General features: G+C 40.7%; 1 long non-coding RNA gene and 3 other non-coding genes across 4 annotated transcripts; all 4 read right to left on the bottom strand.

Annotated features, from left to right (window-relative positions):
- Positions 1 to 6907: 6907 nt before the first annotated feature.
- LOC135152490 (small nucleolar RNA R71) lies at positions 6908 to 7015 on the bottom strand. Its single transcript, XR_010291666.1, has one exon. It is a non-coding gene; the product is annotated as a small nucleolar RNA R71 (small nucleolar RNA).
- Positions 7016 to 24394: 17379 nt separating this feature from the next.
- LOC135151966 (uncharacterized) lies at positions 24395 to 25404 on the bottom strand. Its single transcript, XR_010290972.1, has 3 exons — positions 24933 to 25404; positions 24740 to 24801; positions 24395 to 24468 (listed from the first exon to the last, which is right to left on the bottom strand). It is a non-coding gene; the product is annotated as an uncharacterized LOC135151966 (long non-coding RNA).
- A 32776-nt stretch (positions 25405 to 58180) lies between these two features.
- On the bottom strand, positions 58181 to 58287 carry LOC135152455 (small nucleolar RNA R71). The gene has a single exon (XR_010291633.1). It is a non-coding gene; the product is annotated as a small nucleolar RNA R71 (small nucleolar RNA).
- A 9874-nt stretch (positions 58288 to 68161) lies between these two features.
- LOC135152481 (small nucleolar RNA R71) lies at positions 68162 to 68268 on the bottom strand. Its single transcript, XR_010291658.1, has one exon. It is a non-coding gene; the product is annotated as a small nucleolar RNA R71 (small nucleolar RNA).
- Positions 68269 to 71553: the final 3285 nt, after the last annotated feature.

The raw sequence follows: 71553 nt of genomic DNA, 5'->3' as shown, positions 1-71553 counted from the left end.
CTATCTCAAATCTTAATCCCTCTACCCAACCCGATAATCTAGGCTTGTTTCATTGACTCATAACCTGTAGCTCTGATACCAACCTGTGACGCCCTCCAAATCCAGGTCATAGACTTGGGGTCACACCACAATATAAACCTGTAAACAATAATAATATATGCATTGACCCTAAACATCCACGGATCGCTCCAGGTTATAGTATGAAACAAGCCACAACATAACTTATATTACAATACGTCGAATCCCAGTCAATATCTTACAATTTACAAACATAAAACGCAGTGCTTACACACCAAAGACACTCAAAAGTTCATAATATCAGCAACTCCTAGCAAGGCTTCCCAACACTCATCCTGATACCTTAGCTTGATGACTAGCCTGTGGGTCCTCGCTAACAGTAGTCTTTTTCTTCACTGGAAAAGAACATAAGGAATCGCAAGAGTGAGCTTACAGCTCAGCAAGTAATATAAACAAGAAACTGAAGTTTAACATTTATCCACAAAAACGAATCAAGATATCAAATTCCCTTTATAAAGCAGTGATTAGAATTGGATATTCATATATTTTATTAAAAACCAAGGTTAGGCTGCTGATCAGTCACGCACTAACCCCGAGCCAGGTACATACCAAGCTCTATCACTGGATCCAAGGTACACATTGGCCTAATGAGCACGAATCTGGTCTGACCACGAATCTGGTCCACATTTATAAAACAATCCAATTCTTTAACAATATAATGAAATCAACAATATCTCAGTAATTCAGAATCAATATCATTCGAATAGAAGCAATATTACCAAGACAGAATCAGAATTGTCCAATCAGAATTATTATCACCAAGGGTGCAATACTTATCAAGATTAAAAGACAATTCAGAAATAGGTTTAAGTATCATCACAATGTCTGAAGAATGGCTTGAAGTTGAAAGAAAGATCAAGTATATGGTGAAAACAATCTGGTGTTTGTAGAAGAAGCAATGTAAGTGAGAATGGCTTGAGGTTTCAACTATGTTACGAAGTACGAAAATATACTGCTTGAGTCAAAATAATCTAGGGTGTTAAAATTATCCGGTGTACACAATTATTGATACGATAATTAATAATAAAATATTCATAAAATCGTTTCGAAATTCTGTCACGTAAATCCGTACACCAGATGGGAAAAGTTAAAACACGAAAGTTGTTCAGAATGTCTCAAATAACAAACCGGCGATATTTTCCCGGAAGCCCCCCGGGGTTTATTTATCGAGTAAACGGGTTTAAAATCAATTAATAATAATATTTTATAATATACTTAATTAAATCCTTAAATCAAATATCAAATCATATAATAATCCATAATTTACCAGGTAAATGCCTAAATTCTCCATATTTTGATCTGATCAGATAAAAATTATAATCTTACAAGTCATAACACACATAGGCAATCATTCAACAAGTCACTTAACATCTAATTCACAATTAATTCACATAATATTCACAAAATATTCACATACTGATATAAATAAATACACGTCGAAATCCCGGATATTACTTCTGCTGTGGCAGATTAGGAACCACATCCAAATCCAGCAGGAAGTTTCGGAACCATATAGCCTCTTTGGCTGCCTCAGAGGCTTCCACATATTCGGCTTCCATGGTTGAGTCTGCGATGCATTTCTGCTTCACACTCCTCCATATTACGGCTCCACCTCCCAAAGTAAAAACACATCCCGAGGTGGACTTTCTCTTATCCTTATCTGCCTGGAAATCCGAATCGGTATATCCCAGAGGCAATAAATCAGAGGACTTGTAAACCAACATATACTCCTTAGTCCTTCGCAGGTACTTGAGTATTGCTTTCACAGCACTCCAATGTTCCTGTCCTGGGTTTGACTGGTATCTGCTAACCATGCCCACGGCAAAGCAGATATCAGGCCTCGTACATAACATTGCATACATTAGGCTCCCACATGCCGAAGCATACGGAACTGCCTTCATGTTCTCTATCTCCTTAGGTGTCGAAGGACACTGCCTCTTTGATAGAGTAACTCCATGTCTGAAGGTAAATTACCCTTCTTGGAGTCCTGCATGTTAAAACGAGCTAATAGGTCATCTATGGAGGGCTCCTGAGATAAAGCCAACATCCTTTTCTTGCGATCCCTTATAAGTTTGATCCCAAGGATGTATGTTGCTTCACCTAAGTCCTTCATTTCGAATTGTTTGAACAGCCATGCCTTTATTGAAGACAACATCTTAACATTGTTTCCAATGAGTAAAATGTCATCAACATAAAGCACTAGAAAAACCACTGCATTTCCCTCACATCTCTTATACACGCATGCTTCGCTTGGACATTGATCAAATCCATACACTGGACTGACTGATCAAAGCGAATGTTCCAATACCTAGAAGCTTGTTTAAGTCCATAAATAAACTCTTCAGCTTACACACAAGATGCTCTCGCCTCTTTCTTTAATGAATCCCTCTGGTTGCTGCATATAGATGGTTTCCTCAAGATTTCCATTAAGGAAAGCTGTCTTGACATCCATTTGCCAAATCTCATAATCGAGATGAGCTGCTATAGATAAAAGAATACGGATTGACTTAAGCATGACTACTGGCGAAAAGGTTTCCTCATAATCGATCCTTCTTTCTGAGTATACCCTTTCGCAACAAGTCTTGCTTTCCAGGCTTTCACCTTTTTGTCTGATCCCCTCTTTTTCTTGTAGACCACTTACATCCAATAGGTTTTACACCTTTGGGTGGTTCCACGAGCTCCCAGACTTGATCAGAATACATTGATTCCATCTCCGAATCCATTGCCTTTTGCCAAAGACTTGCATCTTTGTCTTGTATTGCCTCTTCGTATGTCTGGGAATCATCACCATGTTCACCAGAGACCAAGTCCGAAGACTCTCCCAAAAACTTGAATCTGTCGGCTTGTCGAACAACCCTCCCACTACGACGAGGAATTGGTGCGGTATTAGTCACCGTTTGCACAGTCTGCTGTGGTTGTTTAACTTGTACTACAGGTTCATTATTCGCCCCTCCCACAAGTTCCTCTAAAATGATACTACTCATGGTTTGTGATTCATTATATAGTCTTCCTCTAAGAATCTTGCATTGGTGCTAACAGTGACATCCCGATCCTTAGGACTATAAAATAAATAACCTTTTGTTCCCATGGGGTAGCCTACAAACAGCTTACTTCTGTACGAGATTCTAGCTTAGTCGCGTTCTTGTTCAGCACATGTGCTGGACCACCCCATATCCGAATGTGTCTCAGACTCGGTTTGTCCCCGGTCCAAAGGGGTTTAGGAACCGACTTAGAAGGTACTAAGTTTAGAAAGATAAGCTGCTGTCTCTAAGGCATGTCCCCAAATGACTTGGGTAAATCCGAATAACTCATCATCGATCTAACACTCTCTAAAAGAGTCCGGTTTCCTTCTCTCTGCTACACCGTTCTGCTGGGGTGTGCCTGGTGCAGTCAACTGGGATTCTATCTGAAAGGCATATGTTAAGCCTATTTGTATTTAAGAGGAATCAACTCAACTCTGATAAGAAAGCAAGTAAATAGCAAGTACTGTTATCCGGAATCCGTACGAAGAACGTCAAATGATTTATTGAAGATTTTATGTCAGAAGAATTTCAGGATGCTGCTGCAAACCACTGGAAGAAGTTCATTAATATGATCAAGCCTCAGTGTACAAATAATCTTTTGTAGCACGTCCAGAAGATCAGAAGGTATAAAGTTTCAATACTTTATTATTCAGAAGATTCCATCATTGTGTCTACAAATGAAGAAGAACTAAGAAGACGAAGAATCGACGAACAAGTCACAGCTTAATTGTTTAAATGACAAGGAATATTTAATTGAGCTAGTTACAGATGAACCAGACAGTACATTTGTGTATCAGCTCATCTGATTAAATATTCTACGTCAAAAGAAAGTGGCTGTTCACTCAAGTCGAAGATCTTAATTGTCTACAGAAGACTGAAGACTCTAAAGAAGAAGAAAATGGATAATTGATTATCTAATTATTTAATCCACTTCTCAAAATAATTATATATGATGTGTAATTTATTTATTAAATTAATTCTATCTCGAATTAATTTAATTTATGAATTTATGCATTTAATATAATTAAGTGGATGTTAATTGGTTAATTAATTAAAGGAATATAAGCAATTGTCTTGTTGGTTCAAAAGGAAAGACAATTACTATGATTGTCTTAAGAAATAACAAGGTAAGACAATCAAACAGATTGTCTTACCGTGCCATTTCCTTCCTCCAACACACGGTAAGACAATCCCACAGATTGTCTTACCGTCCCTTGCAATTGTCTTACCGTGCAGATGGCAAGACAATCATTCTGATTGTCTTACCGTGTGACTTCCAAGACAAGCAGGATGATTGTCTTACCGTTTGGAGTGTAAGACAATCCTACAGATTGTCTTACCGTTTGGAGTGTAAGACAATCCTACAGATTGTCTTACCGTGCCCTGATTGTCTTACCGTGCCCCTGGGATTGTCTTACCACTTCAGATTGTCTTTCTAAGCTATAGACAATGCTTATGATTGTCTTACCTTATGTTTTTCAGCAAGACAAAGTGCCAAATTGTCATAGCAACCACTAGATTGTCTTTGCCACCATTGTCTTGCTAGTTCTTGAGATTTGCCTATAAATATGGCTCATTCTCATTCATTTCAAAGTGTTCAAAGTGCTTGTAAGCTTTCAAGTTGTGCTAAACTTGCTATTCGTTAAATCCACAGTTTACTGTTGATAAGTGGTATTTATACACACTTATAGGCCTTCATTCCACTAAATTGGTTGGTTGTACTTAGTGTTTAGTGTCTTTTGATGTGTTTTTAGTGTTTTTCTGTGCAGGTCACGAGTTGAGGTGATGAAGTGATTTCTATCATTTTAGGTTGTTTTTGGTGCATTATTTGCAAGAATAGAGAATGTGGATTCATCACGACTTGGATTTTGTGGTACATCTTCTACAAAACCCTCACGAGAACACACTCGTCCACTAGAGCTATCTAGGGGTTTAAAGGGCTTGTTGCTATGTGCTAAATGCAACCGTGATCACCTACGGAAGTGGTAATAGAGCGAGGAAGGGCATGCACGCGAGAACGAGATAAAAAACGAAGAAACGGGCTGCCAGTGGCAGACAGTAGCGCGCCCGCGCTAGATTTTAGCGCGCCCGCGCTAGCTACTGTCCCACTAGCGCGCCTGCGCTAGTTTAGCGCGGCCGCGCCCAGCAGAGCTGTTCCGGGCCGATTTTTGGAGCTTTTCTGACGGATTTTAGAAGCGGTCAAGGCCCGGTTGACTTGGTCAATGTATCTAATTTCTCATGTGTAAAAACCCTAGCCTCACTTGTATCGTAGAATATCGTAATATAGTTTTATCAGTTTTTCTCTTGTAATCAAGCACATTATCAGTATTGTATTGGATCGTTCTTCGCGAGGAAGTGACAGTTTCGAGCGAAATCGTGAACATCAATTCTGTAACGTTGTGTCTTTATTATTAATTCAAGCACTTTTATTCCGCTTAATTCTCATCTTTTATTTATCATGTTTTCACTAGAACCCATGATGTCGATTAGTTCGATTATGAACTAACCGCCTTCATGGGATTCTAATGGATTTATCGATGTAGTCTAGTAATGAATATTAATTGCTTGATTGTGTGACGTACGTTGATTTCTTTGCATGAGCCGTGCTTATTCTTCTTAGGAGCGTAGCTAACTTCTAAGTTGTTTGTTAATTCTTCTGAAGCGAGAGTGGATGATTGAATTTAGAACTATGCCATGTAACATAGGATTATGTGAATGAAGCATAATTTGTGGTAGACTTGAACTATTTTATCACCCTGTGTAATCACGATAGATGACTTGCTATTAAACCTCTCTGCTTACACTACCGCTAGAGATATAGGGTCTGAGCTTTGTTGGTGTCCATGAGATTTCTGTCTAATTGCGGATTTTGATTGGTATGATATGTGTGCAACGAGAGTTGGCATGTATTACTTTCGTGTTGTCTGATTAGGATCAACAGTCACATGTTAATCAGTAATTTCAATTCTAGATAAATTCGATAATGAAGTTAGAATCCCATGTGTTTTCCTATTCTGATTTTGATTAGTAAATTTAGTTATTAGTATAAAAGAACACATCCTTGTTAATTGTCTTAGCAGTGAAAATTACTCATACATTGTTGCATAGGTGCGTATTCTTAATTCACCAGTCTCTGTGGGATCGAACTTAATATATTACTTGTGATCACGTGCGCTTGCGTGTAGATTTTTGCGAACAAGTTTTTGGCGCCGCTGCCGGGGACTCGGTGTTAATTAATTAGTTTATGTACTTGTCATCAGTGTGCATTAAAATTCACTGACTAGGATTCTATTCTCTTCTCACTTTTCTTTTCTTTTCTTTATTTCAGGTACTGGGTCGCGTTTATGCTAACACGTTCTAGAGCTCGTAAGGAAGCAATTGATTCATCTTCTTCTTCTGATTCTGAAACAATGACAGAACCTGAAGCACAACCAGACAGTAAGGCATTGAAGGATTTCTCTATGCCAAAGATCGATGATATCCAGTCAAGCATTGTCAGGCCTGCAATCGCAGCCAAAGCCTTTGAAATCAAACCAGGAACTATTCAAATGGTCCAGAACTCGGTACAGTATGGGGATTCTCCTACTGAAGACCCTAATATGCATATACGTAATTTTATAGAGATCTGTGACACCTTCAAATTTAATGAAGTCTCTGATGATGCTGTGAAGCTAAGGCTTTTTCCATTTTCACTGAGAGATAAGGCTAAGGGATGGTTACATTCTGTACCATCTGGTTCTATTACTACATGGGAAGATCTAGCTCAGAAATTTCTCACTAAATTCTTCCCCATGGCAAAGACTGCTGCACTACGAAATGCTCTATCTCAATTCTCTCAACAATCAGGAGAAACATTCTGTGAAAGCCTGGGAGCGATATAAGGAGATGCTAAGGAAGTGTCCCCATCATGGCATGCCGGATTGGATGCAAATAAACAGTTTCTATAATGGTCTTGGACCTCAATCCAGACCTATGCTTGATGCTGCTTCTGGAGGTGCGCTATGGGCTAAAAGTTATGAAGAAGCTTATGATCTTATTGAAATGATGGCTGCTAATGAATATCAGAACCCTACTCAAAGACTTACTCAAGGGAAGGTAGCCGGAGTTCTTGATCTTGACACGTCTACAGCTATTGCTGCTCAACTTAAGGCTCTCACGATGAAAGTCGATTCTCTGGCTAACCAAGGAATTCAACAGCCAATCTCAATTTGCGAATTATGTGCGGGTACTCACTCTACTGATCAGTGTGCCATTTCTAGTGAATCAGCACAATTTGTGAGCAACTTTCAGAGAGGTCAACAGCCTGCTCCAGCTACTTACCATCCTAACAACCTAAATCATCCGAATTTCAGCTGGAGTAATAATCAGGGTTATAATCAGCCTCAACAAGGATTTCAACAGGGACCTAAACAGTATAGTCAGGCTGGAACTCCACAACAGTATGCACCTAAACAGCCATATCACCCTCCGAGATTTCAGAATCATGGGCAATCAGCTAACGAAAGGTCTGACATGGAAGAACTAAGACTCATGTACAGAGTCAGGCAGTAACTTTAAAAGCCTTGGAGACACAAGTCGGTCAGTTAGCTAATGCTTTATTAAGCAGACCACAGGGGAATCTCCCTAGTGATACAGAGGTACCAGGTAAGAGGGACCCTAAAGAGCAAGTCCAATCCATTACGCTGAGATCTGGAAAAACTACAACAGGGCCAACCTCAACATTAGTACAAGATCAGGATGATGAACCGCAAGAAATTCCAGCAGAACATCCTTCGAATACAATTGGCATAAAACCTAATGTTGAAATGGATAGGGCTATCCCTGCAGCTGCTCCGGTGTCAAAGCCATTATATCCACCACCTCCGTTTCCAAGGAGGTTGAAGAAACAGCAACTGGATAAGCAATTTGGTAAATTCCTTGAGGTTTTCAAAAAGCTTCACATCAACATTCCGTTTGCAGAAGCACTCGAGCAAATGCCTAGCTATGCCAGATTCATGAAGGGTATTCTTTCAAAAAAGCTAAAGCTCGAAGAATTAGAGACAGTGGCACTAACAGAGGAATGTAGTGCTGTACTTAAACAGAAATTACCACCTAAGCTGAAAGATCCGGGAAGCTTCACTATCCCTTGCACTATTGGGGAGTTCTCTTTTGATAAGTGTCTGTGCGACTTGGGAGCTAGCATCAATCTGATGCCTCTATCTATCTTCACACAACTTGGCCTGCCAGAGCTTAAGCCGACAAACATGTCTTTACAGCTGGCTGATCGTTCGATCACATATCCGAGGGGTATAATTGAAGATGTGCTGGTCAAGGTTGATAAATTAATATTTCCAGCCGACTTCGTGATTCTTGATTATGAAGAAGACAAAAGAATTGCTATCATCTTGGGTAGACCCTTTTTAGCCACCGGGCAAACTTTGATCGATGTCCAAAAAGGGGAACTTACAATGAGAATACAAGATCAGACGGTCACGTTCAACGTATTCAATGCAATGAAATTACCAACTGATGAGGAATCTTGTTTCAGTATGGATGTACTTGATACTACGGCAGAAGCTAATAGCCAGCGGGTTTTACAGAATGATGTATTGGAAGCAATCCTTACCAATGATGAGGAATTGGACAGTGAAGAAGAATTGGAAGAACTCCATCATCTTAACTCATCACCTTGGCGAAGGAATTTTGAACCACCTGTCGAATCTCTTGGTTTGGAGGAACAAAAGGAAGATCATAAACCACTACAACCATCAGTGATCGAAGCACCTAAACTTGAACTTAAACCGCTACCGGATCACTTGAGGTATGCTTTTCTTGGTGAAGGCTCTACTCTTCCTGTTATTATTGCAGCTAACTTGTCAGGTGAGGAAGAGGAAAAACTTTTGAGGGTGCTAAGGGAATTCAAAACAGCAATTGGTTGGACTATAGCTGATATCAAGGGAATCAGTCCATCCTTTTGTCAACACAAAATTCTCATTGAAGAAGGAAGCAAACCTTCAGTGGAACAACAGAGAAGGTTAAATCCTATCATGAAAGAGGTTGTAAAGAAAGAGATTCTTAAATGGCTCGATGCAGGTATCATATATCCAATTTCAGATAGCTCATGGGTGAGTCCAGTACAATGTGTGCCTAAGAAAGGAGGCATGACAGTAGTAGCCAACGAAAAAGGGGAACTCATCTCAACTAGAACTGTCACTGGTTGGAGGATTTGCATGGACTACAGAAAGCTGAATAAAGCTACAAGGAAGGATCACTTCCCTCTGCCTTTATTGATCAGATGCTTGACAGGTTGGCTGGTCATGAATTCTATTGCCTGTTGGATGGGTATTCTGGCTATAATCAGATTGCTATTTCTCCGGAGGATCAAGAAAAGACAACCTTTACATGCCCTTATGGGACATTTGCATTCCGAAGAGTACCTTTGGCTTATGCGGTGCACTTGCCACTTTTCAAAGGTGCATGATGGCAATATTCTCAGAGATGATCGGCATCAATGTGGAGGTATTCATGGACGATTTTTCTGTATTTGGAACATCTTATGACGAATGCCTCACGAATCTGAGAATGGTTCTTAAGCGCTGTGTGGAAACTAATCTGATTCTCAATTGGGAAAAATGCCATTTCATGGTGCAAGAAGGAATCATATTGGGACATAAAGTATCTGCCAAGGGACTGGAAGTTGATAAAGCGAAGGTGGAAACAATTAAAAATCTTCCTCCACCACTCTCGGTTAAGGGCATCCGAAGCTTCCTTGGTCATGCAGGTTTCTATCGGAGGTTCATCAAGGACTTCTCAAAAATTTCCAAACCTCTTTGCAATCTGTTAGAGAAAGACATTCCATTCAAATTTGATGAGGAGTGCTTGGAAGCATTTGAAATTTTGAAAAAGAAGTTGACATCAGCACCTATCATCACTGCACCTGATTGGAGTAAACCATTCGAATTGATGTGTGATGCCAGTGATTATGCTGTAGGAGTTGTACTGGGCCAGCGTACAAGTAATGTGTTTCATGTTATCTACTACGCCAGCAAAACTTTAAATGATGCACAGTTGAACTACACTACTACAGAAAAAGAGCTTCTAGCTATTGTCTTTAGCTTTGAGAAGTTCAGGTCTTATCTTCTTGGAACAAAGGTAGTGGTATACACTGATCATGCAGCCATTCGGTATCTCATTTCAAAGAAGGATTCCAAACCAAGGCTAATTCGTTGGGTTCTATTACTCCAAGAATTTGATGTAGAAATTAAAGATCGGAAGGGCACAGAAAACCAGGTAGCGGATCATTTATCCCGACTAGAAGATCATAGCAAACAAACTACCGACAACACTCTAATTAATGAATTCTTCCTAGATGAACAGTTGTTTGGAGTTGAGGCCGAAGAGCCATGGTTTGCTGACATTGTAAATTATCTGGTGAGTAAGGTCATTCCTCCAGAATTCTCTTATGCTCAACGCAAGAAATTCCTTCACGATGTGAAATGGTATATTTGGGATGAACCCTTTCTGTTTAAACAAGGAGTCGATCAGATTCTCAGACGGTGTATTCCTAATAATGAAGTTGAGGGAGTTTTGCGCGAGTGCCATTCCACTGGTTATGGGGGCCATTATAGCGGAGAGAAGACAGCAAAGAGGGTACTTCAAGCAGGTTTTTACTGGCCAACTCTGTTTAAAGATGCTCATCAATTTGTGTTGGGTTGCGATCGCTGTCAACGCACAGGTAATATTTCTAGGAGGAATGAAATGCCTCTTAAAATGCTTTTGGAAGTCGAAATATTTGACGTTTGGGGTATTGACTTTATGGGACCGTTCATTTCGTCTTGCAACAACCAGTATATTCTATTAGCAGTTGATTACGTGTCTAAATGGGTGGAGGTGAAAGCTTTACCTACAAATGATGCTAAGGTGGTCTTGCAATTTCTACAAAAACAAATCTTTACCCGTTTCGGAGTCCCTAGAGTCATTATCAGTGATGAAGGCTCTCATTTCTGCAATCGGAAATTCACAACCTTGATGACGAGGTATAATATCAATCACCGGGTTGCTACTGCTTATCATCCTCAAACGAATGGTCAAGCTGAAGTGTCTAACAGAGAGATCAAACGCATCTTGGAGAAGGTGGTTAACCCTTCTAGGAAAGATTGGTCTTTGCGATTAGATGAAGCTGCTTGGGCTTATCGAACAGCTTACAAAACACCATTGGGTACTTCTCCATTTCAGCTAGTGTTTGGGAAAGCTTGTCACTTACCAGTAGAATTGGAACATAAAGCTTATTGGGCACTAAAGAAGTTGAATTTCGACTTACAATTAGCTGGAGAGAAACGCATGATTCAACTCAATGAGTTGGACGAGTCCCGCCTCCGTGCTTATGAAAATAACAAAATCTACAAAGAGAAGGTGAAAAGATTGCATGATCAGCGGTTGATACAAAAATCTTTTGTGGTAGGACAATTGGTTCTATTGTATAACTCTCGGTTGAAGCTGTTTCCAGGGAAACTCAAGTCACGCTGGTCGGGACCGTTTACAGTCAAGACGGTATTCCCCCACGGTGCGGTAGAAATCTATGCCAAATCACCGGATGAAGCATTTAAGGTTAATGGTCAACGGTTGAAGCCTTACTTTGGAGGGAATGTGAATCGTGAGGTACAAACCACAATTCTTCAATCGGAATCGGGTTAATTCTGGACTTCACGTCGAGCTAACGACGTTAAACAAGCGCTTCGTGGGAGGCAACCCGCGCATTGGAACCATGTTGTACCATTGTAACCCTCAAAAACGCAAAAAACGAGAAAATTCGGCCCTGGGTGGCAGACACTAGCGCGCCCGCGCTAGTGTCCAGCGCGCCCGCGCTAAGTTGCTCAGCGCGCCCGCGCTGCACTTAGCGCGCCCGCGCTACTGTCTGCCCAGAAGCCCGATTTTCTCCCAAAAATATTTATTTTCCGTTTTTAAAAGCCCACAATCCTAATTTTGCATGCCTAGCCCGAAATATATCCTCAATAACCCTAACTCAGCTCTCAAAATCCTATATAAACACAAAACCCATCTCCAATTCCTATTCTAATTCTATAAACCCTATTTATATATATACACCTCCATACACACAACCACCATCAAATCTCTCAAACCCACTACACACAAATCTCTTGCAACTTTCGATCTCTATCAATGGCACCCAAAAGAGCCCGAAGATCACAAGGACCAAGCACCCAAGCCCCTACATCTAGCGATTCTTCCTCGATGGGCGAGGTTGAATTCACCTCCGATGGTGCACGAACCGAGTTTCAACGGCTTATGAATAAGTCGATAGTCAAGGAGAGGGGATTCTTACCCACAGCTGAAGATGGGGATCTCTTAAGCATGATTCAAGAAAGGGGATGGGAGTCTTTTTGCGAGGCTCCGGAGGCGGTTCCCTTGGCTATTATTCGCGAGTTCTATGCTAATGCCAAGGAGAATCGCGATGGTTTCACGGTGGTGCGAGGCACCCGGGTGGAGTATAGCGCGGAGGCGATCCGTAGAGTGATTGGGGGCGTGCCAAGCGCCGTAATGAAGAAGATTGGGTTGTAGAGAGGATTGGGCGTGCCAAACGCCGGTTTGACGAGGATCCGATTGATCTTGATAGGTTGGTGTATGACATGTGCGTGCCGGATACGAATTGGAAGATGACGGCACCTCCTTTGCCGGCACATGTTTCTTTTCCGGCAGCCGCTTTGAACCGGTATGCGAAAGCATGGTACGCCTTCATCTGTGCTAACATCATGCCATCTTCACATGGGCATGAGGTGACGGTGGATAGAGCTATTCTGCTCTTTGGGATTGTCTCGGACAAGTATATTGATCTGGGACATGTGATTCATCAGGGGATTCTGAGGTTCTTACAAGGAGGAACCACTGGTGCCATTCCGTATGGCACAATTGTTACGAAGCTCTGTCGATCAAGCGGTGTTCGTTGGCCAGCCAACGAGCAATTACAGTTGCCAGCAGCACCTATTGATCATTCGGCGATCAGCCGGATGACAGAGTGGGAAGGAGCCGTTCCTCACCCTCGAGGACTCGGTTACATATATGATGAGATGCCAGGGGGACGTCCAGGGTTCATTAGGAGGGAGCGGACTAGAGCTTCTGGAGCTAGTACTTCTCAGACGGAGAGGAGCTCCGAACCGATGGGAGATGTTCATTATCGCCGACTAGCGAGACGGATGGACACTATGCATGACATCCACCAGAGGTTTGCATTTGACTTGACACAAGCTCTTGGTAATGCTTTCCAGGCACAGGGGGTCACAGTTCAGTGGCCAGTATTCGGAGCAGGGATGCAGTATCCTCCACCTGATTCACCTCCAGCAGAGGAGGGTGAGGATTCGGATTCCGAGTAGGTACGTGGTGCTCTAGCCTTTTTACCGCTTTCAATGGGGACATTGAAAATTTTAAGTTTGGGGGTGGTAATCTAAGGAAGAGCATGTTATTGTAATTTTGTTTATTATTGCATGTGTTAGTTAGTGCATGTAGTTCACGTTTTTTTTTGTCTTGATTATTTCTCACGTTTTTTTCTATTTTCTCAATTTTTTTTATTATTTTATTTTACATGTTTAGTAGTAATTGTTGTAGTTAGTATCACGAGCATTTGCATGAATTATGAAGTATAAGCCAAGTTAATTGCCTATGATGAGTTATGTGCGTAGTTCTTTATTAGTAGTTTCAATTGCAATGCTAGGTACTTGGAAATTGCTTGTGTTGGAAATTGTAATTCACATATGTTCTTGAGATAGGATTTAGACGAAATCCTTGAATTCTAGGATTGAATTGAGCACCCTTCAGCTTAGGTCTGTAAATCTTAAGTTTGGGGGAACTGAGGAGTAGATATACCTTTCTAGAAAAAAATATAGAAAAAAAGAAAAAAGAAATAGTAGTAAATAAAATTCACTAGAAAAATAAGTGGTAGAATTAACTAGGTTGAGCTCATTAGTACTCGAGTAATTAAGTCTGAGGGGACTTTGTGCCTAACAACCTAAAGCCCTTCGTGGTTTGGGATTGTTGACCCAACACTCGCTACATGGGTACTAGTGCATAAATCTTTAGGGATCTCAACCATTGCACGGTTAAATAAACCACTAGAATAGAGTGAATAATTGGTGTGTGAAGTCTTGTGGTGTTCGTAACGCATTTACACTGCGAAGCGCTCTGACCTTAGACCGAGCAATTAATCACCAATAAAAAGAAAAAAAAAATATAGTGAATAAAATAGAAGGGTGTGGACATTCTTTGGGACCTTGGCTTTTAGTTGGACTTGAGTGACGGGGTGTTAGTTCTAAACTTTTACGATTCTTGATTGGGATTCTGTGGGAGTAGTAGTTTTTGTCTTGTCTCAATAAAAGAGCATGCTTGCACACACTGGCACTCCACACTTGTAAATAGAAAAGTAATTGACTTAGTAGCGAGAGAAGTGAAATGCGAGAACATTAGCACAATCTGAGGTATTATAATTGGCAAGGCAATTACTTCATAGTTCACTCATTCATCACGCAGTTGCATTCATGCATTGCATTGTATTATTGTATAGTGTCGTTGACGCTTGAGGACAAGCATCAGTTTAAGTTTGGGGTGTGATAAGTGGTATTTATACACACTTATAGGCCTTCATTTCCACTTAAATTGGTTGGTTGTACTTAAGTGTTTAGTGTCTTTTGATGTGTTTTTAGTGTTTTTCTGTGCAGGTCACGAGTTGAGGTGATGAAGTGATTTTCTATCATTTTAGGTTGTTTTTGGTGCAATATTTGCAAGAATAGAGAATTGTGGATTCATCACGACTTGGGATTTTGTGGGTACATCTTCTACAAACCCTCACGAGAACACACTCGTCCACTAGAGCTATCTAGGGGTTTAAAGGGCTTGTTGCATGTGCTAAATGCAACCGTGATCACCTACGGAAGTGGTAATAGAGCGAGGAAGGGCATGCACGCGAGAACGAGCTAAAAAACGAAGAAACGGGCTGCCAGTGGCAGACAGTAGCGCGCCCGCGCTAGCTACTGTCCCACTAGCGCGCCTGCGCTAGTTTAGCGCGGCCGCGCCCAGCAGAGCTGTTCCGGGCCGATTTTTGGAGCTTTTCTGACGGATTTTAGAAGCGGTCAAGGTCCGGTTGACTTGGTCAATGTATCTAATTTCTCATGTGTAAAAACCCTAGCCTCACTTGTATCGTAGAATATCGTAATATAGTTTTATCAGTTTTTCTCTTGTAATCAAGCACATTATCAGTATTGTATTGGATCGTTCTTCGCGAGGAAGTGACAGTTTCGAGCGAAATCGTGAACATCAATTCTGTAACGTTGTGTTCTTTATTATTAATTCAAGCACTTTTATTCTGCTTAATTCTCGTCTTTTATTTATCATGTTTTCACTAGAACCCATGATGTCGATTAGTTCGATTATGAACTAACCGCCTTCATGGGATTCTAATGGATTTATCGATGTAGTCTAGTAACGAATATTAATTGCTTGATTGTGTGACGTACGTTGATTTCTTTGCATGAGCCGTGCTTATTCTTCTTAGGAGCGTAGCTAACTTCTAAGTTGTTTGTTAATTCTTTCTGAAGCGAGAGTGGATGATTGAATTTAGAACTATGCCATGTAAACATAGGATTATGTGAATGAAGCATAATTTGTGGTAGACTTGAACTATTTTTATCACCCTGTGTAATCACGATAGATGACTTGCTATTAAACCTCTCTGCTTACACTACCGCTATAGAGATATAGGGTCTGAGCTTTGTTGGTGTCCATGAGATTTCTGTCTTAATTGCGGATTTTGATTGGTATGATATGTGTGCAACGAGAGTTGGCATGTATTACTTTCGTGTTGTCTGATTAGGATCAACAGTCACATGTTAATCAGTAATTTCAATTCTAGATGAATTCGATAATGAAGTTAGAATCCCATGTGTTTTCCTATTCTGATTTTGATTAGTAAATTTAGTTATTAGTATAAAAGAACACATCCTTGTTAATTGTCTTAGCAGTGAAAATTACTCATACATTGTTGCATAGGTGCGTATTCTTAATTCACCAGTCTCTGTGGGATCGAACTTAATATATTACTTGTGATCACGTGCGCTTGCGTGTAGATTTTTGCGAACAACTGTGCTTTGATCATTCGGTTGTTTTGTTCCACTGAGTTAGAATACTTTCTGTCAAATTTATTCTACGAACTAGTGGACATTAAAATGAACCATATTAATTATATAACGACTTAAAACATTGTTATATTAATTAATCTTAATCTGATTAACAAGTTACATTCCAATCAGATTTATTCCGCCGCGATTATTTTTAAGTGACGATTGTATTCAACCCCCCCTTCTACAATCGTTCCAGGACCTAACACTATCCCATTCTATGATAAATATTCCCTGAATTCCCCAAGCAAGTATTCGCCACCACGATCAGATCGTAGCGACTTGATACTTTTATTATGTCGCTTCTCCGTTTTAGCTTTGTACTCTTTGAATTTCTCAAAGCACTCAGACTTACGGCGCAACAAATAAACGTACCCATATCTAGAATAATCGTCAATAAAAGTGACGAAATACTCATAACCACCTCTTGCTTGGATATTCATAGCTCCACATAAATCAGAGTGAACCAATCCTAACACTTCTTTGGCTCTATTCCCCTTTGCCTTAAAAGGCCTATTGGTCATTTTACCTTCCAAGCAGGATTCACAAACTGGAAATGGCTCCACTGCCAATGAGCCTAAAGGCCCGTCTACTACCAGTCTTTGAATCCTCCTCAAGTTAATATGACCTAATCTCAAGTGCCAAAGATATGTTTGGTTCAAACTAGAAGGTTCCTTTCTTTTATTAGAGGTAGAAGATGTGTTGTTCAATACCCTATGTTGTAGTTGCAGTGCGGGTTGACTAGGATTAATTATATACAAATTGTCTTGCAATGTACCAGAACATATAATCAGTTTATTCATCATAATAGAAACATTACAATCCAAACAAAAATTATAACCATCCATAGAAAGTTTAGAAACCGAAATCAAATTCCTTCTAAAAGAAGGTACATAAAGACAATTGTTCAAAACCAAAATCCTATCAGAACTAAAAGATAAATGAATAACTCCTACTGCAACTACTGCTACTTTCGTAGCATCTCCCATGAACACGTAGATCTCACCATCTCTAAGCATTCTGGATTGCTGGAACCCCTGCATAGAGTTACAAACATGATCAGTGGCTCCAGTATCTACACACCAAGTGCTCGTAGATATAGCCGCTACAAATGTTTCTGTAACTAGAGAAAGAGACATACCAGTATCGTTTGTCTTCTTAGGAAGAGGACAATCCTTTTTCCAGTGACCCGACTGCTTGCACCAGTAGCACTTCCTCTTAGGCTTTTTCACACCACCTTGAACTCCCACTGCCTTCACAGCTTTCTGTGTCTGAGCCTTTTTCTTCTTCTTATTGCCTTTCGGCTTAGAGGAAGAACCTTTCTCAGCCACATTCACTTGAACACTCTGGTGAAATAATCCTTCAGCTGCCTGAAGTTCTGTCAGCAGTTCCGCAAGACTATACTGCCTCTTGTTCATGTTGTAATTCAAGCGGAACTGCTCAAAACTCTTGGGCAAGCTCATAAGGATAACGTCAATCTGGGTTTCCCCGTCAAGCTCTGCACCAAGGATCTCTATCTCATTCAGATGTGACATCATCTTGAGAACATGATCACTTGCAGGTGTACCTTCAGCCATCTGAGTGTTCATCAAAGCCTTCATGGCTACTTGCCTAGCAGCCCTATTCTGATCTCCAAAAAGTTCCTTGAGATTAAAGAGCATATCCGAAGCAGTGGCCATAGCCTGATGATGATGCTGCAAAACACCCGACATTGCTGCCAGAATGTAACATCGCGACATCTCATCAGCCTTTATCCACCGCTTATAATACTCTTTCTCCTCATCAGGAGCATCAGCAGCGGGCTGCTCAGGCTTGGGTTCATAAGTGCAAAAGTTGTACTCCTCAGCAGTCAACACAATGTCCAAATTACGTTTCCATTCAATATAGTTAGGTCCGATAAGTTTGTTATCCTTAAGTTTGGTGAACAGTGGATTAAAGCCCATTTTATCCGGAGAATCATGCATGAAAAAATCACATTACACATAAAGAAGGGTGCATTAAAAATTAAGACCTATTAGTTCCTCTAACAATTATTAAAATTAAATGCACTAACGTTTAAACACCATAAGTTTCTGGTACGTCACGATGGGTGACATGTATACCACCTAAATTTGTTTAAACGTTACTTCGGTCCTATTACTAAACAATAAACCACATTGGGGTGGTCTCTATTATTTTTCATAGCTAAGTGTATACCATCATCAAATCTTAAATTATCCGAAACCTATGGAACTTGGTACGCCACGATGGGCGGCATGTATACCTTCCAATATTCCTTGAATAGAATACTTTAATTCAATATTCGTGTCTGGTTTGATTTCTAGGCAGTGGAGGAGTCACATCGGTCTCACTTAATACCCATAAGCCTTAAAAATCGCCCCAAATCAGAGATAATGAAAATTCGTATCTATTCTTATTAATTTAAGAAGTTTGTTCCAGTAATATCTATATAATTCTAGACACCATAAATTACATGCCACGATGGGTGACGTATACATAATTTATATTCGTCTTTATGTTAAATTACATACAAACAATGATGGAGACCACGGGATTTAATATCATATTAATTCCATCTCCCACTTAGAATTTACTTTGAGGATTTTAATCTAGATGCATCACCCTATGTTAGTTCTTCGAAGTCCACATGCATACTATCATGATCATAGCAACACAAAGAACACATAACATGGTAGCATACTATCATGATTAAAGCATTAATGAAAAACATCCCTATGTCCATGTCATTCTAGCATGCGAAGGGTTAGTATCACATGGCATAACAACAAAGACAAAAAACACATAACAACACTAATCAAGTATTATGTAAATCATAATAAAACACGTCCACTATTATGGCCCCGGTAAAATCAGCTTCGAATTCATCCTTCGGAAGATTCCAGAAAACTTCGAGAGCCCGTTTGGAGGCCTAAACGGCCTCAGAATGCCTCGAAAAGTTCCGAAAACAGCCTCAAAAACATTCTCATTCTGCCGTCTCCGAAAAGTGCTCATTCGCCCAAATCGGACACCGTATGCAAAAGTTACGGCCAAAACTGTGCAGCACCCCTGAAACCCTAATCGCAGCAGCGGAAGATCCTTGTTTCTTGCAGCCCCGTTGATCAAACAATTACATACAAATTGTACAGACGAACCAGCCTATTCTATTACATCAGATCATAATCTAAAACAATTACAAATTGAATTACAAAATCAAAACTATCACGATCAACCCTCGTGATTTACAACAGCCACGATAAACCACGTGGAATCCAAACATAACAGAATAACCACGATAAACCACGTGGGATCCAAAACACATAATTAAAACATGGCGATAATAGTGGATAACAACCTGCATCACAGAACCACTACATACATGCATACATATAATCATGACATGGACTACATATCATAAAACGCAGAACCGCAACCGCAACCTCGCTCTGATGCCATTGTAGGAACAATCGGACCTTGGCCCTGCGTTTTATGATACTAATTAAAAGTTTGAACAGAATATTAACCTTTATCGCTACGGCGCAAGCAATTCAAATCCACGTCTTCTACTGTATTCTCTGATTTTCCTTGGACGAAGTGTGGCCTTCGATCTCCCAAGGTGTGCCTCTCCTTAAAGCTCGGAAAACCAAAACCCTAGCTGTCTCCTTGAGAAAAACGTCTGCCTCTCTGACTCTAGGATGAATTCGTTTTGGTGTGTCTTTCAGCTTTTGGAGAACGAGAATATATATAGGCTACAGTAGGGATCATGGACCATTAGGTCAGGCCTTCTAATGACATTCCGGGCCAGGCCCAATGTCATTAAATATTAATTCAATCCACTAAAGAATTAATATTTGCACTACCTTTCCTAATTCCGTAAATTAATTATTTAATTCGGCTCCCATATTAATTGCTTATAAATTCCCCATGTTTAAGATATCGCATGTCCATTAATTAAATTAATTTCTGACAATTAATTTAATCAATATCTTTTATCCTTGATCATCCACTCAACCTTATAATAATGCAAGAACAAATCTGCCTGCAGGACTAAAGCATAATTATCTTTATGAGCTTTCAAGAGGACATCATCACCCGAATATATTTTTCGGACACGGTTTCCTTCTATAGTCAATATCCCACTCTGTATATAATGTCATTGCCCAATACATAAATTCGTAATTTAAAATAAATTACTTAACTTATGAGTCAAGGTATGTGCATTAAATATAAGTGTCAATCACTATATCCGGATTAAGAACTTAAGCATTAATAACATCATAGAATCTTAGTTCTTTATTGTCAGAATTAAAGAAACAATTATTCTACTATTTTGATCCCGTTCAATATACACAAAGTATACAAGTATTATTCAATAGTCAAGTTAAACTATTTCCAAATAATACTTCAGCTGTTCCAGTGGTTTGTCTAACACCACCTCGACTGTGAACCTTTATTATATTATATAAGGAACTCGACAATCTAATCTTCTACTATCCCATTTGATACTAGATTGTCTACAATATATAATATACAGACAATGTGAAAACATGCATTCAAGATTCTCAAATAATTGTTATATACTTCAAACGAATATTTCAGTATAACCCTAACACTGTGGTCTACCTGGACACTTTTCTAATGAGTGCAGAAGACCTTCTGGTGAAAAGAAAGGATCCTCCTCAGAAAATGTGGATTATAGAAGAAAGTATTTTGATCTACTCAAGCAAAGCAAGGAAAAGGCATTCATAACTGAGGATGGTGACTAGGTTGCTGATGAAGGTGATTCTGACAATGAGGAGCATGTCAATCTTGCCTTGATGGCAATTGGAGATGAAGCTGATTCTTCCACCACCAGCAATGGACAGGTAAAAACCACCAACACATCTGATCTCACTAAGTCTGAATGCAAACAAATCATTGATGAAATGTCTAATGAAATCTATAATCTTAGAGTCTTTCTTAAATCTCTGACAAAAGAAAATGTTAGAATTAAAGGGACTAATGATTTGCTTGCTGAAAGAAATGGAAAGCATGAAACTGAATTAATCCAAATGGATAAATTCAAAAAGTCTTCTGAGCTTGCGAAAGATGAGTTTCTGGCTGTTCTGAAAAGAGAAAAAATTCTCAAGAAGCAATTGGAAAGGGAACAAGAGATAATTGCTAAATGGAAGGATTCTAGGAATGTTCTTGAGAACATGTGCTCAAGACAAGTTATTGAGGAATCATGTAAAAATTCCTGGAAAAAGAACAAAAAGTTGTTAGATGAATCTGATCTCTTAGTGGATAGTGATCATCCATTGATAGATACTCAATCAACGGATGAAAGCTATCCATAAAAAAATCAAACAGCAGTTGATGACAACAAACTCAAGAAGTTGGAAAAGAAATATGGGCCCATAAATAAGAACTTTGTAAAGGAATCTGGTAGTTCCAAGAAAATTGAAAGAGAAGGGATTGGTCACAGTGAAGAAAGAATAGAAGATGGAAAAGGAAAGAAGAAGGGCTCTAGGAATGGCAAAGTTGGGATCAACAAAAAGAATGATTACACACCTGACAAAAATGCTGTCAGAAAAACTTGTTCTAAATGTAGTAGTGTTAATCATCTTGCTGTTAACTGCAAAAATGCTCCATTTGATCATTGCATGCCTAATCCCATGATGAATGCTCACTTGTCTTATATGCCCATGTTTCTACATGCTCCCATTCAATATGCTAATATGCCTTTCATGCCTAATCCATACTTTGGTGCATTTAACATGTTTGCTATGCCCAATCATCATGATAACATGAATCATGCTTATGTAAATCAATTTTTTGTGAACTCTACAAATGTTGGTTCCTCTAACTCAGTTGTGATGCCTAAAGTTAAGAAGATTAATTCTGAGGATGAAGTTGTTTCTAAACCTTCTAAATCCAAGGAAAATAATTCTTCTAAACCAAAGGTTGTGTCTAACAAAACTGGACCCAAGCCTGCTTGGATACCAAAATCAACTTAAATTGTTTTGAATCTGTGTAGGGAGGAAGAAAGAATCTTTGGTATCTTGATAGTGGTTGCTCAGGGCACATGACTGGAGATTCTACCCTGCTCAGCAAGTTTGAGGAAAGAGCTGGCCCAAGTATAACCTTTGGAGATGACAGCAAAAGGTTTACTCTGGGATATGGCATAATTTCAAAAGGGAATGTCATCATTGACAATGTTGCATTAGTGAAAGGGCTTAAGCACGATTTTGCTTAGCATCAGTCAACTATGTGACAGAGGACATCAAGTTTGGTTCTCAACAGAAGCCTATGTTATCTCTGATAAGAAAGATAACAAAGTGGTTTGAACTGGAAAGAGGAAGGGAAATGTCAACATAGCTGATTTCAACTCTACCAGTGCAGATTCTCTCACTTGCTTGTTCAGCAAAGCAAGTTTGGATGACAGCTGGCTATGGCATAAGAAATTGTCCCATTTGAATTTCAAGGCCATGAATGATCTTGTAAGAAAAGATCTTGTTAGAGGACTGCCAAAGTTGGAATTTTCCAAGGATGGTCCCTGTGATACTTGTCAAATTGGAAAGAAAAGAAAGTCCTCTTTCAAAAGCAAACTGAAATCCTCAATTGATAGACCTCTACAGCTTCTTCATATGGATTTGTTTGGACCAGTCAATATCATGTCCATTTCAAAGAAGAAATACTGCCTTGTGATTGTGGATGATTTTACAAGATTTACTTGGACTTATTTCTTCATACGAAGGATGAAGCGAGTAAAATCATCATCAATCATATTAAGATAGTTGACAACATTTATCCCGGAAGAAAAGTCTCAAGGATCAGAATTGATAAGGGGACTGAGTTCAAGAACTCTATTATGAAGAGTTTCTGTGAAGATAAAGGCATTCACCATGAGTTCTCTGCTGCAAGAACTCCTCAACAAAATGGTGTAGTTGAAAGGAAGAACGGAACTCTTATTGAAGCTGCTTGAACAATGCTTGAAGAATCAAAATTACCAACTTACTTTTGGGCTGAAGCTGTTAACACGGCATGTTACACTCAAAATATCTCTCTGATAAATCAAGCACAAGGAATGACCCTCTATCAATTTTTTAAAGGGAAGAAGCCAACATTGAACTTTCTGCATGTCTTTGGATGCAAGTATTTTGTGTTAAGAAATCAAGGTGAGAATCTTGGTAAATTCGAAGCAAAGGCAGATGAAGGAATATTTGTTGGATATGCTGTTGGAAAAGCCTATAGAGTTTATAACCTAAGATTAAACATTGTTATGGAATCTGTCCATGTGATGTTTGATGACAAGAAAATTCAAGGCTTAGATGATGAAGGATTTCATGATGTTCTTCAATTTGAAAATGAAACTGAAGGAGTAATTGAACTAGAGAGTGATGATGATGACTGTGTTGAAAACTTGAATTATGGTGCAGTTCCTTCATCAACTGGTAATATTTTACCCAATACTAGTACAGTATTTGATGTAACCACTACAAGAAATTTGACATTTACCTACCATTTTTAAGTGTAGGTAAAGATGATACATGTGTAGATAAAAAGTTTTACCTACCAATATTATATTGGTAACGATTGGTAAGTAAAAGTTCGTGGAGAAAGAGTCTTTACTTACAAATACATATATTAGTAGGTAAATTTGGGTGGACCCCGTTTTATGAAATGAAAATGGTTGAGTCATCAGCTGACGTGTCATCGGTCTACATGGCAGTGATGGTCCACTTGGCATCCATACGTCATCTTTTAATTGGTCCACATGGCACCTAGTGATTAGTCCACGTGGCACATTTTGATTGGTCTAGATTACACCTAGTGATTGGTCCACGTGGCACTCTAAATTTAGTCCAAATAATTATTCAAAACTGTTGCTCATTGCCATCTAAAGTTTGCCACATGGCATTATACAATTAATTTATTTATTTATATAAAAATATCAAACAAATAAATTATAAACTGATTTTATTAATTGTTTTGAATGAGCAAAAAAAAAAGAATCATTACAATACAAAAGAGATCATCTCATACAAGAACTGTCTTGATCAAAGAATTATAAAAATAAATAACTAAATCGTCACTTGTATTACATAAGACTTTTTTTTTTTAATTGGAAAATAAAAATTACAAATTATCACTATTTGCAATTGTCTTCAAAATCTTGAACTTGTCCCGGTACTTGAACTTGTCCCAGCTCTCCATAACCGTACTTCCACCTAAACAAAACTCACTAGTTATAGCAATATGATTTTGTTAAAAAAATTTATATAAAAAAGAACAATAAAAAAGTAATAAATACAAATAAATGATGTCGTACAGAGAGATTGAGAGGATATGATGGCTTACCCTTAGCGTAGCTACCGTAGTAAAAGAAACATAATCCTTTAATGTATGTTGCCAAGTACAGAATACATTAACTTCCTATAATTAAATGATAAATACATCTGCATTTTTAATAATCCAAAATAAACAGAAAGCAGCTCTCACCGTAAAAGAAGAAAAAAGTAGAGCATGTGCCTCTTAAACTGGAGCATGTCACCTTTAATTTTCTGCAAATAAGCAATAGCATGAGTCAAGCTGTCCACCAGGAGAGAATACAAAATATAGAATCTAAGTAGTTTCCGATTTGAGCTTATATTACAAAATTGGAATGAACATAATACATCTAAAAAAAACTTACGTTGACACTTGAGAGTTGAGACTGCTAACAAAACTGGTAGCATTATTTGAAAGTCAATCGAGTACCAATTTTACTCGATATATAATAAGTAGTGTCGTCTTCTGCCCAAGATGACTTGTCAAGATTCTTATGAAACAAGATGTTAATCTCAGTATCAATATGACTAATAGAATATCTTTTTGTCACTGAAAGAGATGAAGAAAAACGTAAAATAGACCGCAAGAATGTTATACAAGAGACCGGAATCTATAGATGAGACAGACCTTCTATAGAGGATTTTATAGAGAATGGCAGATCTATTTGCTGAATTTAGGATCAAACATCCTGAAAAATCAGTACTTACAAACCAAGCTGCGGGAGAAGAAATTTGGACTTTAAAGAAGACGTTCTTTAGATGAGCATTCAATTTTTTAAAATATTAAGAAGAAAGTGTTGATAACTCTGTATTGCCACTTTTAGGCAGTAAAATAGGGATAGTGCTAGACGTGGAGATGTTAATGGGAATGAACTGAGGTCTATCCGTTACCTTGCGCACCTTCCTATCATTGTGCGACTATGTCATTTGGATTTTGAGTCATGCACTTAATATATTTGTATAGCATGAAAAAATTTGTATTTTTATTATTACAACTTATAATAATCGGTGCGACTTACATATAAAGTATCACATATTAATATTATAAAAATATATGCGGATAGATAATAAAAATATTTATTATTTATGCTACCGATTTATAATATAAAAAAAATATCACAAGAGCTAAATTTTAATAGAAAATATATCAATAGGTTAACATAATTAATCAAACTTCAATTTATTATTACTAAAATATTATTAAAATGATATTAAAATTTAAATAATAAATAATAAATTTTGAATATATATTTAACCCGTCGCACGGGTTTAAGGCTAGTATCAATAATATATGAACCTATTTTCAATTCAGATAATGACCCACGACAACAATAAAAAGTCAATGAAATATTAGTGATACTCTGTGAAAATTTTGGCAATAACTAATTACATCCTAGCGACTTTACAAAATTTCATAACTTCTCAAGTCAAAACTCTATAATTACTTATTTTGTGCCCTTCACAGAAATTAGAAAAACAGTATATTAAAATAAATTGTGTATCTCATATTATAATATACTAGCTTATAGCCCGTGTAAGGTATGAGAATTTTTTAATTGTTTATAAACTTTTTAAATATATTTTAAATGGTGTGAAAAAATTTAATTTATAAATAATAAATTAAAACTTTGAATAAAATTTGAAATTATGATTTGTTTTTAAGTTAGAACGTTGTAAATACATAATCACAGTCATTAATGGCTTCAAATAAACTATAGCAATAAAGTCATTCCTTTTCTCGTACGTCTCATGCCAAAGTATATTTAAATTCTTTCTATCAAATTTTAATATATTTTTATTAGAATATGTGACGCCAACTTCTATTAGATTTTATTTATAAATGTATTTTATTTTAAAATTATTATAATATGATTATATTTTTCTTAAAATTTATATGATTCTAGATTAAAATTGATAAACATTATTTATTTTGAATTAAGAAAAGGAAATATCTATTTTGGATTAAAAAAATTATAAACAGATGAAAGACAAAATTTGTTTTGGATTCTGAGAATAGAATTATAAACATGTAAGTAGATATTAATTTTCTTATAGGTCAGAAGTTAACTTTGTTCTAATCTTATTTGTTCAATATACAATGATAAGCTTTTAAAACTTATACCAGAGCGAATTATCTCCATTACTCTTATTATATATAAGTATATAATTTTTAAAACTTAGACTTTGTTGTGCCATAAAATCTCCCTGGGCTTATTTTATAGCCCATCGTGTTATTTGGGCTTCACTTGGGCTTATTGGAATTATTTGGTTAAGAGTAATGGGCTTCACCATGGCTGGGTGGATCATTGAAGGTGTACGAACTTACACTGGAAGCATAGTGAAGGCTGCCATCAGAATGGGGTTGCACCTGAAGGCGCTTTAGGGGTTACCGCTGCTAGGGGTTACCGCTAAGTGCATCCTGGCTTGCAGTTATGGGGCTGCAGCTAGGGGATGCCGTTGGCAGGGCTTCCGCCGCCTGGGCAGAATGGCAGGCAGACTCCAAGCAGGACTCTTCTTCCTTGTTTCTAGGAGGGCGAATTGGAGACATATTGGGAGTGTATCAGCTATTATTTATCTACGAATTAAGAGATAAATACGTGCATTACGGAGATAATTACAATCAAGGGGAGATAATTCATATAAATTCGGATAATCCTGCAAGATGAAGGCTTCAAGTGACCTACTTGGAGTGGGATACCGCTGGATAACTACTGAAAGAAGGCTGTTTTATCCTAAACTAGAGGGGATAAGAGCTTATCTCTTCAGAGTCCTAAATCAAGAACTACATGGGCTTGATCCCTATAAATATAGGGTATGTAGGCACCTTGCAAAGGGGACGAGAATCATATTCACGAGTTCTACACTCTAAAGAGAGGCACGTGTAACCTTTGTGATAGATATTTCCGGGCAATTGCAGGACGGAATTCCATAATTCCGGACTCGTTGTTTGGTTCTTTGCAAGCTCAGCCCTTAAACACACTTGTTTCTCATTTGTTTTCTTAGTTTATGTCAACGGTAGCCCCTAAGAGCTAGCCGTGAATTTCGTAGTTGTAACAGATATCCCTATAATTGTGCAATACGGTTCTGGGGGTGTTGTATCAATTCCTCTCACAACACTTTTTGGCGCTAGAAGGAGGGCGTTACTGATCTTAGAGAGGAGAGATGTCAGAAATTCCCGAAAACACTGAAAACCCCAAGACGCCGGAGGGCGCTACGCAGGATGAAAGTGATGTTCCAAGCGGAGAATTAACCCGCGAGGAGATGAAGGCAAAAATGAAAAGGATGAGTAGGAGGATTGCCTCCTTGAAAAGGAAGTCAGCAAGGTCGAAAAGGGCTAGCAAGGTGACTCCCACCAAGCTAGATTTCGATGCAGAAGGCGGCAGGAAAGAAGGTGGCAACCCTGAGAAAGAAGCTAACCCCGAGATGGATGATAGAAAGCACTCACAGGCTGCTAGTGTGTTCGACCGCCTTGGGAGGAAACTGACCGAGCAAGACTTGCGGCACAGGCTTGGCAACAAGGCCCCTAACGGGGATGTACCTGAAGGCTCGCAACATAGGGCTCCTCCCAGTCAGCGACAGGAGAAGCCCGTGTCTGAAGCTCGGTCAAAGGATAAAAACCAAAGGCCGTCAAAGGTTATCTCCATTCATGACGATGAGGAAAGCTCAGGGTCGCACAATGATAATGAAGTAAGCAAAAAGAAAGATCAGCCCCTGGATGATGACTATGAGGTTGCACTTGATGATGGGGATGATAAATGCAAGATGGAAGAACTGTTAGAAGCCCTAAAGAAGGTGAAGGCCGATAAGAAGTCGAAAGCCGAGCTTACCGTAAAGTCACCCTTTACTAAGAAGGTTAGGGAGTCACCCCTACCTCGTATCTACAGGGGGGTGGGCGACCTGCGATTTAACGGAACCACGGATCCCGTGGAGTATCTTAGCCGGTTCGATACTGAGATGGAGGTCTACCAGATTCCGGACCTCACAAAATGCCGCTTGTTGGCTGCAACCCTCAGGGATGACGCTCATCACTGGTTCAAGAGGCTTCCCGCTGATTCCATCAGCTCTTGGAGAAAAATGTGCGAACAGTTTGTGGGACAATTCAGGGCTTCTGTCACTTACGCCCCGCCTGCAAACACTCTGGCCAATATTAAGCAAAAGGAGCATGAGACATTGAGAGAGTATTTCAAGCGCTTCAACGCAGAAGTACCCCGGGTTAGACCCACTTCAAAGGAAACCCTGAAGAACTTCTTGATAGCGGGGGTAAGGCCCGGAACAGACTTTTGGAAGGAGTTGCAAGGGCGAGAGCCTGAAACCCTAGCGGACTTCTTTGCTAGAGCTGAACCCCATAAAGTGATCGAGGAATCCCTGGCTAAGTTGAAGAAGGAGTCAAAGTCTGAAAGCCGTAGCAGCTGGAAAAACAAGAGGGATAGGTCTTACAGCCCAGATAGGAGGAACACCTACAAGAGGAATCCCTACGTAAGGTCTGCTGGTGAAAAATCCTCGAGCCGAGACGGCAAGACCTCACCCATCACCGTGAACACAACCAGCACGCAGGGCTTCGACAAGTCAAGGTTGACAATGAGAAAGGCAAGAGAAGCGAGGTACCACGAATACACGCCACTAACGGCTTCTATAGATCACATTTTTGAGGTCGGAGACAAGGCGAGACTCTTCCGGAAGCCCTTTCGAAGTGGACCCCCTGGAAAGAAAGACCAGGGGAAATATTGTGCTTTCCACGATTTGAACGGACATGACACGGCGGAATGTATTCATCTTAAAGACCACATAGAGGATCTTATCAGAACAGGATACCTGACGGAGTTTGTAGCCCAAGAGGCTAAGAAATATAAGGAAAAGAAAGCTGAAAGGACAAATAACCAGGAAGCCAACCGTAACACCCGTGCTGGTAGTGTACGAATGATCATCGGAGGGCCCTTCGTGGGAGGCCAGGGACGCAGTGCTATGAAGAGATATGTACGGGAAGCCCGAGGGCCGCCCTTAACCAATGTGTGCCACCTGTCTGAAAGGCCTCCCAAAATGTTCAAAGGGGAGACTATGGACATTACCTTCACTGAGGGGGATGCACACGCGGTACACCATCCTCATAGCGATGCCCTGGTGGTAACAGCCGTGATCGGAAATGTCAATGTACACAGGCTTCTCGTCGATAACGGAAGCTCTGTCAATATCTTGGCCTACAATGCGTATCAAAGAATGAAAATGGCGGATAAGGATATGATGGCTTGCTATAATGAGTTGTATGGTTTCACAGGGAATGCTGTCCAGATCGTTGGAAGGGTAAGACTCCCGATCACCCTTGGAGTGGAACCCCGGGCTGTCACTCAGGTTGCAGAGTTCATGGTAGTGAACGAAGACATCTCCTATAACGGGATCCTGGGCAGGCCAATCTTAAGGGACATGCGGATTGTAACCTCAATATACCACCTATCCATGAAGTTCCCGACCCCCAATGGGGTAGGATGTGTACGAGGATGTCAAGCTGACTCTCGGGAATGTTATAGCAGGGCTCTGAGGTCCGCAGTAAAAGCCTGCAAAGAAGCCCAACAAATGGACGAAGACATCCCAGAGAGCTGTCACAAGCAGGTGGATATTGAAGAGGAACCCGAAACCAAGGCTCAGGGAAGGGTTTTAATAAAGTTTGTGAAAGCAACCTGCAACATGGTGATTATCGTACAACACCCGGGGGAAGATCCTTATCTAGAAACCTCGCATGCCGTGCATGAAGGGCTTGCATCCACGGATGCACTCCCAACCAAGAATATTGATACAGCTGAAACCCTGGTCGAAGGGATTGTGGAAGATGCTACTGACAGTGACTTTGAAGGGGATGGCCAAAAACAGCCCCAAAATAAAAAGCAAGAAAATGAATGCGAGGCACCTTGTGACTTCGATAGTGCTATGGTAACCTATCAACTCGGAAACCGAACACGGTTTCCCGTTCATGAAATCCTGGGTACGCAACCCCAAGAGGGTGGCAACAAAGAGGTTACCGTTGAGATCGACCTCGACCCAAGGATGCCGGAAACCCAGGTGAAGACTGGAGCAGCTGGGGATACCCTGTCCATCTCGGTGGATGAGTCCGACCCCACTAAAGAACTAAAAATTGGGGAACAATTGGGGCCGGACCTAAGGGAAACCCTGACCGCATTCTTAAAGAATAATCTGGACGTCTTCGCTTGGAACCATTCGGATATGATCGGGATTCACCCAGAAGTCATGTGCCACCACCTCAATATTGACCCAGACAGGAAGGGAGTCAGACAGAAGAGAAGACCAATTAGCGGGGAAAGGGCTACCGCTCTTCAAGAAGAGGTAGACCGACTATTGAAGGCAGGCCTAGTGAAAGAAGCTTTTTACCCCACATGGCTAGCAAACCCAGTGTTGGTGAAAAAACCTAACGGAAAATGGAGGACTTGCATAGACTTTACCGATCTGAACAAGGCTTGCCCTAAGGACAGCTTCCCGCTCCCTCGAATTGACCAGTTGGTGGATTCCACTGCGGGGCATGCACTATTAAGCTTCATGGACGCCTACTCGGGCTACAATCAGATCCCCATGTTCGAGCCAGATCAGGAACACACCTCCTTCATCACCGACAGGGGGCTTTACTGCTATATAGGCATGCCGTTTGGGTTACTAAATGCTGGGGCTACATATCAGAGGCTGGTCAATAAGATGTTTAGAGATCAGATTGGGAGAACTATGGAAGTGTATGTAGATGACATGTTGGTAAAATCAAAGGAAGCTTACGATCATGTTACACACTTGTCAGAGATGTTCGACATACTGAGGGATTACAGGATGAAGTTGAATCCCCAAAAATGTGTATTTGGGGTTGAATCCGGCAAGTTCTTGGGCTTCATTGTCAATCACAGGGGAATCGAAGCTAACCCTGCGAAGATCAAGGCCTTAATTGAAATGAGGTCGCCTAGGAACGTAAAGGAGGTGCAATGCCTTACAGGCCGGGTCGCCGCCCTAAACCGGTTCATCTCAAAATCTTCGGATAAATGTAGAGAATTTTTTGCAGCCATAAAAAAGGGGCAAAAATTTGAATGGACGACAGAATGTGAGGCTGCTTTCCTGAAGCTGAAGGAGCAACTTGGAAGCCCGCCACTGTTGGCCAAGCCAACGGAGGGTGAAGCCTTGATCCTTTACCTAGGGGTTTCCGAGTTTTCAATTAGCGCTGTCCTGATCAAGGAGGAAGAGCAAGCCCAACAGCCAGTATACTATGTGAGCAAGAGATTACTTGATGCTGAAACCCGCTATTCAAACATGGAGAAGTTAGCCTATGCACTAATTTTGGCTTCCCGCAAATTAAGGCCTTACTTTCAGGCTCACAAGATTGAAGTACGAACATCCTTCCCTCTCAGACAGGTCTTGCACAAGCCGGAAGCCTCGGGAAGAATCATGAAATGGGCAGTCGAGTTGGGCCAATTTGACATAGAGTACAAGCCTAGAACCGCAATAAAGGGGCAAGCGCTAGCTGACTTTATCTTAGAGTTTCCACCTACTTTTGAGGTCGAAGGGACGGAATGCATACCTGAACCCCAGTCTTCAGTAGCCGTACCTGAGAATTGTTCCCCTTGGTGGAACCTGTACGTCGACGGGGCTGTAAATGGAAATGGGGCCGGGGCTGGCATTGTCTTAGTCAGTCCAGAAGGCCATAAGCTGCAAAGCTCCATTCATTTCGACTTCAATGCCACTAACAACGACGCGGAGTATGAAGCCCTAATAGCTGGCCTGAAGCTGGCCTTGGAAATGAGAGTGGAAAACATGAATGTTTACAGTGATTCTATGCTGGTAGTCTGGCACATCCGAGGAGGCTTCCAGGCTAGGGGTCCCCGCACTGATCTCTATATGCGGTATGCCCAGGAACTAATTGGGAAATTCAGAGAAATCAAGCTAGAGCAAATACCAAGGTCTGAAAATGCAGATGCCGATGCCTTAGCCAAATTAGGCTCTCAGAGGGATGCACACATGCTCGGGGTGATCCCCCTCGAAATCCAGTATCAGCCTAGCATCCCCAAAATTGAAGTCATGGATGTTGAAGCTGATGAGACTAACCTCTGGACAACCCCAATCCACGAATACATAGCCAACGGAACCCTGCCTGCAGATAAGGATGAGGCCAGGAAATTGAGGTACAAGGCTGCCCAGTATGTAATTTATGATGGAATCCTTTACAAAAGGGGATTCAACCGGCCCCTCCTCAGGTGCGTCGCTGGGATAAGATGTGAATACATTATGCGCGAGGTGCATGAAGGAATCTGTGGGAATCACTCGGGGGGTACCTCCCTCGCCCACAAAATCCTCCGTCAAGGCTACTACTGGCCTACCCTCCACAAGGATGCTCATGCCTTCGCCAGGGCCTGTGACAGTTGCCAAAGGTTCTCTAATACAAACAAGAGCCCCGCGGTACCCCTGAAGACCCTGACAAGCCCCTGGCCGTTTGCCGTTTGGGGGATAGATCTGATTGGTGAATTACCAAAAGGGAAAGGAGGGGTGAAATATGCAGTCGTGGCTGTAGATTACTTTACTAAATGGGCTGAAGCTGAACCCCTAGCTTCCATCACTGCAAGGAAGTTGGTAGACTTCGTTTGTCGCGCGATCGTTTGTCGATACGGGGTTCCCTACAAGCTCATATCAGACAATGGGAAACAGTTTGACAGCAATGAAATGATGAATTTCTGTGAAAACCTTGGCATAAAGAAAGGCTTCTCCGCGGTGTGCCACCCTCAGAGCAACGGTCAAACGGAGGCCGTAAACAAAATTATTAAGCACACCTTGAAAGCCAAACTAGAAGAGAAAAAGGGATGCTGGCCGGAGGAACTTCCCATGGTGTTGTGGGCTTACAACACCACTCCAAGGTCTACCACCGGCGAAACCCCGTTCACCCTAACATACGGGTGTGAAGCCATGGTTCCCGTAGAAGTTGGAGCAGGATCTTTTCGAAGGGATAACTACGACCCTAAGAATAATGAAGTCAACCACAGGCTCTACTTAGATCTGATTGAAGAAGTACGAGATACGGCTCAGTTGAAACTTGCTGCATATCAACAGAGGACCCGTAAATATTTTGATAAGAAAGTAAGGGCTAGACCCCTCAAAACGGGAGACCTAGTTCTCAGAAAAATGATGCCCAACATGAGGGTTCCCGCTCATGGGGCCTTCGGTGCAAAGTGGGAAGGCCCATATATCATCAAAACAGTGCTTTGGGAAGGTACCTATCACCTCACAGACATGGATGGAAGACTCATACCACGGGCATGGAATGCCCAACACTTAAAGAGGTATTACCAGTAGCTTCACCCGGGTAGTATTTCTGTAGGCTTCGGCTTAAGGATCAGGAAATAAAGGCGATTTATTAGTTGTAATCGCTATGCTTTTAGGAAAATTATCAGGCTACTATTTGCTTTATTTGCTAGGATGCTCGGGGGGTAGTGTCGTTACACCCCCCAATATTATGCTATGTCAATTTTTACCATGTGATTCAATAAAATTTCGCAGCTTTCCGTTATGAAAATGTTGTGTATGCTTGCTTACCATGATTGTTAATTGAATACTTCATGTATGCTTTAAAAATTATTTAGGGCTTCAATTGCATCTAGTTCTCCACCATAATTAAAATTATGCTAAAGAACTCGGGGGGTAGTAGGCGTATCATTAACATTATTCATTCGGCTTAAAGTTATAGTAAATTTGGAAATCGAAAATGCTAAATACACTAAAACTCGTAAACACAACTTGATAACTTGGCTACACCGGTGGGAAGGAAAGCTTTCAAGGTTTCAAGCCTATCAAGGCTTTCAAGGCTAAAGCTTTTCAAGCTTTCAAGGTTTCAAGCCTATCAAGGCTTTCAAGGCTAAAGCTTTTCAAGCTTTCAAGGTTTCAAGCCTATCAAGGCTTTCAAGGCTAAAGCTTTTCAAGCTTTCAAGGTTTCAAGCCTATCAAGGCTTTCAAGGCTAAAGCTTTTCAAGCTTTCAAGGTTTCAAGCCTATCAAGGCTTTCAAGGCTAAAGCTTTTCAAGCTTTCAAGGTTTCAAGCCTATCAAGGCTTTCAAGGCTAAAGCTTTTCAAGCTTTCAAGGTTTCAAGCCTATCAAGGCTTTCAAGGCTAAAGCTTTTCAAGCTTTCAAGGTTTCAAGCCTATCAAGGCTTTCAAGGCTAAAGCTTTTCAAGCTTTCAAGGTTTCAAGCCTATCAAGGCTTTCAAGGCTAAAGCTTTTCAAGCTTTCAAGGTTTCAAGCCTATCAAGGCTTTCAAGGCTAAAGCTTTTCAAGCTTTCAAGGTTTCAAGCCTATCAAGGCTTTCAAGGCTAAAGCTTTTCAAGCTTTCAAGGTTTCAAGCCTATCAAGGCTTTCAAGGCTAAAGCTTTTCAAGCTTTCAAGGTTTCAAGCCTATCAAGGCTTTCAAGGCTAAAGCTTTTCAAGCTTTCAAGGTTTCAAGCCTATCAAGGCTTTCAAGGCTAAAGCTTTTCAAGCTTTCAAGGTTTCAAGCCTATCAAGGCTTTCAAGGCTAAAGCTTTTCAAGCTTTCAAGGTTTCAAGCCTATCAAGGCTTTCAAGGCTAAAGCTTTTCAAGCTTTCAAGGTTTCAAGCCTATCAAGGCTTTCAAGGCTAAAGCTTTTCAAGCTTTCAAGGTTTCAAGCCTATCAAGGCTTTCAAGGTTAAAGCTTTTCAAGCTTTCATGGTGTTGGGCTTGCGGTAGCCCTTCAAGGTTTAAAGCCCATCGAGGCTTTCAAGGCCGAAGGCTTACCGCAGCTTTCGAGTTTAAAGCCTATCCAGGCTCATAAGGCTTACTTGGTGAAGTTATTACAAGGCCAACTTTGTGGGATCACTAAAAAGCTCACTTCGTGGGATTACTTCGGAACTTAGTTGGAGGAATTATAACAAGGCCTACGTTGTAAAATTATCTCAAAACTTATATTTGGAGGCTACTCTAAAGGCTTACACCAAAGGGTCATTTTAAGGCTTACACCCAATGGTGTCCCTAGATTCTTACACATGTGAGAGTAGATTCAATTGTGCTTGAATGGATTATTACAAGGAAAGACCAAGTGCTTTTATATATACTACTGGGGAGTTAACACAAGCATATACGTCAGCATACATCCGCAAGGAAGGAAACGACCTTGAAGAATAGAGTCTCAAGGGTCGCAACCCCCCAGAAGGTGGACAATGCGTACACTTTCATTACAAGGGTTATCCCCTATATTCATCCTTTCTACCTGCATGAAAGAGTTAGGCGACCAACACAGTAATATTAAAGAATATACAGCGATAGTGGAAGAAGTACAAGCAATGCGCGCAAGTGAAGAAGCAAAAGCAGTTACATGGAAAATTAATATGTACTGCAAAGGAAATTCCTCCCCACACCAACAGGGGGAGGCCCTGGCAGTATTAAAAAATATCTTGCGAGACTTTCGGAGGAGTCCGCACCCTCATCAAAATAACAATTCATGACGACAAGCGCCAAGCAAAAATATTCGTAGTTAAAAAAAAAAAGGGTTGATTAGAACAGGGGGAGAGGAGGTCAAAGAGCAGCAGGGGAGGAGGAGTCCTTCTCATCAATGGCCGGGGGGTCCTGAGAGGTTACCGCCGGGGTTACGGCTGGAACCCCTTCCGGGGGCGTCACCACAAGACCCGCAGAAACCAGCTCCGCGGGCTTTGGCTGATCTTCGGCCGTAACCCCTTTGTCGCCACCGTCACTGGAGAGACCCTGAGAGGCAGCCAAGGCCTTATCTATGCCGGCCTCGGCTTCAGCCTTTGCTTCCTCCAGGGCCACCGCAGCGTCAGGCCCCAACTTTGCCCAGTCATTCTCAGGAAAGAACCTGTAGGCCGACTTAACGCAGTCCTTGATGCCTGCGGCAACCCCCGCCTCGAATATCGTGGCCTCCCTCTCCTTCCTCCCAGCCTTCATGGTGGCAGCCGCATCCTGAAGGCCTTTCACCTGTAGCTCCAGCTCCTTGACTTGCCTCCGCAGGCCGTCGACCTCCTCCTCAAGGCCCTTCCTCACCATGTCCTCCTTCTCCTTCAGCCGCCGAGCTTCGCCCTCCGCCTCCTTGAACTTGAGGTTGGCCTTCCGGAAGGTGTCCCTCTCCTTGACAGCGGAAGCCAGATCGGCCCTGGCTTGCTTCAGGTCCGCCCTCATAGTCTCATTCACCCGGGCGGTATCAGCGACGTGCTCCCCCATCTTTAGGTCGAGGAACAGGCTCTTGGCGTTGGCCACCATCTTGTCTCGGGTGGCCTCGGCAATGGAAAGCCTATCCCACTCCCGGATGGTGGCCTCAGACACCTGGTCGGAGAGCATCCTCTGGAAGAGCTGAGTCTTCTGAGTGGAGGAAGGAGCAGGGGAATTGCGTGCCAGGGCCAGCTTGGGCTTCTTGCTGGAGCGGCCTTCAGCTGAAGACCCCGCCTCGACAGCTTTAGAGGGGTCCCGCTTGCGACCCCCGGAGGAGGCCTTCTTTTGCTCCAAAGAGGGGGAAGGGAGCTGGGAGAGAGGCTTGGCAGAGAGGGGAGCCTGAGAATCGGAGGCCTCCCCGAACAGATCCTCGTACTTGGTGGAGCGCTTGATGAATTTGGGAATGTTGGAAGCCATATCTGCAGAAAGAAACAAGGAGAAACAATTAGATAATATGCAAACACATACGGAAATATGGGGAGATGCAAGCATAGCAGATGGCATAAATATCACAAATCATGCAGGAGGGAAATTTATAAAGCGAATATCAGGAAAGTAAGTTCAAAAGTACAAGCTAAGAGGAAACCTGGGCTTCCCGTCGCCTCTACATCTGCACCCCCCTCGTCAACGGGGGATGCATCCACCACCGTGGTGGAAAAACCGAGCCTCTCCAGATTTTCTGGAGTAAGCAGGCTGGAGCCATCACCTAGCCCGGTGGATAGCCCCAACACATGTTTGGCCCTCTCAAGGGACTCTCCCGCCAGAGGAGTCTGCACTGGCATGTCTACAACAAATACAAGCATAAGGAAGCTAAACGGGAACCCTAAAGGGCTAAACTGGACAATGGGTTAAGGAAAAGCTGGCTTACTGGGGGAGAGATTGAAGTCCTTCCTGTAGACTGGGCAGTCATAGCAGTAAAGGAAGAGCTTCTGCCAGTCCGACATCGACTGGCGGTTGCCCTTGATGCCCTTCTTGTGGTGGGTGTTCCAGGCAGTGAGGTAAAAGAACCCTGGGGTCTTGCCAGTAAGTTTCAGCTGGAAGAACCAGCCTAACTCCAAAGCAGACATCCTCACCCCATGGTGGATGTCATAGAGGATGTAGAGGCAGACCGCCATGCGGTAGGAGTTGGGGGTGAGCTGCATGGGGGAGACCTCATAGAAGTCCAAGACCTCCAGGATGAAAGGATGGAGGGGAAGAGACAAACCCAGCCTGAAGAACTGGGCGGAAAGCACGGCTTTAGGGTAGCCAGTGCCTGGCTTGAGGGTGTCAAAGCGGTGACACCTCTCTCCTGGCTTCGGGATCCCCAAGGTGCAGCCAGGGTTGCAGGACTCCAATAGGGACTGCAGCCGAACAGGAGTCATGATGGAGTCCATATGCTCGCAGGCCAGGACTACAGCTGGAGGCTCGATCACCTCCACGGAAGCCTCAGCCTCCCGCTCAGTCTCCTCGGGGCTCCCCTCGAGGGCTTCAGCAGCAGGGTCCAGCGGGAGGCCCGAGGTCCCATCCGCCTTACTGGACTCAGAGGTGGTCCAGTTGAGCTCCTTCACCACCAAATTGCGCCTGGAGCGGGTCCTGGAGCTAACCCCTAAGCTGGGCCGGGCAGGTTGAAGGTCCTGGCTAAAGGAGGATCCCGTGTCAACCGCAACAACGGGAGCCTTGCTGGTGGCAGACTGAGAAGAGTGTGAGGACATGGATCCTTGAGACATCTACAACAGGAAAGGATGGGTTAACGAAAGGACACAGCAAGATGAGGAGCGGGCGAGAGAAAGAAAAACAAAAAGGAAGAAGGAGAAAGGGTTTGCGGAAGACTGGGCTGCAAGGGTGGAGCCCTACGGGTGTGAGGAAGGAATGAAAAGGCTTCAGTTGGGGCCCTGAGGTGTAAGAGGACTACATCCCTCACCGGAGGTGGCACGGGCCACGGAGGACGGTTCATCTTCTTCGGGAAGCCCGACAAGGGACCCGGAGTGGGAAGCCTAATCCTAACCCTAATCTCAACCACAACAATCAACGCCCAATCACAATCCTAAGATACCAGCTAAACGAGTGTGGCAAGCAAATCACACAAACAATACGTTCACAACAGATAAAGGGCACAAAAACAGGGGTTCGATTGTGAAAGAGGGGTTCCCCCTGGAGGCGATTGGGAACCTAGGGTTTACAATCTAGGGCTGCAATCGTGGCCCCAAAGTAATGCGACATCATCAAGGGCGATAACCCAGTTGGGAAACAATCAGGGCCTAATTGGAGTCAATTAAAACCAGTGGTGTGTGCATATTCAAAGGATAAGTGTACATGCTTAATTATAACTGGCATGCAGGGCAAATTAGCAGTTCAATCGGGCATAATAACATCAAGCAAGGCAAATGTAGGTGTGTGCACGCATACCGAGGTGAACAGTTGAGAGAAAAAGAGGCAAATAGGCATGGATCATATAAACGATTAAGTTGCAGACATGGTGCAAAAGAAAAATAAAAGAAAAAACGAAGGCTCAAGGAGAGCATACCTTTAGTCGGAAGTTGGAAACGGAGACGGGGAAGTGAACGCCGGTGAGAAAGAGTAATGTGCGCCTGGAAGTGCTTCGGTCGGAGGAGAGAGTGTGGAGTGAAGTGTTTGAGAGATAAAAGAAAAGTGAAACAAGGCTGAGTGTGAGTGTATATATAGCTGTGGGAAGTGGGGGACAGCTGCGCCAGGTGGCGTGCCGTGACTGGCTTGGCGTGGAGAAGGCTTTGATGACGCAGGGATTCCCGAGGCCTAGGTGGGTGGCTGAAGAGGTAGAGGCAGGCTAGGACTCTACGGCTGCACCACCTAATTAGGGATTTTCTGTTGCAATTCAAACCAATTTGAATTTAAATTAAACCCCGAAATCTTTGGGATTAGCCTTATCACAAACTGACATGGCATACGCGGGAAGCTAGAAAGTTGGAATAAAATTGTGGAAGCTTGGACATATTTTTGGAAAATAATTTTTATTATTTCGGGATAAATATTTAAGGCTTGTGGTGGTTGCACCGAATTAATATAATTGGTTTTATAATTATGTGAGGGAATTATGTCTGAATTATTTCTTGTTTCTTACACCGGGCTACGCCCACGTAAGCTTAGAAGTAATTTACGATTAATTTCTGACATAATTTAAGGGCTTGCAGCTGGATGATTGAGGGTTACCGTTCTTAGGTTCCTCTCGTATTTAATACTTCAAGGAACCGGGGGGTAGTTGTTGTGCCATAAAATCTCCCTGGGCTTATTTTATAGCCCATCGTGTTATTTGGGCTTCACTTGGGCTTATTGGAATTATTTGGTTAAGAGTAATGGGCTTCACCATGGCTGGGTGGATCATTGAAGGTGTACGAACTTACACTGGAAGCATAGTGAAGGCTGCCATCAGAATGGGGTTGCACCTGAAGGCGCTTTAGGGGTTACCGCTGCTAGGGGTTACCGCTAAGTGCATCCTGGCTTGCAGTTATGGGGCTGCAGCTAGGGGATGCCGTTGGCAGGGCTTCCGCCGCCTGGGCAGAATGGCAGGCAGACTCCAAGCAGGACTCTTCTTCCTTGTTTCTAGGAGGGCGAATTGGAGACATATTGGGAGTGTATCAGCTATTATTTATCTACGAATTAAGAGATAAATACGTGCATTACGGAGATAATTACAATCAAGGGGAGATAATTCATATAAATTCGGATAATCCTGCAAGATGAAGGCTTCAAGTGACCTACTTGGAGTGGGATACCGCTGGATAACTACTGAAAGAAGGCTGTTTTATCCTAAACTAGAGGGGATAAGAGCTTATCTCTTCAGAGTCCTAAATCAAGAACTACATGGGCTTGATCCCTATAAATATAGGGTATGTAGGCACCTTGCAAAGGGGACGAGAATCATATTCACGAGTTCTACACTCTAAAGAGAGGCACGTGTAACCTTTGTGATAGATATTTCCGGGCAATTGCAGGACGGAATTCCATAATTCCGGACTCGTTGTTTGGTTCTTTGCAAGCTCAGCCCTTAAACACACTTGTTTCTCATTTGTTTTCTTAGTTTATGTCAACGGTAGCCCCTAAGAGCTAGCCGTGAATTTCGTAGTTGTAACAGATATCCCTATAATTGTGCAATACGGTTCTGGGGGTGTTGTATCAATTCCTCTCACAACAGACTTATATTATAAAATATTTTTGGGAACGTAGACTGTAAACAATAAATAGAAAATAAAAGCATGAGGCACGGAATGTATTTTGAAAATAATATTTTTTTTGAAATAGTAACCTATATACAACGTAGAACAACTGGAGACTAAAAAATTAGACAAGATTCATAAAAAAAGAAAAATTAGACAAAAGAAAAATGAGAACCAAGAAAGACGGATTTTTAATTGACTCGAGGAAGAAAAAAATTTCGATGAGTGCTTTAAAAATATGAAAAAAAATCTTAGCATAACCCTGCAAAATCTTTTCTTTTTCCTGCTAAATCGTGATAAAAACAATGGAGAGAATTCTTCCATGTAACCAACTCTCGGTGGATTACCACGTAACCAACGAAGTCATATTCTTATCCTAACAGTTGCCCTTAAATATAGGCTATGTTGCGCCTGCTCTAATAACATTATATCTATATTTTTTTAATTTATTATTTCTTATTACATTTTTGACATAATATAAATGCAAACTTATATTCTGCATACATAATTAATTAAATAATCTTTTTTCTCCTTTGTATCTCCAATTTCTTCATGTTTGCCGTTTCAAATGAATAATATACGTGGATATGTGTTCTCTGTAATAATTTTTTTATATTTTCTTTAATTAAATCATGATACGATTAAAAGTATCTGATTTTATTTGATCGAAAAAAAAGTATCTGATTTTGTTTTTTCAAAACAAAAAAGAAAAAAAAGTATCAGATTTTATACTAACTTTAAACCATCCCATTACATATCTAAACGAGTGTCACAACTCAAATTTTATCAATTTAATAGTTTATATTTTTATGAATCAGTGATATTCTACTATCCCAGGACAAAAATGTGTTTATATGTTCACATATTTCAGTTATAAATTTTATCAATTAAAAGATTTTTTAAAGAAAGAAGTGACGAGGACTGATGATAGTTTTATTTGAGTCTCATATTCAACATGTCTACACAGTAGTATTACTGTGTTAGCAATTTAAGTAATTATATAATGTGGCAATAATTTGAATTACAGGTCAGCAGCCCGCAGAAAATTTAGGAGCAAACAAATAATTGTTTGGAAGGTAATTGTCCCGCCCAAACCAAAAGAAGTTTCAAAGATCAGACGTGGGTCTTGATCTGAGTTAGTTCTTATAATTTTACCATTTGCCTACTAATAGTACCTACACATATTACATTGGTAAATAAAGATAGTTTTTTACTTACAAATACTTAATGGTAGGTAAGTTATTGGTAGGTAAATACACAATTTCTTGTAGTGAACTCAGTCTACATCAATGGCTAATGATTTATCCAATACTAGTCCATTAATGGCTAGTAGGTTAAGGTCCATACACTTAGGGGGAGCTTCTCAAAATAAAACTGACTTTACAAATGAAGCAAGTTCATCCAGATCAAATCTTCCCCCACAAAGAAAATGGACAAGGGATCATTACTTTGAGCTTATAATTGGAGATGCAACTGCTGGTGTCAAAACAAGAAGAGCAACTATGGATGAATGTCTATATAGCAGCTTTCTATCACAGGAAGAACCTAAAAAGGTTGAAGAAGCCCTTCTTGATCCTGACTGGATTCTAGCTATGCAAGAGGAGCTAAATCAGTTTGAAAGGAACAAAGTGTGGAAGCTGGTACCCAAGCCAAAAGATAGAGAAATTGTTGGTACAAGATGGGTATTCAGAAACAAGATGGATGAAAATGGTGTGATAACAAGGAACAAAGCAAGACTGGTTGCGAAGGGCTATTGTCAAGAAGAAGGAATAGATTATGATGAGACATTTGCCCCTGTAGCTAGACTTGAAGCAATCAGAATTTTTCTTACTTATGCTGCTCATGCCAATTTCAAAGTCTATCAAATGGATGTCAAGAGTGATTTTATGAATGGTGAGCTTGAAGAAGAAGTCTATGTAAGCCAGCCACCTGGTTTTGAGGATCCAAATTTTCCAGAATTTGTATATCTTCTCTTGAAAGCTCTCTATGGACTGAAGCAAGCACCTAGAGCCTGGTATGACACTTTATCACAGTTCTTTCTTGAGAATCACTTCACAAGAGGTACTGTAGATAAAACTTTATTTTATAGAAATGTTAATGGCTCTAGTATACTTGTTCAGATTTATGTGGATGACATAATATTTGAGTCTACAGATGAGAAACTTTGAAAAAAGATTGCCAAGCTAATGCAAAGTAAATACGAAATGAGCATGATGGGAGAACTGACTTACTTTCTTGGTTTGCAAGTCAAACAAGTTAGTGATGCTATATTTATCAGTCAAACTAAATATGTCTATGACTTATTGAAAAAGTTTGATCTTATAAATTGCTCAACTGCTAAAACTCCCATGGCCACTGCCACTAAACTTGAATTGAATACTAAGGAAAAGAAAGTGGACATTTCAAGTTATAGAGGCATGGTTGGCTCACTTTTATATTTAATAGCTAGTAGACCTGATATAATGTTTGCCACTTGTCTTTGTGCTAGATTCCAAGCTGATCCTAGGGAACCTCATTTGATAGCAATTAAAAGGATTTTCAGATATCTCAAGGGTACTCCAAATCTTGGCATTTGGTATCCTGGAGATTCTGGTTTTGACTTAATTGGTTTTTCAGATGCTAATTATGCAGGATGTAGAATTGACAGAAAAAGCACCACTGGTACTTGTCAATTTCTAGGAAATAAGCTGGTTTCTTGGTTCAGAAAAAAGAAGCTGAATATATTGCAGCTGGAAGTTGTTGTGCACAGATTTTATGGATGAAAAATCAATTAGTGGATTATGGATTGAAAATCTCCAAAATCCCTATTCTCTGTGACAACACAAGTGCTATTGCCATAACTGAGAATCCAGTGCAGCACTCAAGAACAAAGCACATTGACATCAGGTATCATTTCACTAGGGAACATGTGATGAATGGAACAATTGAGCTCCATTTTGTTCCCAGTGAAAATCAACTAGCAGATATTTGTACCAAACCACTTGATGAATCTACATTCTCAAGATTAGTAAGTGAACTTGGTATGTTAAATTTCTCTAGTTAATTTTTATTTTATTTTATGCAGCCCGTGATATGTGACAGATGGGATATTACGTTGTCTTAATCTGAATGATCACTATCGATCGCTATTTTAGCAATTGATAGTGCGTCACATATCACTGGATAAATGATTGGAATTTTGACATATCAATGGCTATTTTATTTAGCCATTGATATATTAAAATATCAACCGTTAGTTCCTAATTAAATTATCGATCGATATATACATACATATGTGTATATATCGGTTGATGACGCTTGGCTACTTTTTGAACGGTTACTTCATTTACTTTTTACTGAGAGTATAAATAGTTTGCCTTTAATTTTATTCACTTTTCATCTGCATCTGCAAACTCTTAACTCTCTCCTCACTCTCAACTCCTACAAGCCCTAATCTTTTCTTAAGCTTTTTCATCAATGGCGCCTATTGTCAAGAACACGAGCAAAACTGGGTTCATATATGAGCAGAACAATCACGTTGCATATGTAGATAAAGAAGCGAAAAAGACTGAAGCTTTTCATACCATGATGGACTTCATCAAGGAATGTAAGTGTTCTTATGCTATACTTCATGCTCCAACTATCTTCTGTGAGATTGTTGAGGAAATGTGGACATCTGCCAAGTATAACCCATCTTCTAAAACTCTGTCTGTTATAATTACTGATGTTAGTTATAATATTGATGGTGAAACTGTTAGGGTTGCTCTTAATCTCCCTGGGAATTCTACTGATAGACTGCCTAATGATAATGAAATTGTTAGCATGCTTAGAAATATGCACTACAATGGTGATTTGTCAAACTTAGGACAGATTCTTAGGCGCCATATGCGCAAAGAGTGGAGTTTTCTGTGTGACTCTTTTATTAAGGTCTTTTCTGGTAAAGTGTCTAACTATGATGCTTTCACCATGTCTATGCAAACCATGTTCTACATGCTATTGACTGATGATTATTTTAACATTGGTAACTTAGTCTTGTATGAAATTGCTGCTAAATTGGGTCCACATGAGGGAATACCCAATAATATTTATTTTGCTAGATTCTTGATGATTATTGGTAACCATCTGGTCAAGAATTTAGTAATTGCACAGCCAGATAACAAGATGGATTGCTGGGTGCAAAGCAAGAGAGTCTGTGGTGATTTGATGAGAATACTTGCAAATGAGCAAGTACCCTTGTCACTTCCATCACTCATGTAGGTACCTTCTGCTCCTATTACTTCTTCCAACTCTCAAATTTCTTCTACTTCTAGTGCAGTAATGGAAGTTGAACACCCCCAACTTCCTACCCAAGCTGCCAAACCCAAGAAAATCTCAAAATCCAAATCCAAGAAATCCACCTCTGGTGTCTCCCAAAAGGCACCAGTTGTAACGTCTACCACACAACCTGAGGGGAGTGTGAAGGAGATTAGTGGTGAGGGGAGGGGTGAACATCAAAAAAGCCCCCAGAATAAGGTGGGAGAGATAAGTGATAACCTGCCAAGCCATCCCACATCTTCCCAAAAAGATGTGGTGATTAATATGGAATTAAACACATCTCTGGTGACATCTTCTCAAAAAGATGCCACTATTGAAAAAAGAGCTCTCCTCCAAGAGCACAGAACAAGAGGGGAAGGGACACAGATCAAACACCACCCAAAACCTTTTCAAGAAGAACCAAAAAAAGGGCACTTGGCACACACTCCTCTGTACAGTCCAAAATCACAGATTTTGTGATAGTAAAAAACTCTTCTCAAATTCAGTTTGATGTGGCTCCAGCAAATGTGGAGTCACAGCCCCCTCAAGTTGAAACACTCTCTCCAATCACAGATTTCAATATGGAGGAAGTTGATTTACTGTACAACTTCCCCCACCCAAATTCTCCAACTCTGCACTTGGAGAAGCCAATCTCTGAAATTGATGATCATCCTTCACAGGATTTGTTGGGTCATCAATCTGTTCATTCACAGACAACTAGTGAAGTTGTGGAATTACCAACTCCCTCACTCTTCATAGATTCTCTAGTTGTCACAGCTAATGTATCAACTACTAATCTTTTCAAATCATCGATCGGTATTTCTCACCAATCGGTAAGTGCTGTTCTGTCAACGGGTGTGCTTAACAGCAATCAGCCGTTGATGAATGACAATGTAGCATCAATGGCTATTCCTCAGCCATTGATAGAAGAAGTTCCACTAGCAGATGATACTCAACTAGACCATCATGCTGTCACAAGAGCTGCTAGTGAAGAACTCATTATTGTTACTACACTTATAGGACTGAGAGAAAGTGAGATAGAGGAGAGGCTGTCATGCAGACAGGCAAAAGGAGAGGCTGTGAGTGAGGGGCTGGGAATTTCTTCCTCCCAGGCAAAAGGAGAATTTGTGAGTTCCATCTTAAAAGGTGAAGGTGAGTGTGTGGTGAGCCAGGGTGAGACCCTGATGCAAGAAAATAGAGAACTTGAGGGAAATGCAGGTACATGAGACATAGGGCTGGAACCTGCTATGGACCACTTGGATGCTTCTCAATTTGTCATCCTGTGTCAGCCTATCAAGTTATGGCTGGCCAATCCAATGTCCAAGCAGAGGAGACTTTGGGGTTGCTTCACATATCTGAAGCACTGGAGAGAGCACAACTTGCACATGCTGCTGTTCCTAAGGGCATGCTCTCTACACAGGATGATTCCAAATATGATGATTCCCTTGCTGATGAAGATGATGATGAAGATGAAGAAGTAGCTGGGCCTTCTGAAATGCCAGATTGGGTGTTCAGCCAAAACTTCAATTTTGGTGACACCAAAATGGAGATTTTAAGGCAATACAAAAGGGCTATGGAGTGGGAAGCAGATGAAGACCCCATCAAGAAAACTCTCTCTATGTTTGTGAAGGATATTTTGAGACTTCACAAATCTCATCTTACTCAACTCAGACAGGAAATTGGAAATCTTCATCATGCTGTTTCTGAAGTCAGGGATGACAACAAGAAGAATTTGGAGGCCAGAATTTCTTATGACACCATGGCCAACATCAGATCTAGACTTCATAAAGAGTCTACCATGGCTACCTCAATTGATGCTCTAGACAAGAGAGTCTCAGATGTTGAGTGTCAGCTTAATCAAGTGCTCATCAATCAAAACACTCAACCGAAGTTACTTCTCACTCTCCTCCAAGCTCAGAACATTCCCATTCCACATGATTTGCTTGATGATTCCAAAAAGGGGGAGAATTCTACAAGAGCTACCACCACTACTACTGCTACAACCTCTATTCTGCCACAAGTCTCTCCTACACTACCATCATCTACAACTCCATCTACACTTGTCATTGCCACCTCTACAGCTCTACCATCAACCATTTCTGAAAATTCTACAACTCTTCCACTACTCTCTATAGATCAAGTGCCTACAACTGAGGGGGAGTCACCAACTAAGGGGGAGCAACTTGCTCTAGTCCCAAAATCTAAGGGTCCTCCAGCTCCAAAGAAGAAGATGCCACCTAAGAAAGCCAAGACTGTCATAGTCAAAAGTATATGATGTCAAGGTGAGTCATCTGAAGTTAATGAGTTTATACCGTTCTGATTGATCCTCCATCTCCAAGAAAGCCACATGGTAAGAACAAGTTAGCTGAAGATTTTGCTATGCCAAAATCAGACAAATCTAAGCTACTTGGTCTTGCCATTCATATGGGTAAATTTGGCAAGAAGTGGGATGAAATTGAGGAAGAAAAGAAAGAAAGAGAGAAGGCTGAGAAGGAAAGAGCTGAACAAGAAGCCAAAGATATTGCAGAACGGAAGCCTGTCAAGCCAAAGCTGGTTGTTGGCAAATTAGATCAAGACTCTGTGTGGAGTTCTGAATTTTCTTACATTACAAGGAATAATGAAATTATCTGTGTGCCTCCTGGACACCCCTTGTATGCTAAGGCCAAAGATGAACAAGAAAGATCCCAAGGGCCTTTTGCGAATGAAGATGCAGAAATTGAGAAGTTTGCTGCACAGCTCCTAGAAGAACTTGATGAAGAGTTGGGTGATTTGGCTGATGATGAGTCCAGCATTTCTATTCAGCAATAAATCCTGGATGAAGCCAAGAAGAATCTGGAGAAGAAAGCTAGAAAGAAGGCTAGGGCTGGTGTGAAGAAAAATGTACCAAATCTGACTGTGGTGCATGAAGAGGAAAAAGTCAAGTCTCCAAGATAGGATCCACCCCCTACTTCTACTGTTCAACCAAAACCAATCATAAATCCAGAAGAGCTAAAAGAAGAGCCAGTAGAGTTTGACATCTCATCCATGAACTTTCCAAAAATCTTTGTGACTAAAGAGGATGAGCTGGCAGATTTTTTGAGGCCAAAGAAAAGCAAAACTGGAAGCAAGGCCAAACATATGCCTGGTAACATCAAGAAGAAAGGAGGAAATCCAAAAAGGCATGATCCAGTTGGACCTGTTCAGGTCAAGTCTCCCTCAAGAGAAGTAGTGATTCATCCTGTGCCAGAGATTGTCAAGGTCCCTAAATCTACTTATGCTTATGCATTTCATATCAGTGAACAGCCAACAATTGAGCTGTTTCTGAATGAGTTGTTAAGTGTGAAGTCCTTGACAAGAACTAATAAACTTCCAGAGAGGTTGGAATTCCACTACTCTTCTCAATCTAGAATCACATGGCCACTGGAGAGGATCTTGGATCAAGACTACAATGATTTGAAGACAGTGTACTTGAAGTTAGACACTAGGACCTCATATTCACAAGGAGTTAAGAGTGAAATCCTCAAAAGGATTGAAGACATAAGAAAGAAATGGAATGAACCCTCTGATCTCCCTTTAAGGTTGTCTCTTCCTGACACTGATTGATGACTTTCAGAGTCATGCATTAAGAGATTTTTTAGATTGAAGGATCATGCTAGAAATGCTGATGTGGACATCTTGAGGGCAATGCAGAAAAAGCTCAATTCTAAGATCACAGAAGAGGCCAAGTTCATTGAAGATCTAGAGAGGGAGATAAACAAGAAACTGGCCAAACAGAGGAAATGGAAACCTTGAACATCTGCTCAGACTAGAGGAGCAAAAATCCAATCATTGTAAAACTCTTATCTTTGAGCAATTAAAATTCTCTTCTTAATGCAAAGATATATGTTTTCTTTATTGTGTGTTGTGTAATCATCAAGCACCTCAAATTTATATCTGAAATTCTTACAGATATAAATAGGGGGAGATTGTTAGGAATATGTGATGCTTGATGATACAAAGTATTTTATTCTTACTTAGAATAAAATTGCATGTAGCTGATCAATTGATGGCATGCCAAGGCATTATCAATTGATCGGATTGACCCATCAACGGATGATGAGGTACTGTAACAAAGCTGGAGTATCTTAGCAGTTGATGTGATAATAATGAGTACTTTTAGATTAGCAGTTGATATATTAATGAATGTTTAGATAGGGTGACATAATTGTAAATATGAGAAGTCATGTAATCTATCCAAGTGAAGTGAAGATTGATCGCTAATCATGAAGTATCAATGGCTAATTAGAAAGAAGACTATCAACCGCTACATCAACTCCATTATCCCATAATTCAAGGAAGACTATCAACTGCTAATTCAGAATAGTATCAACTGGTAATATTAGTAGTTGATGATTAGCAGTTGACAGCTACAATTTAAGATAAAGACAAAGAGCACATGGGTTGATGTGACAGATACTGCACCAGTTTTGGAAGCTAAACAAAAGCAGTTTAGTCAAATATTGATAACCTCGAAGCCTACCATTTCTGGCAAAGCAACAAGGATTTCAAGCTGCCAAATGCTGTATCAAGTCCAAGAAATTCTATATATGTGTTAGCTAGAGATTGAGTAGGAAAATGCTTTTACAGACTAGTTTTGTTTGTAATAGTATATATTCACTTTGTAATTTACATTTCAAAGTATCCAAACACCAAGAACTAAAGAGCAAAGCACTAGAGAAAGTTAGCAAGAAATTGTAAGCTTTTGCTCTTCATTCTTTTGTAAGCAGCCAAGTATTTTTACTTGGAAGGTTCTTAATATAAAAATCTTTCAAGTGGATCAAACAATCCACCTGAAATTTTTAATATCTTTGTTCTTTAAATTTCTATTTTAGCTTTTATGTTCTTTTGTAGTTTGAATATAATCTGTTGTGCAAAAGTTGTTGAAATTTTTGTAGATTGTATTCAACCCCCCTTCTACAATCTAACTTATTGTTTGCATTGTCTAAATAACAGAACCCAACGAACTTTATGAGTAACCTATAGGGGTTAATGTCGTCAACAAGTTTGTCACATGGTCTAGTGTCGAGGATAGTGAGATTGAGTCTCTTCTTGGTGAGGATTTCAAAATCAACAATGAGAATAATAGGGAATATCATGAGTCTTTGAAGGAGTTGACCTAAGAGGAGATGTTAGGAGAATTGAACGACATTTTTTCAAAATGGGAAACTCCACCCGAGATTGTTAGCATTGACCCTGGGCTCGATTTTGAGAGTCATGTTGGTGAACCACCGAAATTTGACTCATTGTTCCATCATTCACATAGCGCCTTAGGAAAGGATGACATCATTTCTTATCGTTCCTAGTGATTTATCCCATGACCAAAATTGCATTGTCTCTAATTTGCTTGATAATAAAGAAGCATTAAGTTGGTTTAGGGAGAACATTAGTGATACTTGTTCTATAGGGATGAACGATTGTCATATGCTAGAGAAAGTTTTTGTGCCTAAAAATTTTCACACACATTTTGACTCTTTCTCGAAGTGTCCTCCCATCTTTCCTTCCGGAATTGGCTGATTTGGTGCCTTCTTAGAACCTTCGCTCATGAGATTCAGGTATGGGGAAGGAAATGTGCGCGTGCGTGGGTCGTGTATGTGTTTCAGTAGTTAATAAAAATCCCCTTCATCTCTTATTCAGGTATTTTTCCTCTTTACTCTCATTTCAATTCTCTATTTTGCATACATTGAGGACAATGCATGATTTAGGTATGGGGAGGGCTTTACTGTAATTCCTAAAAAATGAAAACCCTAAAAAATGAAAAATTAGAATATCCAAAAAAATAGAGATACTTTTAGCTAAGTTGTCTTTCCCTCACTCGAACTTTAGGAGTAGTTGGTGTTTAGCATGTTTTCTAAAAGTATATATATGTAGTGTCTTTTAGATAATTGAACGTAGTTGAGTAAGGTTGTCTTTTTGAAACTTGTATCGACCGATTTGTACTCGTAATTCCAAGATGGCACACACATTTGCACAAGACCTTTGATGGAGAGATTGTCTAGTGATATTATCCGATACCTGAGAGAGAACCCACATGTTGAAAAAATGTCGAATCAAACCTTTGTGAATAAAAAAAAGTAGTAGAAAATAAAAAAAAGAAAAGGAATAAGTACTTCAATACCCATTGTTCTTTATAGATAAAATCTTTAGATAAATGGGCAAAAGTAGATTGGATAGTCTCGTTTTGTGGCCTTTGTTACTCGAGCAATTAAGTCCGTAGGGGGATTTCAAAACCTAGTGCCCTAAGACCGTTTGGTTTGGGAGTCACTGACCCAAAGCTCGCTACATGGGTAACATTGTTTGCCTAAGAAAACGGACAAAATAAAGTCAATGCAAAAAAGGAAAAAAAAGAAAGAAAAAAAAAAAGAATAGGAGTTTGTGAAGTTTGGCTAGATATTTGTTTCGATAGAGATTGGGTCAGTTCAAAATTGGTTGAAAAAGAGAAAATGTTCTTAGACGATTAGGATCCATCAAAGGCCTTAGATTACTGACACTCCTTGGATTTCCAGTAAATTTTTGTGTCGATTCAAGTAGATTAGAGGTAATTGTATCTTGATTATTAGTAGATCAGTCTTTGAGTGTTATTTTCCTTAAAAACGCTTTTTGTTAACACCGGCGAAATTAGCGTAGAATCAAGTAGACACTTGCTAGAATGTCTCGAAGATTTTATGGGTATATCTTCTGTAGACCCTTGGGAGACAAAACTCCTCTTGTAGAGATCGTCTACGAGTTTAACGGGTTGGTGAACCTAAAATCACCCGTCACGCCTACGAAAAGGAGCCTAGGAATCGCATCTGGTTTTCTTAGTTTATTTTATTTTCTTTTGATTTTTACTCGAGGACGAGCAAAAGATAGGTATGGGGAAGTTTGATTAGTCCATATTTTTGCATATTTAAGTGCCTATATTTTGTCTATTTTTGTAGTATTAATCGCTTATTTATTTTATTTTAGGAAATTGTAGATAAATAAAGAAAGAAGAGAAAATGCAAGAAAAGGGAAGAAAAAGAAAAGAAAAGAAGAAAATCAAAGAGAGTTGGCAAGTAAGGGGACACATGGAGGGCTATGATCTACCCAACACACATCCCACATGGATGGATTAGATTTAGTCACCCTACCCCTAAACCCTACATTTCTAGCTAGAAATACTCCCACCTCCTTTACTTGTAATTACCTTCTTTTTAACCTAGTCTTTTCCTAGTTGGTAGTATAGTGCTAGATCTTCTTTTGTTTTCTCATTTTCATACTATATTTATAAAACTTTTATTTTAGTGCAAATCTTCATTCAGCTTGATCTTGTATTGTCTCTATTTTCTTGTTTCAAGTGGCAAATTCTTCTTAGTACCACCATATGCCTAAGGGCTTTTGGGAATAGGAGAAGCCTTCAAATTAGTGTAGATTTTATGATTGCTTAAATTAGTCGTTAAAGCTCTTTTAAATCCTAACACAAAAATAATTTGTGGGGGGTTTTGAGATTTGAAGGCTACAACATATTTATGTTGACTCGGCAGTTCATTTCTTCAGATTATTAGCAGCACCTGTTTATTTTGTTTACTCATTTACTCAGTATTTCGTATTGGTTTTGTTTTTTCTTTTTCACAAACGAGCACTCATCCCCTGTTTCCTTTTATGTATAAAAACAAAACGAAAACCCACCTCCATGTTCTGTCTTTCCGAGTCACTCGTTACAACACCGATTCGAGTCACCGAGTTCGTTTTCCTGAGTTTATTTCTTTTACTGGTCGCGAGTCTAGCAGCTTTTCTTGTTTCCGAGTTTCGTCGAGTCTTGCGAGTTGCCGAGTTCTGGGTTTCTGTAGTCTGGTTTTTGTTTAATTAAGTTGGGTTGTTTCTGCTTTCTGAGTCTTTAGTCTAGGCTGTTTTTTTTTGCCATTTGTTTTGTTTCTGATTCATTTTCTTTCGTTTTTGCTGCATTTAGTTGTGCCACCGAGTTGATCTGTTGAGTCGCAGTCCTGGGAGTTTTGCTGTGTTTTAGTCGAGTCATTGAGTTGGGTATTCATCGAATCGCGGATCTGTTTTATTTTCTTGTTTGATGCTGCTGAGTTACTCTGTTAGTTGTTTAACAAGTAGCCGAGTAATTCGATTTCGTTTTACTAGTTCGATAGTTTGTAACCGAGTCTGAGTAGCTAGCATTTGTTCTTAGTTTTAGTCGAATCCGATTTGTTGAGGCTGCGTCTTTTGTTTATGTCGAGTTAATCTGGCTTAAGTTTGCTTTCTTTCGTTAGTTTTTGTTGTATTCCGTAATTTGTTTCCAAGTAGTGTGGTCGAGTTATTTGTTTTGGGGTTGAGTTGAGTCATGAGTGGGAATGTATAGATTTTGGATAGATTTACTAGGCTGAATAATTTTTGTGATTTAAATTGTTGTGTGATTTGGCTAGTCGATTAAACAAATGGGTCATGCCAAAATTTTCTTTAATTTAGTTTAAGATTTTTCTGGACATTCGATTTAATTAATTAAGATTAGACAAGTAATAATTAATTAGTTTATTTAATTTTCATTTAAAAATTTAGACTTAATTTTAGAAAACCCCTTTTCACACTTAAAATTGGTCTAATTCGCCGAGATTTTAAAGTAAAGAATTGCGAAAATAATTTTAATCTCTGTGGATGAATCTGAAATATTAAAACGGTGATCTTGCGCTTGCGATTTAAAGGTATTATTTATAGCACATCAAAATTCTATGGTGGTACGTTATTCATCATTATGTATGTTGCTCTAGAACCTGATGAGAGTAAGCTGACTAACATCATAGATCAAAGCCCATATAACTTACATTAATTTAATGGATCACAGTTATGCTACGTGAGCCGGGCCTTTGGTGAACTCAATCCTTCTTAAGCCTTGATAGAGTATATTTGGAGCCCATGACATATTCATGACAATCTCATAACATACTTAAATATATGTTAAATGCGCCTATTGATGCGGTATCACGTTCAACTCGTAGTCAATGGGTCAATGGTTTGTGAATTGTGTTTGAAATGGCCTGACGCGGCTTGCTCCATTTAAGTAAATTAGCAGCTAGTCGTAAACTTCCGAGGACAGGCTTAAGTTGTGACACATGAAAACATTTTGAACCTGAGAATTGGAAGGCGACTTCAATTTGTAAGCAACTTTTCCTATTACTTCTAACAGCTGGAAAGGACCATAAAACTTCGGAGAGAGCTTATTATTGATCCTTTGTTGCACACTAGTTTGACGATAGGGTTGTAATTTTAACCAGACATAGTTACTTTAAAAATCCCATCTGACCTATGAAGATCATCTTGTTGCTTCATCCGGTGTTGAGCCCTCTCAAGTTATACTTAAGCCTAGTAATCATTTCTTCCTTCCTTTGTAAAGTCCTATCCAGTGCCTCATTGCTAGATTGTTCAGGTAAATACGGAAGGTGCAATGGAGGACTTCAATTGTATACTATCTCATACGTAGTCATCCTAGCAGAGGTGTGAAAATTGGTATTGTAACCCACTCCGCATTTGGTAACCAAGCATTCTAGTCTTTCGGTTTCTCCCCACACATACACCGAAGATAAGTCTCTAGACATTTTATTCACTACTTCAGATTGTCCATCTGTTTGTCCTAAAAATTCTTAAATAGGCGCATTTAACATCCACAATCGAGCTACGTGGATTTTCAAAGTCCAAACATTGGGCTCCCAGCCCTGTTAAGGCTGGAGTCCAGAAATGAGCCCGTCATGCCCCGAATTTACAATCCTACTCGGAGAAGGAAACTAATTAGAAAGCCCAAGAACTTCTAAGTTCTATTAGAAATCTAACACTTCAAGGATGACTATCCATAGTCCTGGATAACAATCAACTATTCTGGATAACGATCAAAGATCAGTTCTATCCTATCTCAAATATGAAAGCCTACTTCAATGAGGTTTCTAATACGTGGACTCTCACTTCCAATCGATCTCTAATAATGAGATCCCTATATAAAGGGCTCTACCCCTCCAAACTAGAACTACGTTCAAACTTCATTCTTCACACAGTTGAAGATACGTAGGCATCTCGAATCTTGAGAACAGTCTTAAGAGCACGAAGCTCACCCTTCGTTTTCCGATCCATAACATTTGGCGCCGTCTGTGGGAAGAAGACAACAACCATGAAAAGATCCACGAGATTACGCTCTGAAATTCATGCTCCTCCGAATGGAGACAACATCTCAACCCAGGATCCACCCGTTTCCCAAGACATCATTGGAACCTCCATGCAACCAAATGTATTCTCCACCCACGGGCTGGATCCTCAAATCCAGCCACCACCAGCCACGTTGACCTTCACCGGCAGTGGTGAAAACCACCTCTGGTCAAACCTCAATTCCATTGATCTTCGACACTATGCCTCCTCTAACTAGCCTCATGGTGACAACCACAGCTGCTAGCACTCATTACTCAACTATCTTGACGACCACCAGCGGAACCACGAACGAATATGATGTTCATCTGATAGATTATGACTCTTCTGAAGATTCAGATAGGGATTATTATATTCCCCCACGTAGGAGGACGGATGTTGATTGCGACCAAGGTCCTCGACACCGTTTGAGGCAGAATAACCCCCGAGTCCCATGGACCTATCAACCAGGAGTATGAGAACTAGATTCGAGCTTTTGAAAAGAAGATCGCTCAGTTGATGAGAGATATGGCGGATCATCAAGCAAGGAAACAACCGCCCGAGCCACAATCAAGGTTTGAGAACCCTCAAAACTCAGGTATGAACATGATTTATTTATTGCCTACAGGTGATCCCGATAATCCAGTTCCATTATTCACGAAGGAGATCATTGATAAGTGGTATTTATACACACTTATAGGCCTTCATTTCCACTTAAATTGATTGATTGTACTTAAGTGTTTAGTGTCTTTTGATGTGTTTTTATTGTTTTTCTGTGCAGGTCACGAGTTGAGGTGATGAAGTGATTTTCTATCATTTTAGGTTGTTTTTGGTGCATTATTTGCAAGAATAGAGAATTGTGGATTCATCACGACTTGGGATTTTGTGGGTACATCTTCTACAAACCCTCACGAGAACACACTCGTCCACTAGAGCTATCTAGGGGTTTAAAGGGCTTGTTGCATATGCTAAATGCAACCGTGATCACCTACGGAAGTGGTACTAGAGCGAGGAAGGACATGCACGCGAGAACGAGCGAGAAACGAAGAAACAGGGCCACCATGACAGACAGCAGCGCGCCCGCGCTACTTGTTAGCGCGCCCGCGCTACCTTCTGCTGTCACTAGCGCGCCTGCGCTAGTTTAGCGCGGCCGCGCCCAGCAGAAGTGCCCCGGGCCGATTTTTGGAGCTTTTCTGACGGATTTTCGCAGCGGTCGAGGCCCGGTTGACTTGGTCAATGTAATTTAACTTCTCGTGTGTAAAACCCTAGTCTCGTAGAAGTAGTTTTAAGAGAGAACAATATCGTAAGTTAGTTTTAATCATTCAAGCACATTATCAGTTTGTATTAGATCGTTCTTCGCGAGGAAGTGACAGTTTCGAGCGAGATCGGGAACATCAATTCTGTAACGTGTGATCTTTATTATTAATTCAAGCATTTTTATTCCGTTTAATTCTTGTCTTTTATTTACCATGTTTTCATTAGAACCCATGACATCGATTAGTTCGATTCTGAACTAACCGCCTTCATGGGATTCTAATGGATTTATCGATGTAGTCTAGTAACGAATATTAATTACTTGATCTTGCGACGTACGTTGATTTCTTTGCATGAGCCGTGCTTATTCTTCTTAGGAGCGTAGCTAACTTCTAAGTTGTTTGTTAATTCTTTCTGAAGCGAGAGTGGATGATTGAATTTAGAACTATGCCATGTAAACATAGGATTATGTGAATGAAACATAATTTGTGGTAGACTTGAACTATTTTTATCACCCTGTGTAATCACGATAGACGACTTGTTATTAAACCTCTCTGCTTACACTACCGCTATAGAGATATAGGGTCTGAGCTTTGTTGGTGTCCATGAGATTTCTATCTTAATTGTGGATTTTGAGTGGTATGATATGTGTGCAACGAGAGTTGGCATGTATTACTTTCGTGTTGTCTGATTAGGATCAACAGTCGCATGTTAATCAGTAAATTCAATTCTAGATGAATTCGATAATGAAGTTAGAATCCCATGTGTTTTCCTATTCTGAATTTGATTAGTAATTTTAGTTATTAGTATAAAAGAAAACCATCCTTGTTAATTGTCTTGGCAGTGATAATTGATCATACATTGTTGCATAGGTGCGTATTCTTAATTCACCAGTCTCTGTGGGAACGAACTTAATATATTACTTGTGATCACGTGCGCTTGCGTGTAGATTTTTGCGAACAAGTTTTTGGCGCCGCTGCCGGGGACTCGGTGTTAATTAATTAGTTTATGTACTTGTCATCAGTGTGCATTAAAATTCACTGACTAGGATTCTATTCTCTTCTCACTTTTCTTCTTTTCTTTATTTCAGGTACTTGGATCGCGTTTATGCTAACACGTTCTCAAACCCGTAAGAAAGCAACTGATTCAGCTTCTACTTCTTCTTCTGATTCTGAAACAATGACAGAACCTGAAGAACAACCAGACAGTAAGGCATTGAAGGATTTCTCTATGCCAAAGATCGATGATATCCAATCAAGCATTGTCAGGCCTGCAATCGCAGCCAAAGCCTTTGAAATCAAACCAGGAACTATTCAAATGGTCCAGAACTCGGTACAGTATGGGGGTTCTCCTACTGAAGATCCCAATATGCATATACGAAATTTTATAGAGATCTGTGACACTTTCAAATTTAATGACGTCTCTGATGAAGCTGTGAAGCTAAGGCTTTTCCCATTTTCACTGAGAGATAAGGCTAAGGGATGGTTACGTTCTTTACCATCTGGTTCGATTACTACATGGGAAGATCTAGCTCAGAAATTTCTCACTAAATTCTTCCCCATGGCAAAGACTGCTGCACTACGAAATGCTCTATCTCAATTCTCTCAACAATCAGGAGAAACATTCTGTGAAGCCTGGGAGCGATATAAGGAGATGCTAAGGAAGTGTCCCCATCATGGCATGCCGGATTGGATGCAAATAAACAGTTTCTATAATGGTCTTGGACCTTAATCCAGACCTATGCTTGATGCTGCTTCTGGAGGTGCGCTATGGGCTAAGAGTTATGAAGAAGCTTATGATCTTATTGAAATGATGGCTGCTAATGAATATCAGAACCCTACTCAAAGACTTACTCAAGGGAAGGTAGCCGGAATTCTTGATCTTGACACGTCTACAGCTATAGCAGCTCAACTTAAAGCTCTCACGATGAAAGTCGATTCTCTGGCTCACCAAGGAATTCAACAGCCAATCTCTATTTGCGAATTATGTGCTGGTACTCATGCTACTGATCAGTGTGCCATTTCTAGTGAATCAGCACAATTTGTGAGCAACTTTCAGAGAGGTCAACAGCCTGCTCCAGCTACTTATCATCCTAACAACCGAAATCATCCTAATTTCAGCTGGAGTAATAATCAGGGGTATAATCAACCTCAACAAGGATTTCAACAGGGACCTAAACAGTACAGTCAGGCTGGGACTTCACAACAGTATGCACCTAAACAGCCATATCACCCTCCGGGATTTCAGAATCATGGGCAATCAGCTAACGAAAGGTCTGACATGGAAGAACTAAGGCTCATGTACAAGAGTCAGGCAGTAACTTTAAAAGCTTTGGAGACACAAGTCGGTCAGTTAGCTAATGCTTTACTGAGCAGACCACAGGGGAATCTCCCTAGTGATACAGAGGTACCAGGTAAGAGGGACCCTAAAGAGCAAGTCCAATCCATTACGCTGAGATCTGGAAAAACTACAACAGGGCCTATCTCAACATTAGTACAAGATCAGGGTGATGAACCGCAAGAAATTCCAGCAGAACTTCCTTCAAACACAATTGGAATCAACCCTACTGTTGAAAAAGATAAGGCTATCCCTGCAGCTGCTCCGGTGTCAAAACCATTATATCCACCACCTCCATTTCCTAGGAGGTTAAAAAAACAGCAGCTGGATAAGCAATTTGGTAAATTCCTTGAAGTGTTCAAAAAGCTTCACATCAACATCCCGTTTGCTGAAGCACTCGAGCAAATGCCTAGCTATGCCAAGTTTATGAAGGGTATTCTTTCAAAAAAGCTAAAGCTCGAGGAGTTAGAGACAGTGGCTTTAACGGAGGAATTTAGTGCTGTACTTCAACAGAAATTACCACCTAAGCTTAAAGATCCGGGAAGCTTCACTATCCCTTGCACTATTGGGAAGTTCTCTTTTGATAAGTGTCTGGGCGACTTGGGAGCTAGCATCAATCTGATGCCTTTATCTATCTTCACACAACTTGGCCTGCCAGAGCTCAAGCCGACAAACATGTCCTTACAACTGGCTGATCGTTCGATCACATATCCAAGGGGTATAATTGAAGATGTGCTAGTCAAGGTTGATCAATTAATATTTCCAGCCGACTTCGTGATTCTTGACTTTGAAGAAGACAAAAGGATTCCTATCATCTTGGGTAGACCCTTTTTAGCTACCGGGCAAACATTGATCGATGTCCAAAAAGGGGAACTTACAATGCGAATACAAGATCAGACGGTCACGTTCAACGTATTCAATGCAATGAAATTACCAACTGATGAGGAATCTTGTTTCAGTATGGATGTGCTTGATACTACGGCAGAAGCTAATAGCCAGCAGGTTTTACAGAATGATGCATTGGAAGCAATCCTTACCAATGATGAGGAATTGGACAGTGAAGAAGAATTGGAAGAAATCCATCATCTTAACTCATCACCTTGGAGAAGGAATTTTGAACCACCTGTCGAATCTCTTGGCTTGGAGGAACAAAAGGAAGATCACAAACCTTTACAACCATCAGTAATCGAAGCACCTAAACTTGAACTTAAACCGCTACCGGATCACTTGAGGTATGCTTTTCTTGGTGAAGGTTCTACACTTCCTGTTATTATTGCATCTAACTTGTCAGGTGAGGAAGAAGAAAAACTTTTGAGGGTGCTAAGGGAATTCAAAACAGCAATTGGTTGGACCATAGCTGATATCAAGGGAATCAGTCCATCCTTTTGTCAACACAAAATTCTCATTGAAGAAGGAAGCAAACCTTCAGTAAAACAACAAAGAAGGCTAAATCCTATCATGAAGGAGGTTGTAAAGAAAGAGATTCTTAAATGGCTTGATGCAGGTATCATATATCCAATTTCAGATAGCTCATGGGTGAGCCCAGTACAATGTGTGCCTAAGAAAGGAGGCATGACAGTAGTAGCCAATGAAAAAGGGGAACTCATCTCAACTAGAACTGTCACTGGTTGGAGGATTTGCATGGACTACAGAAAGCTGAATAAAGCTACAAGAAAGGATCACTTCCCTCTGCCTTTTATTGATCAGATGCTTGACAGGTTGGCTGGCCATGAGTTCTATTGTCTGTTAGATGGGTATTCTGGCTATAATCAGATTGCTATTTCTCCGGAGGATCAAGAAAAGACAACCTTTACATGCCCTTATGGTACTTTCGCATTCCGAAGAGTACCTTTTGGCTTGTGTGGTGCACCAGCCACTTTTCAAAGGTGCATGATGGCAATATTCTCAGAGATGATCGGAATCAATGTGGAGGTATTCATGGACGACTTTTCTGTATTTGGAACATCTTATGACGAATGCCTCACGAATCTTAGAATGGTTCTTAAGCGCTGTGTGGAAACTAATCTGATTCTCAATTGGGAAAAATGTCATTTCATGGTGCAAGAAGGAATCATATTGGGGCATAAGGTATCTGCCAAAGGACTAGAAGTCGATAAAGCGAAGGTGGAAACAATTAAAAATCTTCCTCCACCACTTTCAGTCAAAGGCATCCGAAGCTTCCTTGGTCATGCAGGTTTCTATCGGAGGTTCATTAAGGATTTCTCAAAAATTTCTAAACCTCTTTGCAATCTGTTAGAGAAAGACATTCCATTCAAATTTGATGAGGAGTGCTTGGAAGCATTTGAAATCTTGAAAAAGAAGTTGACTTCAGCACCTATCATCACTGCACCTGATTGGAGTAAACCATTCGAATTAATGTGTGATGCCAGTGATTATGCTGTAGGAGCTGTACTGGGCCAGAGAACAAGTAATGTGTTTCATGTTATCTACTATGCCAGCAAAACATTAAATGATGCACAATTGAACTACACTACTACTGAAAAAGAACTTCTAGCTATTGTCTTTAGCTTTGAGAAGTTCAGGTCTTATCTTCTTGGAACAAAGGTAGTGGTATATACTGATCATGCAGCCATTCGGTATCTCATCTCAAAGAAGGATTCTAAACCAAGACTAATTCGCTGGGTTTTATTACTCCAAGAATTTGATGTGGAAATTAAAGATCGGAAGGGCACAGAAAATCAGGTAGCGGATCATTTATCCAGACTAGAAGATCACAGCAAACAAACTACCGACAACACTCTAATCAATGAATTCTTCCCAGACGAACAGTTGTTTGGAGTTGAGGCAGAAGAGCCATGGTTTGCTGACATTGTAAATTATCTGGTGAGTAAGGTCATTCCTCCAGAATTCTCTTATGCTCAACGCAAGAAATTCCGTCACGATGTAAAATGGTATATTTGGGATGAACCCTTTTTGTTTAAACAAGGAGTCGATCAAATTCTCAGACGGTGTATCCCTAATAATGAAGTTGAGGGAGTTTTGCGCGAGTGCCATTCCACTGGTTATGGAGGCCATTATAGCGGAGAGAAGACAGCAAAGAGGGTACTTCAAGCAGGTTTTTACTGGCCAACTCTGTTTAAAGATGCTCATCAGTTCGTGTTGGGTTGCGATCGTTGTCAGCGTACAGGTAATATTTCTAGGAGGAATGAAATGCCTCTTAAAATGCTTTTGGAAGTCGAAATATTTGATGTTTGGGGTATTGACTTTATGGAACCGTTCATTTCGTCTTGCAACAACCAGTATATTCTATTAGCAGTTGATTATATGTCTAAATGGGTGGAGGTGAAAGCTTTACCTACAAATGATGCTAAGGTGGTCTTGCAATTTCTTCAAAAACAAATCTTTACCCGTTTCGGAGTCCCTAGAGTCATTATCAGTGATGAAGGCTCTCATTTTTGCAATCGGAAATTCACAACCTTGATGTCGAGATATAATATCAATCACCGGGTTGCTACTGCTTATCATCCTCAAACGAATGGTCAAGCTGAAGTGTCTAACAGAGAGATCAAACGCATATTAGAGAAGGTGGTTAACCCTTCTAGGAAAGACTGGTCCTTACGATTAGATGAGGCTGCTTGGGCTTATCGAACAGCTTATAAAACACCGTTGGGTACTTCTCCATTTCAGTTGGTGTTTGGGAAGGCTTGTCACTTACCAGTTGAGTTGGAACATAAAGCTTATTGGGCATTAAAGAAGTTGAATTTCGACTTACAATTAGCTGGAGAGAAACGAATGATGCAACTCAATGAGTTAGAGGAGTTCCGTCTCCGTGCTTATGAAAATAACAAACTCTACAAAGAGAAGGTGAAAAGATTGCATGATCAGCGGTTGATACAAAAATCTTTTGTAGTAGGTCAATTGGTTCTATTGTATAACTCTCGGTTGAAGCTGTTTCCAGGGAAACTCAAGTCACGCTGGTCAGGGCCATTTACAGTCAAGACAGTATTTCCCCACGGTGCGGTAGAAATCTATGCAAAATCACCGGATGAATCATTTAAGGTTAATGGTCAAAGGTTGAAGCCTTACTTTGGCGGAAATGTGAATCGTGAGGTACAAACCACGATTCTTCAGTCAGAATCAAACTAATTCTGGACTTCACGTCGAGCTAACGACGTTAAACAAGCGCTTCGTGGGAGGCAACCCACGCATTGGAACCACATTGTACCATTGTAAACCTCAAAAACACAAAAATCGAGAAAAATCAGCCCCCGGTGTCAGACACTAGCGCGCCCGCGCTAGTGTCCAGCGCGCCCGCGCTAAGTTGCACAGCGCGCCCGCGCTACACTTAGCGCGGCCGCGCTACTGACTGCCGGGGTTGGCGATTTTTCTCCCAAAAATATTTTCTTTTCGTTTTTAAAAGCCCACAATCCTAATTTTGCATGCCTAGCCCGAAATACATCCCATAAAACCCTAACTCAGCTCTCCAATCCTTATATAAACACAAAACCCATCTCCAAATCCCATTATAATTCTCTAAACCCTAATCATATATACACATCCATACACACAACTACCTACAATTCTCTCAAACCCACTACACACAAATCTCTTGCAACTCTAAATCTCTACCAATGGCACCCAAAAGAGCCCGAAGATCACAAGGACCAAGCACCCAAGCCCCTACATCTAGCGATTCTTCCTCGATGGGTGAGGTTGAGTTCACTTCCGATGGTGCACGAACCGAATTTCAACGGCTTATGAATAAGTCGATAGTTAAGGAGAGAGGATTCTTACCCACGGCGGAAGATGGTGAGCTCTTGAACATGATTCAAGAACGGGGTTGGGAGTCTTTTTGCGAGGCTCCGGAGGCGGTTCCCTTGGCTATTATTCGAGAGTTTTATGCTAATGCCAAGGAGAATCGCGATGGATTCACGGTGGTGCGGGGAATCCGTGTTGATTATAGTGCGGAGGCGATCCGTAGAGTTATTGGGGGGCGTGCCAAGCGCCGTAATGAAGAAGATTGGGTTGTGGAGAGGATCGGGCGTGCCAAACGCCGGTTTGATGATGATCCGATAGATTTTGAGCGGTTGGTGTATGATATGTGTGTGCCGGACACGACTTGGAAGATGACAGCACCTCCTTTGCCGGCGCATGTTTCGTTTCCAGCAGCCGCGTTGAACCGGTATGCGAAGGCATGGAACGCCTTCATCTGTGCTAACATCATGCCATCTTCACATGGGCATGAGGTGACAGTGGATAGAGCTATTCTGCTCTTTGGGATTGTCTCGGGCAAGTATATTGATCTGGGACATGTTATTCATCAGGGGATTCTGAGGTTCTTACAGGGAGGAACCACTGGTGCCATTCCATATGGCACAATTGTGACGAAGCTCTGTCGATCGAGCGGTGTTCGTTGGCCAGCCAACGAGCAATTACAGTTGCCAGCAGCACCTATTGATCATTCGGCGATCATTCGGATGACAGAATGGGATGGAGGAGTTCCCCACCCTCGAGGCCTCGGATACATATATGATGACGTGCCAGGGGGACGTCCAGCATTTGTTAGGAGGGAGCAGCCTAGAGCTTCTGGAGCTGGTACTTCTCAGACGGAGAGGAGCTCCGAACCGATGGGAGATGTTCATTATCGCCGACTAGCGAGACGGATGGACACCATGCATGACATCCACCAGAGGTTTGCGTTTGATTTGACACAGGCTCTAGGTAGTGCTTTTCAGGCACAGGGGGTCACAGTTCAGTGGCCAGTATTCGGAGCAGGGATGCAGTATCCTCCACCTGATTCACCTCCAGCAGAGGAGGGGGAGGACTCGGACTCCGAGTAGGTATGTGGGGGCTCTAGCCTTTTTATCACTTTCAATGGGGACATTGAAAATTTTAAGTTTGGGGGTGGTAATCTAAGGAAGAGCATATATTATATTTTATTGCATGTGTTAGTTGCATGTGTTAGTTAGTTCATGTAGTTCACGTTTATTTTATTTTGCTTTGATTATTTCTCACGATTTCTTTCTATTTTTCTCAATTTTTTTTATTTTACATGTTTAGTGGTAATAGTCGTAGTTAGTATCACGAGCATTTGCATGAATTATGAAGTTAAGCCAAGTTAATTGCCTATGATGAGTTATGTGCGTAGTTCTTGATTAGTAGTTTCAATTGCAATGCTAGGTTAGTACTTGGAAATTGCTTGTGTTGGAAATTGTAATTCACATATGTTCTTGAGATAGGATTTAGACGAAATTCCATGAATTCTAGGATTGAATTGAACACCCTTCAGCTTAGGTCTGTAAATCTTAAGTTTGGGGGAACTGTGGAGTAAATATACCTTTCTAAAAAAAAAAAAAAAAGAAATAGTAGTAAATAAAGTCACTAGAAAAAATAAGTGGTAGAATTAACTAGGTTGAGCTCATTAGTACTCGAGTAATTAAGTCTGAGGGGACTTTGTGCCTAACAACCTAAAGCCCTTCGTGGTTTGGGATTGTTGACCCAACGCTCGCTACATGGGTACTAGTGTATAAATCTTTAGGGATCTCAACCATTGCACGGTTAAATAAACCACTAGAATAGAGTGAATAATTGGTGTGTGAAGTCTTGTGGTGTTCGTAACGCATTTACACTGCGAAGCGCTCTGACCTTAGACCGAGCAATTAATCGCCAATAAAAAGAAAAAAAAATAGTGAATAAAATAGAAGGGTGTGGACATTCTTTGGGACCTTGGCTTTTAGTTGGACTTGAGTGACGGGGTGTTAGTTTTAAACTTTTATGATTCTTGATTGGGACTCTGTGGGAGTAGTAGTTTTTGTCTTGTCTCAATAAAAGAGCATGCTTGCACACACTGGCACTCCACACTTGTAAATAGAAGAGTAATTGACTTGGTAGCGAGAGAGATGAAACTCGAGAACATTAGCACAATCTGAGGTATTATAATTGGCACGGCAATTACTTCATAGTTCACTCATTCATCAAGTAGTTGCATTCATGCATTGCATTGTATTATTGTATAGTGTCGTTGACGCTTGAGGACAAGCATCAGTTTAAGTTTGGGGGTGTGATAAGTGGTATTTATACGCATGATAAGCGGTATTTATACACACTTATAGGCCTTCATTTCCACTTAAATTGGTTGGTTGTACTTAAGTGTTTAGTGTCTTTTGATGTGTTTTTAGTGTTTTTCTGTGCAGGTCACGAGTTGAGGTGATGAAGTGATTTTCTATCATTTTAGGTTGGTTTTGGTGCATTATTTGCAAGAATAGAGAATTATGGAGTCATCACAACTTGGGATTTTGTGGGTACATCTTCTACAAACCCTCACGAGAACACACTCGTCCACTAGAGCTATCTAGGGGTTTAAAGGGCTTGTTGCATATGCTAAATGCAACCGTGATCACCTACGGAAGTGGTACTAGAAGCGAGGAAGGACATGCACGCGAGAACGAGCGAGAAACGAAAAAACGGAGCTGCCAGTGCAGACACTAGCGCGCCCGCGCTAAGTGGTAGCGCGCCCGCGCTACTAACTGCATCAACTAGCGCGCCTGCTCTAAGTTAGCGCGGCCGCGCCCAGCAGAACTCCCCGGGCCGATTTTTACAGCTTTTTAGTGGATTTTCGCAGCGGTCGAGGCCCGGTTGACTTGGTCAATGCACTTTATTATTTTTCATGTGTAAAACCCTAGCCTCGTAGTAGTTGAAGATAGTTAGAATATCGGAACAATATCATAGTTAGTTTTCTCTTGTAATCAAAACACATTATCAGTTTGTATTAGATCGTTCTTTGCGAGGAAGTGACAGTTTCGAGCAAGATCGTGAACATCAAATCTGTAACGTGTGATCCTTATTAGTATTAATTCAAGCATTTTTATTCCATTCAATTCTTGTCTTTTATTTATCATGTTTTCATTAGAACCCATGATGTCGATTAGTTCGATTATGAACTAACCGCCTTCATGGGATTCTAATGGATTTATCGATGTAGTTTAGTAACGAATATTAATTACTTGATTTTGTGACGTACGTTGATTTCTTTGCATGAGCCGTGCTTATTCTTCTTAGGAGAGTAGCTAACTTCTAAGTTGTTTGTTAATTCTTTCTGAAGCGAGAGTGGATGATTGAATTTAGAACTTTGCCATGCAAACATAGGATTATGTGAAAGAAACATAATTTGTGGTAGACTTGAACTATTTTTATCACCCTGTGTAATCACGATAGATGACTTGTTAATTAAACCTCTCTGCTTACACTACCGCTATAGAGATATAGGGTCTGAGCTTTGTTGGTGTCCATGAGATTTCTGTCTTAATTGCGGATTTTGATTGGTATGATATGTGTGCAACGAGAGTTGGCATGTATTACTTTCGTGTTGTCTGATTAGGATCAACAGTCGCATGTTAATCAGTAATTTCAATTCTAGATGAATTCGATAATGAAGTTAGAATCCCATGTGTTTTCCTATTCTGAATTTGATTAGTAATTTTAGTTATTAGTATAAAAGAAACCAATCCTTGTTAATTGTCTTAGCAGTGATAATTGATCATACATTGTTGCATAGGTGCGTATTCTTAATTCACCAGTCTCTGTGGGATCGAACTTAATATATTACTTGTGATCACGTGCGCTTGCGTGTAGATTCTCACCGAACAAGTTTTTGGCGCCGCTGCCGGGGACTCGGTGTTAATTAATTAGTTTATGTACTTGTCATCAGTGTGCATTAAAATTCACTGACTAGGATTCTATTCTCTTCTCACTTTTCTTCTTTTCTTTATTTCAGGTACTTGGGTCGCGTTTATGCAAACACGTTCTCAGACCCGTAAGAAGGCAATTGATTCATCTTCATCTTCTTCTTCTGATTCTGAAACAATGACAGAACCGGAAGCACAACCAGACAGTAAGGCATTGAAGGACTTCTCTATGCCAAAGATCGATGATATCCAATCAAGCATTGTCAGGCCTGCAATCGCAGCCAAAGCCTTTGAAATCAAACCAGGAACTATTCAAATGGTGCAGAACTCGGTACAGTATGGGGGTTCTCCTACTGAAGACCCTAATATGCATATACGGAATTTTATAGAGATCTGTGACACTTTCAAATTCAATGACGTCTCTGATGAAGCTGTGAAGTTAAGACTTTTCCCATTTTCACTGAAGGATAAGGCCAAGGGATGGTTACATTCTTTGCCTTCTGGTTCGATTACTACATGGGAAGATCTAGCTCAGAAATTTCTCACTAAATTCTTCCCCATGGCAAAGACTGCTGCGCTACGAAATGCTCTATCTCAATTCTCTCAACAATCAGGAGAAACATTCTGTGAAGCCTGGGAGAGGTACAAAGAGATGCTAAGAAAGTGTCCCCACCATGGTATGCCGGATTGGATGCAAATAAACAGTTTCTACAATGGTCTTGGACCTCAATCCAGACCTATGCTTGATGCGGCTTCTGGAGGTGCGCTATGGGCTAAGAGTTATGAAGAAGCTTATGATCTTATTGAAATGATGGCAGCTAATGAATATCAGAACCCTACTCAAAGACTTACTCAAGGGAAAGTAGCCGGAATTCTTGATCTTGACACGTCTACAGCTATAGCAGCTCAACTTAAAGCTCTCACGATGAAAGTCGACTCTCTGGCTCACCAAGGAATTCAACAGCCAATCATTATTTGCGAATTATGTGCTGGTACTCATGCTACTGATCAGTGTGCAATTTCTAGTGAATCAGCACAATTTGTGAGCAACTTTCAGAGAGGTCAACAACCTGCTCCAGCTACTTATCACCCTAACAACCGAAATCATCCTAATTTCAGCTGGAGTAATAACCAGGGGTATAACCAACCTCAACAAGGATTTCAACAGGGACCTAAACAGTACAGTCAGGCTGGAAATTCACAACAGTATGCACCTAAACAGCCATATCACACTCCCCCGGGATTTCAGAATCATGGGCAATTAGCTAACGAAAGGTCTGACATGGAAGAGCTAAGGCTCATGTACAAGAGTCAAGCAGTAACTTTAAAAGCCTTGGAGACACAAGTCGGTCAGTTAGCTAACGCTTTACTAAGCAGACCACAGGGGAATCTCCCTAGTGATACAGAGGTACCAGGTAAGAGGGACCCTAAAGAGCAAGTTCAATCCATTACGCTGAGATCTGGAAAAACTACAACAGGGCCTACCTTAACATTAGTACAAGATCAGGGTGATGAACCGCAAGAAATTCCAGCAGAAGTTCCTTCAAATATAATTGGCACCAACCCTACTGTTGAAAAGGATAAGGCTATTCCTGCAGCTGCTCCGATGTCAAAACCAGTATATCCACCACCTCCATTTCCTAGGAGGTTAAAAAAACAGCAGCTGGATAAGCAATTTGGTAAATTCCTAGAAGTATTCAAAAAGCTTCACATCAACATTCCATTTGCTGAAGCACTCGAGCAAATGCCTAGTTATGCCAAGTTCATGAAGGGTATTCTTTCAAAAAAGCTAAAGCTCGAAGAGTTAGAGACCGTGGCTTTAACGGAGGAATGTAGTGCTGTACTTCAACAGAAATTACCACCTAAGCTTAAGGATCCGGGAAGCTTTACTATCCCTTGCACTATTGGGAAGTTCTCTTTCGATAAGTGTCTGTGCGACTTGGGAGCTAGCATCAATCTGATGCCTCTATCTATCTTCACACAACTTGGCCTACCAGAGCTCAAGCCGACAAACATGTCTTTACAGCTGGCTGATCGCTCGATCACATATCCGAGGGGTATAATTGAAGATGTGCTAGTCAAGGTTGATCAATTAATTTTTCCAGCCGACTTCGTGATTCTTGACTTTGAAGAAGACAAAAGGATTCCTATCATCTTGGGCAGACCCTTCTTAGCTACCGGGCAAACATTGATCGATGTCCAAAAAGGAGAACTTACAATGAGAATACAAGATCAGACGGTCACGTTCAACGTGTTCAATGCAATGAAATTACCAACTGATGAGGAATCTTGTTTTAGTATGGATGTACTTGATACTACAGCAGAAGCTAATAGCAAGCGGGTTTTACAGGATGATGCATTAGAAGTAATCCTTACAAATGATGAGGAATGGGGCAGTGAAGAAGAATTGGAAGAAATCCATCACCTTAACTCATCACCTTGGAGAAGGAATTTTGAACCACCTGTCGAATCTCTTGGCTTGGAAGAACAAAAAGAAGATCACAAACCACTACAACCATCAGTAATCGAAGCACCTAAACTTGAACTTAAACCACTACCGGATCACTTAAGGTATGCTTTTCTTGGTGAAGGTTCTACTCTTCCTGTTATTGTTGCAGCTAACTTGTCAGGTAAGGAAGAGGAAAAACTTTTGAGGGTGCTAAGGGAATTCAAAACAGCGATTGGTTGGACCATAGCTGATATCAAGGGCATCAGTCCCTCTTTTTGTCAACACAAAATTCTCATTGAAGAAGGAAGCAAACCTTCAGTGGAACAACAAAGAAGGCTAAATCCTATCATGAAGGAGGTTGTAAAGAAAGAGATTCTTAAATGGCTTGATGCAGGTATCATATATCCAATTTCAGATAGCTCATGGGTGAGTCCAGTACAATGCGTGCCTAAGAAAGGAGGAATGACAGTAGTGACCAACGAAAAAGGGGAACTCATCTCAACTAGAACTGTCACGGGTTGGAGAATTTGCATGGACTACAGGAAGCTGAATAAAGCTACAAGAAAAGATCACTTCCCTCTGCCTTTTATTGATCAGATGCTTGACAGGTTGGCTGGCCATGAGTTCTATTGTCTGTTAGATGGGTATTCTGGCTATAATCAAATTGCTATTTCCCCAGAAGATCAAGAAAAGACAACCTTTACATGCCCTTATGGTACTTTCGCATTCCGAAGAGTACCTTTTGGTTTATGTGGTGCACCAGCCACTTTTCAAAGGTGCATGATGGCAATATTCTCAGAGATGATCGGCATCAATGTGGAGGTATTCATGGATGATTTTTCTGTATTTGGAACATCTTATGACGAATGCCTCACGAATCTTAGAATGGTTCTTAAGCGCTGTGTGGAAACTAATCTGATTCTCAATTGGGAAAAATGTCATTTCATGGTGCAAGAAGGAATCATATTGGGGCATAAGGTATCTGCCAAGGGACTAGAAGTCGATAAAGCTAAGGTGGAAACAATTAAAAATCTTCCTCCACCACTTTCAGTCAAGGGCATCCGAAGCTTCCTTGGTCATGCAGGTTTCTATCGGAGGTTCATCAAGGATTTCTCGAAAATTTCTAAACCTCTTTGCAATCTGTTAGAGAAAGACATTCCATTCAATTTTGATGAGGAGTGCTTGGAAGCATTTGAAATCTTGAAAAAGAAGTTGACATCAGCACCTATCATCACTGCACCTGATTGGAGTAAACCATTCGAATTAATGTGTGATGCCAGTGATTATGCTGTAGGAGCTGTACTGGGCCAGCGAACAAGCAATGTGTTTCATGTTATCTACTATGCCAGCAAAACATTAAATGATGCACAATTGAACTACACTACTACTGAAAAAGAACTTCTAGCTATTGTCTTTAGCTTTGAGAAGTTCAGGTCTTACCTTCTTGGAACAAAGGTAGTGGTATATACTGATCATGCGGCCATTCGATATCTCATCACAAAGAAAGATTCTAAACC

Source organism: Daucus carota, chromosome 4, assembly GCF_001625215.2.
Source record: "Daucus carota subsp. sativus chromosome 4, DH1 v3.0, whole genome shotgun sequence".
Classification (NCBI taxonomy): domain Eukaryota; kingdom Viridiplantae; phylum Streptophyta; class Magnoliopsida; order Apiales; family Apiaceae; genus Daucus; species Daucus carota.
The sequence above is the reverse complement of the archived record's forward strand: the minus strand, read 5'-3'. Positions and strand labels throughout refer to the sequence as shown.